The 72089-nt window shown below is 36.4% G+C and overlaps 2 protein-coding genes across 2 annotated transcripts; both read left to right on the top strand.

Annotated features, from left to right (window-relative positions):
- Window positions 1-31348: 31348 nt before the first annotated feature.
- On the top strand, window positions 31349-46270 carry LOC116159897 (farnesyl diphosphate synthase 2-like). The gene is made up of 6 exons (XM_031472989.1): window positions 31349-31484; window positions 33307-33601; window positions 44915-45355; window positions 45401-45467; window positions 45534-45710; window positions 46071-46270. The coding sequence occupies exons 1-6, from the start codon at window positions 31375-31377 to the stop codon at window positions 46268-46270; spliced, it is 1290 nt and encodes a 429-aa protein (XP_031328849.1). The 5' UTR covers window positions 31349-31374.
- Window positions 46271-55443: 9173 nt separating this feature from the next.
- Window positions 55444-59228, top strand: LOC116159258 (farnesyl pyrophosphate synthase-like). Its single transcript, XM_031472210.1, has 4 exons — window positions 55444-55586; window positions 57179-57479; window positions 58403-58843; window positions 58890-59228. The coding sequence occupies exons 1-4, from the start codon at window positions 55477-55479 to the stop codon at window positions 59223-59225; spliced, it is 1188 nt and encodes a 395-aa protein (XP_031328070.1). The 5' UTR covers window positions 55444-55476; the 3' UTR covers window positions 59226-59228.
- The last annotated feature ends 12861 nt before the right edge of the window (window positions 59229-72089 follow it).

Raw genomic sequence — 72089 nt, forward strand, 5'->3', positions numbered from 1 at the left:
ATTCTTTGGAATTTGCGGAAATTGGTCGAGACTACGAAGTCTCCCAATTTATTAATTTAAAGTCAACATTGAGATTTTTTACTGTGACAGGAGCCGAGGAAAATAAATTATCTTGGAAATTTTATCTCAGTGCGTGTTTTGTTATTCAGAATTGATATTTTGATTTTGTATGAAAAAGGTGTTTGATAAACATATTTTTTGGAAAAAGTAAGGAAAAGAGGACGTCCTTGATTTGTAGGACCGAGGCCTACGATCCTTACAGGACGTATATTTGGGAAATGGGTAACTGATGTATAGGCAACTCAAATAACGTGAGATGTTGAAAATGTTTATGTTACAATGTAGGAGTTGAAGATAGAAGGTAAAGGTAACTGAGTTAATTTCTAGAACTGTGTTTCAGCCGGCGCTACCGTAAATAACGCTGTGGTTAATTCGCCCGTGGGAATATTGAAATTTTTTTTAGAGCTGCCGAAAGCCGAAATCGATTTATTATTGTAAGTTTTAGCATTAAAACCGGCAAGGTCGTGCAGTTTACGGAAATATCAACTTAATAGGAGACCTATTGATCCAAAATTCCAAGGGACTGTGGAGATTTCATTTCGACTATTTGGACAAGTATAATTAACCGCAATTAGTTGAGTGGTTTGCATAGAAAAGCATCTGATTAACTCGAGATTACATCCGTTTAATGCGCCCTTAAAAAATTTGAATTTTGATACCGACCTTGTATTTTTCAGACCTCTGGGAAGGACGTAATTAATTAAAAGCGGTTTTAATTTTTGATCGTTATCGGTCAAATTCCACTGTAGAAGTTTATGGCAGTTCCAAGAGTGAGCCACTAAGTTTACTTTGGCTAACAAAATATTGATAGTTTTACGTTGCAATTTTCCCAATATTACACAGACTTAATTACGGTGGGTTTAGTTTATTTCGTCACGATGGCTAGTTAAAGTTCTTTATTGCGTACCACTTGAATTGGCGGGTTTACTGTCCATTTAAAGAAAGAAGTCTTTGTTTAGTTGCGCGTGTAATTTTCCATTTACCAAATTTTAAACCGCACGTTCAGTTTATCTCACGTAATATTTTGTGCGTCAATGTTACTTCCGGTTAGTAACACCTGCACACGGTATTTTAATTTCTTATTAAACTAATCTTGACACTTTTTAACGTTTTTTCAATTTATTCATTATCACGTGTGATATTGAGTGTGAATAATATGATGGATTTGAAGACTTTTAGATAATTTATTATATATTTTGATTGTATTTATTAAGCCGACAGAATGTTGGGAAATCTTGAATTCAACCACTCATTTCGAGGGATCTGAAACCATGCCTTTGCAAAAACTTGTTTCCATTTATTTTCGAGAAAATCAAATGACGGGCTGCTAGCGTACGACTTTCATCCAATTTTCGTAGAAGGTGTAATAAAACACTCGGAATTGGGTTTTGAAAAGCTCTACTGAGTTGACAACTATGTCATTGCTATTTAATCTCCGAACCAATCTCAGATGTATTAACAATTACAATTAATTTCTTTCATCGTTAACTCAATTACAACTCACCAAACACATGAATATGTTCATGAATGAACGTTAATATAATGTATACCTACCGTTGGCTTCCCTTTGTGTGTCTGAAGCCGTAACTTACAGCTCAAAAAGCACACAGACAAATTTAGTGAAACTTCTGTCATTTCGTAAAAGTTCAAATTATCGAACACAGTGACCTCGAAAATATTTTCATTTTAGATTAGAATTCGAGACGGCATGAGCTCGAGAGAAACCAAATGCCATCAAATCATGTAATAGATGTTGTGTAAACAACGTCAAGTGGACGTTATTTAGGCTGAAATAATACCGAAGATAATAACGGGTCTCTCTGTATTTGTGAATGTTTAAATTCAATTTAAATATGGAGGATTTTATTACGAATAAGCACAGAATTGGTTTATTTAATCGGAATTTGTTATTTTAGTGTCTTGTTTTCCATTCCGGCCCGTGTGGCGCAGTTCAGTTGAAGCTGGACTGTGGTGCTAGGGTCCCTGGTTCGAATCCGGGTTCGGGCATGGATATTTGTAAATGTATAGTGGGTTGGGTTGGTAGAGCAGCCTTGGCTGAAACCCCGCCCACTCAAAAATAAAGGCAAAAAAATAAAAAAAAAATAAAAAAATAAAAATTTTAGAGTTGTTTTTAATTGCATAATTTTTTGTTTAAATTTTATCATTCGTGTAAATTTGTTTATTTCAATTGTAAGATATCTGGTCGCTGGCGATAAGGGCGTTGTTATCGCCAAAGTTAATTTATTTCAAGACGCACGTGTGTTTAGCGCTTATAACAAAGGATACAGGTGCACGATTTCGTTTGCGCTCCTTATTGGTGGTGTAGTTGAAATTGACGGAAGTAGGAGCATGATGGTTTAGTGGAACTGATGTTCTGATAAATACGATTTTAAACAGAAAAAACATAGCTTGTTAACCAAAGGCGGCTGTTCACCTCGCATCTTGGTAATTCAGTCTTTGCCTCTTTGCCTACATTTGTTTTTACATTGAACATTACGATATTACTATCTCCATTAATATCCTTTGCTAAATACTCGCATCTAATTTCGATGACAACGTCTTATACGGAGTCACGGGGGCCAGTTTAAGTTAAATATCAGTCACGTGACATTGTTACAGTGACTTACTTAGAAATTATTACACTATTCCTGTTAACTGCAAGCATTACCGATTACCCTTTGAAGAATATTGCTACTGTAAATTGCTCCGATTAAAGTTACGATACGTTCGACAACGATTTTTTATCTACGTTACCTTTTGTTGTTGCAAAGAATTCCGTCTTGTTAGTTTATTTACGTTTTAATCCTTCAGGTTAGGTTTTTTGTACGGACACAATTATTGTTGAATTGTAAATTAGTTTTTTGAAGTCCCGTTACTATTCTTTTTCCGATTTGTATGGACGACTCGTTTTCGAACCAACATTTTGCTTTCTAATGTAAATTGAATTACTTTACGAGAGGGACTTACCAATATCCCGATTTGAGATCCAGTGTCGAGAACACCTTCGCTGTCCCTAGGTCCCAAAGTGTCTCGCGGATAAACGGTAGGGTGGAGCTTTCGTCTCGGGTGCAACGGCAGTCCACGCAGAAACGCGCGTTGCCGTCTTTCTTTTGGACAATGACGATGGGGGACAAGTACTTGGAGGTGCTCGGCTCGGTTCAATACTGTGGTCAGTCAGCATTGTTTCGCCTGTGCAATGATCGTCTTCTTAGCCGGCGAGTAGGGCTATTGTGCAGTTAAATTCGGTGCGTGGCCAAGACGGTGGTGGACCAGACGACGGTCCCCTTCGAGGAAAATTGCTCGAAACCCCATTTACTAATATTTTAATAAAAATTATTAAATTATTTTTTACACTTTTCCTCAAGAGGACGGAAGAGGATTATTAACCGACGAGCAGCCGAGGCATATAAATATAAATATAACATTCTTTGAGAAGAACCTCCCCAATTTAACCAGAGGGAAGAGTCGATGTAACGTACCGTTACATATCTGATCGCAGATTTTGGCGACAGCATCTTTCTGAATTCAGACGATTGAGGCTAGGATTCAAAGGCACTTAACTTCACCGAGTGGAAGAAGGTACTAGTTGTCCCTATTCTAAAGCCACAAAAAGACCCCAAATTGGCAGAATCGTATCGCCCAATTTCACTACTATCCTGCCTAGCCAAAACTTTTGAACGCATCTTAAAATATAGAATAGAATTCTACTTGACTAAGAACTCTATCCTCCCAGCACAACAATATGGTTTTAAAAGAGGCTGCGGCACGACCGATGCTGTCGCTCAACTAGTATGCGATATACAGTTAAACCTTTCTAATAACTACTATTTAGGTGCCGCTTTCCTTGACATTAGGGGGGCCTATGATTCGGTGGATGTGAATATCCTAAAAAACAAGCTTCTTAGCATAAATATTCCACATCGAGTTGGTAACCTCCTTTGTAACCTTTTAATTGACAGAGTAGTTTTTGTTAGAACTGGACAAAATGGACTCATCGGTCCACGTACTGTTTCAACAGGTTTACCTCAAGGTTCTGTTATTTCTCCAGTCCTCTTCAATGTGTACACCAAAGATATTCACGACGATAACATAGACGGTCAACTAATTCAATACGCAGATGACTGTAGTTTACAATTCGAATAGAAAAATTGAGGAAGGAAGCATGTCTGTAATATCTAAAAAAATGGATGCTGTAGGGTTCGCGCTAACACCGGAAAAATCGAATGTCACCATATTCACCAGACATATCATTCGAAACAACGATCAAATAGCGGTAGATAATGTCTCGTACCAAGTTTCTAATATGGCTTCGTATTTAGGTTTTAAACTCGACAGAAAACTTACCTGGAAATATCATATTGAGGATATCGTTACCAAATGCGACAAAGGTCTAAATTTCCTAAAGTTCATTAGAACAACCTGGTGGGGAGCCGATATCAAATCATGTCTCATGTTTTACGAAGCATACATTCGCTCCATAATTGATTATGGCTGTGCCCTCTACGGGTCCGCAAGGCCGTATTTGTTAAAAAAGCTGGAAATTGTGCAAAACTCCGCCTTAAGACTCTGTTTGGGAGCCATGCGTTCTACACCGACGGAACCATTACGAATCGAAGCGTTAGAACCTCCGCTAGAACTACGCAGACAATTATTAACGGAAAAATTCATTCTAAAGCTATATACTAGGGACCCTAGACTCATTCATAAAATTGCTAAGTTAAATGACTTAGATCTAACCTTAAAATTCTGGGCCAAGAGACCCTTCCCGTTATTATGTGAGGCATTTACCGTCTTTGAATCTCCAGAAGACCTACAAACTATTGGATTTTACGTCCATATTCTCTACAGAGGCTATCGGAATTTTCAAGGCATGCGAACTCGCTGAACAACAAGGATTAAGTACCATTAACATTCTTTCTGATTCTCTATCTGTTCTTTCATGCCTCTCAAGACCGATGGACGTTCTTAACATCAAGGATAGTTACTACTGCAAACAGCTAAAATCTAAAGTAAAACGTTTGGAAATTTTGGCACGACAACTCCAGTTTCTCAAGAAGCGAAATAGTAACAATTTGCCGACTGAAATTCGGCCATGCTTGCTATCCATATCATTTACATAGGATTGGAGTCTTGCACTCGAACTTATGCGACGATTGTCAAGTAATAAGTGACTTAAATCACATTTTCTTTGCCTGTAACAAGTACACAAATCAAAGACAAAAGCTGTATAGCGACCTTGTTAAAGAGAGTATTTTCCCACCATACAATAGTGCACGTTTTGTCCTTAGCAGTACAAAGTGTAACTATTTGCACGGTTCTTATGAATTTTATCAAATCAAGTCAGCTCACATTTTAGATAGGTTAGATTTCGTCTTCATTTTCTCCTATTTGCGACCTTTGAGTATCTTTACATTTTGAACAAGTCCGAGGTCTACCTGTTCTGTCCGTTAGCCACCCTGAGAGACCCCTGGGTGGGAAGAGTACATCCTCCACTCACACATCCACACTCCTTTGTGGTCCCTCAAATCATTTCTCAAGAGGTGTACAGGTTTAGACTAGGTCCAAATAAACACCTGAGCTGCTGGCTAATGACTTAGGTTTAAGGGCCATAAAAAAAAAAAAAACTTCGCCGATTCCTTGAGTTAACGTTTGTACACAATTGGCTTTCGTTACGGCCAAATTGTAATTAATAATTTTCTTTGACAGTTACTTAATAATTACAGCTCCGTTATTTGTGGAAGATTATTTCGATATTCATTATTTATCTGACTACGAGTAGGTCCTCTTTGGTAAATCAAGTTGAATTTGGCTTTTGATTTTAAATTAAAATCTACATATTTCAGTTTCTGTTTGTAATATTTTGAAACTATTTATCATTTTGTGTTAGTGCCATCGATTGCGACTGTTCAAGTAACCATATTATTATTGTTTATGTGCTACCCTCTCAATTCCTTTACCATTTTAGCTTTATCAAGGCCAGAACGAGGATCTCTGAGTTTGCCTTGTTTCCCCTCAGTAAGTACTCCCTTTCTCTTTCTTTAAATTTACTGTAAGACTAAGTGGCGTCTATCTTGTTTACTATATTTTCTTTTGCTCTATTTTGACTAGCTGTGAACAAGAACTATTGACCACCCCGACCCATCTCTACTTTGCCTGAGCTTACTGTGCTTAATTAAAGGTAATTTTGTGCGTGTACGTCAGATCACACCAACCTCACGTTAAGATAAAAGGCAACAAGTGAAGCTGGGACAATTGCCTCTGTCGGATATTCAACGGCAATTTACTAAATTTCATTATACCACTGTACCGGATAACCTTAGATAACAATTAACTTATATTGTGGCGGATTATAAGAAATCTGACTACAAGTACATCGTTTGTTTAAGGTTTGTTCGTCTCACAACTTACTCCAATTCGTTTTGAAAATGTTTTCACACACCGTAACTTCACATATGAAGCGCTTTTTGCAGAGATCGTATAGGTTTTCAAGATCAGCCCAACCTTTCCAGCGTATACACGATTCAAATGACGCAAGGTAAGGCTATAACTTAAGGGTGATTCTGTTAGAAACATAATTTCAGTCAAATCTTGTGAAGAGATATCTGTTAATAATTATATTAGTTTGATGTGTTACTACTGTCGACGGATTTGAAAACCCGGTCAATCCTATTGGCACCACACCCCACATAAGGGCCACCTTCGCTCATCTGATTACCGAGTGAAATACATTTTTTAGCAATCTTAAGATGTAAACAAACACATTGCAAGTGGGTTGCCTAAGAAAATTAAGTCAAAAGCACCCTCAATTTAAAATTAATGTAATTTAATATTTCTGCCTGCTTGTATCACGTGGAGAGAGCGCGTACGCACTCTCTCACATCGATGCGTAGGTACATCACGGTCAGCTGTTACGCTGCGTACTTCTCTTTCATATGGATATTTCTTTCGCACGCTACTTAGAATTGCGACAACCGTACTGTTCCGTGTAAAAGAGAAGGAGGCATGTGATAGAAGCAGACGGAAATATTATCATTAATTTTAATTAAGTGTGCTCTTGCTTAAGTTTTTTACGAAATGTAATGTTTATTTTGGATTATTTAGTGGTTATAATGTAGATATGGAATTTGGGGAAATAATGTTTTGTACTGTACATGGTGAGTCAACCATTTGCGCGGAGTAACTTAATGCCTTGAAGATAAGATTTTTCGATAGATTGCTTTTGTATTATGATAAGGTTGAATGTTCTCCACATTTTAAATGTATTTGAAATATATACAGAGTGCGCTCACAAAGTAGGGCGCTATAATTGTACATTTTTTTAATGGAACCCCCTGAACAATCTTCTGGATAATAGAAGACTGCTTGACGGGGGGTTGCTAGATGAGGCTGTACACCGTCACTTGTACAAATTGAAAGACTGGAGACCTCGCAACCCCAACGACTAAACGACATTCAAATCGATAGTGATTTATTGACTATTATTTACAGTTTATATATACAATTAATTATGACGTATTTGTGTTTGTTTGACATAGTGTCCTTATTTCTTATTGCATTAGTTGGCATACGTTGCATTTTACGTATGCAATTATAGTACCTAATTTTCCATTGAAACTTGATGCCTTTGTAGTATTTCGCGGCCAGATTGCTGGCTTGCGTTTCACAACTCTTAATAAATTGTTACCTTATGAATTAATGATAATGTAATAATTGTAACCTAGTTCTAATTATACTATTGCGACAGCGATGTATTTGCCGCAGCTTCCTTGTTCCTCTGTTTAATATCTTTTGGTATTAAACATTCTGCCAACTCGGCGATGGATCTGTGTCGACGATGTCCAAAGGTTCCATCGTCATTGGGTCTTCTTTTCTAGTTGCCTCCTTGTGTTTGGTTTTCCATTTTTTGAGTCCAAATATGACCCCAATGGTGCTGACGATGATAAGTATAGTTATGGTGCTTGTTGCGACCGATTTAGTCGTAACCGTACGCCAGATGTTGTTGTGTATGTCGTTTTGTAATTCTGCTTCTTCTTTGATGATGGACCCAAAGTGGTCTTCTGCCTTTAGGACTGGTTCCTCTTCAATGAATTTTTGGTCGGGCATCCCGGTATCTTGGTTGATACGTGTGTTTAAATGTTTGATGTACGTACCAAGTACTGGTGTGTCGAAGTCCCGTTTGGGATTTAATATGTTTCGTCTTGTTTGAACTAAACAGTCTTGAGATACCTTGAGAATTCCAGTTGCATTTAATACTACGTCCTGTCGTTTGTTATTACATGTTACGGCTACCCTCGTTGGTTGTGCGGTGACGAACATCCATGTGTTAGTCATATAAAGTTGTTTCCACACAATACCCTGGAAGTGGTGTTGTTGGATGCTGCATTGATTCTTCTCTGTCCTATTATACATCTCGTTGATGATACAGTTTGGATTTTCTTCGATCTTTTTTACTACTGTTGGTGCACAAACGAACTTGTGTTTAGCGATTTTGATACTTTCTTTGAGTTCTTCATTTGTCATCTCGAAATATTGCTGGTTGTTGTAATCCACTGCTAGCACCCCGTTGATGGATTCCAATGTCCAGAACGTCGTGTTTTCAATTTTGATCGGAATAGATGTAATTTTCATAATCACATATTCTGTGATCTCTGCCACCAGAAAAAAGCCCTGGACGTGGATGTGAGTGTCTGTTTGTTTTACTGCTACCCTTAGCACTGGATGCGCTAATACCCTTACGTTGCTTGGCATTTTCTTCTCTGCTTCGGATAGGATTATCTTGATTCTGATGTCTGATATGAGTTCGTGAAGACTTCCTCTTCCGTTGTTGATATTGATTACCTTTTTGTAGTGATGCTGGACTTCGTTTGCTAAGGTTACCGTGATGGTGTATATACTTAGCACTTGTAAATTTAGTCTGTTCTCGTCGACTGTTCTGTACCATTTGCTCATTTGATTTATCATTTGAATTCCTTCATTTAGCTTTCGGTGGAATCTTTGTAACTGCTTCTCAATCTTTGTCTCGGTTTCGTTCAAGGCTGATAGTGCTGATAACATAATCTTCGTCTGTCTGTCCGCATTTCTGATAATTTCTTGCTGATTTTTGTTCAGTGAGGCGATGTCCTTATATACTTCATCGTTGACTCCGAATACTGCTGTAAGTATGTCCCCCAATATTCCTCGCTTCCTTCGTTCAACCATCGTGCTGCCTATTTCTTCCTTTAACCATTGTATTTCATTTTCGTGATCCTCGAGAAGTTGCACTAATTCGGTACAGTGTGAATTTCCTGCTATTTCTGCTGTCTTGTTGCATAGCTCCTTGAACTGTGTAATTGATTGCAGCGTTGCGTGGATGTCTTCATTTATCCGTGTTTTCTTGTATTGAATATCGATCCGGAAAATTCCTCGTTCAATCCTTCCATCTCCCATGTGTTCTATGTAAAACCCTGGGTTTGGATGCGTGATGTTGTACTCTGCCACTGTAGTGCCTATCATCATCATTAGTATGGTGACAACAATTGCTTTTATGCTGAAACTCTTCATCTCTTGGTTGTTTCCTGCGGCTGATTTTTTCTGTGCATCTTCTGAGTGTAGGGGGACTAGTTGATGTATTGCTTTTTTTTTGTATTTGAATGCATTTTTTTATTCTTCGTGAAATTGTTCGACTATTTTAGTATATGGTTAATACTTGAAAAACTAGTAGTTTTGAAGATAAATTCGATTTGTTAGACAAAATTGGCATTTACAAACGTCAGTTTATTGTCAAATTATTGCTTAAATTTTGATTACAGACTCTATATCTTTTATTTTCTATAAAGTAAAAGTCAAATAAATACATCTACTATGAAGCATTAAAAAATAGCTTACGGGGTGTTTTTTTGTAGGTCCAAGTTACAATTTTGAAATGGAACACCCTTTGGTCTATTTTTCTGTCATCTTTTATCTCCTCCAAAAACGTTCAACTTTTGATAATAATCTTTTCTCTCATAGTTCTCGTGCCTCGGTCAAAAAAAATCATATCGATTAATTTATTTTTCAAACAATTCATTTTTGGTCCAAAAACTGGAGAATAAGTAAATAGTATATTAAGAAACAAGTTTCATAAGTGGCGCGTTTAACGCACGAGTTCAAGTTTAGAAAACGAGCCGCTCGCGGCGAGTTTTCTAATGAACGAGTGCGATGGGGCGTCTTATGAAACAAGTTTCTTATACTATTTTTTCTATTGAGAAGATATTTTCGAGAAATTTTTATCAAAATGATGTTATAGTAACTTTTTGTAACTAGGGAATTTTGATATAGAAGTTGTATTAGTGCAAGTTGTATTAAGTTGGCAGTACGACGTCCCAAATATTTCACTTATTTAAATACAGTCTCATCAATTTTGTTTTAATTAATAAACTTCAGAAATTAGTACATTAACTGTGGAACAATTCATAAAGGCAAAATACAGTCCTTCGTCCTTTTATATAAGTTATGTGAAATTCAGTCGTGTCACTGTCGATTAACGACAAAGCTAACAGCTAACAGATTTCGCCCATATGACACTGCTTCTACTTATATCGGTGACTGACATAAAAAGAAAAACAAAGGTTTCTTTTCGCGATTTGCCATTAACGGTCACTAACGGATCGGTCCTTAGTGGGTTGTTGTTACGTGATAGGTGTCACTCATTAGGACGGGTTCGGCTTCGGATTGTCACTTCCTCTTAGAAGCATAACGATACTACACAAATCAGGCTCACGATATTAATAACGCAGAACAAGTGCTAAATAAATAAGCTGCTTCTTTAAAATATTGTTTAATGTGTTTCGAAGGTATCCTCGTTGTCATCCTTTCCCCATTCGAAATCTCCTTTATAACCTGTAGGTCTTTTTTGGAAGATAGGTACACTATTCGTACTAGTAATCATTGGTCACAGATTACACGTAGATGTTGAACGTGCTACAAAAAGAGGCATTAATCATTAATGTAAAAATTTACCTCAAAGCCCCACATTGTTAATATCTCGGTTCTTACGCTACATACCGTAATATTTAATTCCTTTTGAGTTTTGGGAGAAAGTATTTAAGTGGTTTTTTCATATTGATCTTCTTGTAATTTGATTAACACTTTATCAGCCTTACATGTCTCGCTTTTAATCAAATAGAAAGGGAATCTTGTCTTTCTGTATATCAAAACATAACCCTAATTTGTAAATAAATACAATCGAATGTCAAAGTCAAATAGGGTAGTGAATTTAGGTTTTCCTCTTTAATACCAACTTAAAAACGGTGCGTTAATAGGTCTCATTAACGCACTGTTTTGAGCGGAAAACAGTGCGTTAATAAGAACATTTAAAAATCGAAATAGAAAAAAACACTTTACTACACATCAAATTTAATTTAACTCTTAATGTCATCCAGTTAGTGACATTAGTTTCATTTTTTTTCATAGAAAAGGATAGGCGCATGTCAAGTGTCAAATGACGATTATTATGTTTGTCTCGATTATCTCTTCAATAGTGATGATGATGGTGATTGACTTTTTTATATTTACTTCAGCGAAGACAGTGCACGGTATGTGACAAAGTATACTTACTCTATTTCGGAACTATAATTCAGAATGCGTGCTTGGTTGACAACATATTAAAGTTAGATCCTATTTGGTAAGGCTATTGTCTGTTCGCTGTTAGCTGTGCCACGAATAACTAAAAAAGACCGGTAGTTTTTCGGTATGTCCCTTCCGATTTTGTGGAATTCAAGATGGCGCACCTCTAAATGAGGTTACAACAATTTCGCTAGCCTAGTTTTTGAAAATTAAAAAAAATTATATGATTTGTGCTAACGACTGATACATTTCAGATGCCTCCAAAACGCTCCCAGACCTGACGAAATTGACCTTGTATCAAAAGAGATGAGGGCATATTTTAAATCTATACTACCAATCATAGTGGATGACTTAATCGATGCACCGTATTGTAAAGATTGTCCAGAGGTTGCAAGTGAATGCAGAAAAATGTTAGAGTACAATCTAACATACGGAAAGAAAATTTATTCTTTCTCGGCGATATCATTTTATACGTCAATGGAAGATCCAAATAAGTTAAGCGAAGAAAATATTAAATTAGTGAATATCTTGGGTTGGTGTCTACAGATGGTAAGTGTAATTTAGCTCTATTCGCTGAGTACCTAGTACAGGCATAAGATTTCAGGAGAAATGTATAAAACCTACACGCTCCAGAGCAAATGTTTAAGTGCTACTCAGAAGTTTTATGCATTGCTTAGGAAAAATTATATCTGTTTCCTTCTTTTCCCCCAGAGACTCTTGTTTGAAACTTTTATATCTGGTAAATGATAGCAGGGGTAATGTGAGGCTTTCATGTAAGCTCAACTTTTGTCAATAAGGGGAGAAATCAGACTGCGAATTATACTTTAAGACGCTTTTCCACAAATTTGGCATATAACAGGGTCAGGGAGATAATTGTTGTCTCCGTGTCAATTACAAATAATCCTCCTTTTGCGTTATTATCCCATACATAGAAATCATACCGGATGATCCTTTAGAAGTGAAGGTCGTTTTCACTTCATGCGTATCACTATAGTGTTTTATGTTGTACTAGCTGACCCGACGGACGGTGTCCTCTTTCTTAGCTACGAATATCTATTCAATTCGGACTGGAATAAATAATTACAAAAAATTATTTCAAAAAATTTGCTGTGGCGAGCACAGGTTCCACCCGCCCCACCTGCGCATGCGCGATTCTACCCTTTTATGTCTAAGAATATGTGTACCAAATTTGGTTTAAATCGGTTCAACCGTTTAGCCGGAAAAGAGATTTTGACACACTTGCCCCAAAATCTCCCCATCTCTCCCAAAAATGATAAAAAATAAACGCACTCACTTCTAGTTGCTTTTGGCGATTCAGATCTAGTAACGTACCTTTTTTTTGTTGCGCCAAATGCCGTAATTTGAAAGCAAGTGTTGTATTTCTGGATATGAGTCAAAAAATGTATAGAATCTGGCCAATTGCCGGAAACCAAAGAATATAGTGGCTCTGGTGGCGGTACCAATAGCGTCAATTTCACTTGGCCACTAGCGCAACATAATCCTGGGCGTCAGTTTTAATCTTAAAAGCCTTGCAATGTGGACACACAAAGTTCTTGGTTCTAATAGCAACGATTTCTGTAAACTGTAATCGATTGCTACGTTATAATTAAATGCAACTCGTTTCTGCGTTGATCATATCGATTCCGTTGACTTCGTTTCGCGCTTCGCTTTTCTCGTCAGTTTGACTTAAGTACTCGTATATATGTTTGACTTGTAGGACTACGAATTCTGCGACTTAAGTTGGTACGTCTAATTAGTAGCATCTTGAGCAAACTAAAATTCAACTAAAAATTGACTCGTTTCTGTATAACGTATACCACGTGTTTAGTCTATCAACATTCAACACTTACTAAAAATTGATATTAGGTATATCAAACTTTTAATATAAAAGGCGTGATTGCGGAGAAATAACTTCGAACTTCTCAAAAAACTCACTGAAATCTGGATAAACTATCCGATCGAATTGACAGCACACTATGATATGAATAAATTAATTTTTTGACGGATATATGCCAATCCATTGCCGATCGATGTAGTTGTCAATTGCCGACGTACCGTCAAACGCGCGATGTTTAAATAGTCGACAAGGTTTCTCCAATTTTCTGCACGATTTTCTTAGTTTTTCTTGCCGTAAGAACCTTTTACATAGTATTAGAAAACTTAAAAAAAAAGGTAAATGAAGTCCTTTAAACTATAAAATACCGTGTTATCTTCATGATTTTTTGTAACACTAAAGCATATTTTTTCCGAATTCGTCTTTTATTAATTATTATCATGAAGGAAAAATGTTTCTCAAGGCTGACGAAGGTATAGTTACCATGGTAATAGAATCAACGCAACATTATGTACGAAAAATTAAGCAGCGTATTTTAAGTAATGTATAAAGTACGTTGTCATCGGCGACGTACTTTATAAGAAACAATGAATTTTATAGAAAACTTATCGATCGAGTTTAAATGAAAGCGGTTTAAAATGTGTTAAAGTAGTAGAAATATCCAAAAGAAACAAAGGTATCGTTTCATCGGTTAGCGGCGTACAATAAACCTATGCTTCTATTGGCTATTTCTTAATGATCTAATGATAGAATGTTCATGTCCAATCAAAACTGAAATTATTTGAGTTGAACGAAGTTCTTCATTTACGTATTTCAGGTGTGTAGTATAAGTCCCAATAAAGTTTATAATATGAGCATTATGATTAATCCCTGTCTATCTTCTTCCATGTAAATGAAAGTAATTAATGTTAATCGCCTCTTTACTGCGTTGAACACAGTTCTCATGGTTTATCGCATTTAGTATTGAGAAGGTTATTACCATGAATTGTGCTATAAACTATAAACACCTCTACACCTCTAGATAATGATTCCGTTATTATACATATAAATATCAGACAATGAAACTCTTAGGGCCGATTCTACAATGAAGGTATATACCGAGAATAAGCTATACCTAGAATGTCGACGGTTGCGTTGGTTACCATATTGTCAACCAATGGCATACATGTTGCTATGGCAGTTATTCCAAGAATATCTTATTCTCCGTAAAAGTGTAATTGTAAAACCGGCCCTAAGTCTAAGAGCAGACCGATAATCCTCAGGTAGGGTCCGTTAACTTGGCCCCCCCCACTGAGAGATTTGATAGTCGTATAATTTTAAAATGAATGCGCTCGTTATGCGCTCATATGCGCCACCGATAATAACTCTTGCGCCATTATCGTTTTTTAGAAATCCGAAAAAACATTTGGGGGGGCCAAGTGAACGTAGCCCCCCCCCCCCAGTACGTATTTTGTCCCTTGTAACTAGGTCACCTGATACATTTGGTTATGCGCTCAATTGCGCCACTTGAATTAAAGCTAGCGCCATTACGGTTAAGCCGTGACAAATTTTCAAAAAGTGGGGGGGCCAACTTAACGTTTTTAAAAGTTACTTTTTTTTAACATCTTTTCATACGAAATTGTACTCTCAGGTATGCGCTGAAATGCGCCGTAAAAAGATATCTTTGCACCATTATTGTTTTTTTGGTTATCCTTAAATATATTTGGGAGGGGCCAAGTGAACGGAACCCCTCATAACGCATTTTGTTACCGGTATTTGTGCCACTTGATATACCTGGTTATGTGCTCAATTGCGCCACTTGAATTAAAGCTAGCGCCATAAAAAAAATTTTTTTTTCAAAAGTTACGTTTTTTAACATGTTTTTTCGACTACATCGTACCTTTCATAATGCGCTAAAGTGAGCCGTAAACATAAATCTTTGCGCATTATAGTTTTTGAGAACCTTTTTTAGTACCTACCTATAGAACGCTATTCATTTTAAGAAGGTAGCGGTAGAAAGCATAGGGACACGAGTCAGTATTACCCTGAAAAATAAAACGAGTGACGAATTCTGTCTGTTAGAAGTTTAATTACGAACTAAACTGTCGAACTGTCATTAGCTGTCAATTTCAAAGATCCAAGGGTGATATCGTTTGATTTATATTTATATTTTTCAAATTTTGTGCCGTTTTATATTTTTCCTGTGTGTGTCGATCTTCAAACACAGCGCCCGCCATCTACTACCTTCATATTATAATGAATACAGTATACAATGCGATCAAAAATGAGTTGCTGTCGAGTCACCTTTGGAATTTTTGTTTACATGGATAATCGTCCAAAGGCGGCGACTCGACAGCAACTCATTTTTGATCGCCCGTTATATATGGGTATGCGGCAAGGATGCTATATAATATAAGGATTGCTCGATCCCTATACTTGTAATGTTGTCCGTGTTTAAGTCATATGTGACGTCACCAACGGACCTGGCTGTCAGAATTGACAGTTATAATTTGCTAAATAAGTTGTCAACGTTTTTGCATTAGCGTTATAACTGTGTTGTTCGCTATATTTCAATAAAAATGCTTGGACGCCGACGTGCAGTATTGGACCGTAATACCAATTTGGGGTAGTATTCACATTTTACGCTCAACTAGCGCTCATTTTAGCCAGTGTCAAAATGAACGTCGAGAAATTGTTATTTTAAGATGGACAAAGTTTAAATAAACTGATTTAGCTGCAATTTCCATGGATGATGAAGAGCAAAAAAACCAAAAACGCAGGATGAAATGGGTTCACGACATTTTGAGTATGCGAAAAATCGAAGGAGAATTTGTAGACTGACGATGAATGACAAGTGTTTCTAATTTAAATACCTACCTATAACATCCATTTGGACGTATTAGAGCCCCTTCTTACCAGGCGTTTTTTGAAGCGGCTGGTAGCGTGACCCCTTCACACGGTGCGATTTGCAGCGCCACAAGTAGCACGAAGCGATATTCAGAAGCGCCTTCACGCAACAAAAGCGCACGTACCAAAAAAGGGCGTCGTTTTTTAAAAAAATGGTGTCTGGTTTGAGGAGAGTTGATTTATTTGTGTATCATATACCTTAGTAAAGAGCGTACATATTTGTGTACTGATATTTTGTATATAAAGCTAAGTATGTTATGTTTAAGATTGTTATTACTGATATGTGGGGGTTGTAGTTTGACCTTTGAAGGAAGGCGAAGCCGTATTAGGCTAAACACTTCATATTGTGTGGTAAAAACCATTGTAGCACGGTGTGGCAAACTCCAAAATTTTAACAGAAATGGTACAGAAGAGACTTGTAATAAATTTCAGTTCTTACTCATCTGAGAGATAAAGCTAATTTCTCATCGAGAGGAATGGATTTCCGCATAACCGTATCTTTTTTTCGAAAACTCTGCAGCGTTTCAAAAGCCCATCGTGAGAAGGAGCTCTTAGAATCTTATAATATAAAATACAAAATACAAATGAAAGTGGTGCACAAATCGTTCTAATTGCGCAATTTTAACTCGGTTTGCAATAATCGCCAACTCATAGGTATTAACTTACTTGGTTTGGAGTTGATGCATTATGCTGCAATGTAGTTCATGTATTAACGATCCTCGAGATAGTTTATAATTTTGTACTGTTGTATGTCTGCCCGTCTGCCTGTGCACGATAACTTTGTTTAGAAACGTCCGGTCGCTTTGAAAATTGGTACACATGTTCTCAAGGATATAAGAAAGGTCGCTATTGTTTTTTAGTTACGTAGACTAACGGGCCAAACAGTTACAGCCCAAAAACTGCTCGAAGCTTCAAAGAATGGTATCTTTTATCATAAATTCTTGTTACCAAGAACATATAAATGCCCGGTTTTCTGTGTCAGTAAATATTCATTAAACCTCAAACAATTTTGAAGATGAAAAAATAATATTGCGCATGCGCAATCTAATTTTTGTATTTGTTAAGATATTTAAATGAAATTGTATGTACGCACCTCGAGTAAAAGTAAAAGCATTGAATAAAAATAGTGTTTTTATTCAATGGTAAAAGTAATGCTAATGGGAATGCGGAGAAGTCAAAGATACTATTAAGACGATGGATGTTAGTGTTACTTGATTTGATCGTCTGTTAATAGTAGTAAGAGTAATAGTAAGAAAATGTTCATTAAATTAAATGGGTTGCTATGACTACAACCGTTTTCAAGTAATCAATTATCAAAGTACCATCTGCATCCGCCATTTCTTTTCTTAAAGTCAAAATAACTTAAAAACCATAAATGGTAGATATCGACATGTGGATATCAAAAGAACTGAAATTTCACGTAGAATCCAAAAATGTAATAAAAATAGGGGTTGTCATTTAAAATAACGAAGTTACTAGCCACTTCCGGTATTTCCGGAAGTGCGTCCATTTTGAAAATATTTTACATCGATTCTACCTTCGGAGTAACTCCTAAGTACAAATTTTTAAAAACACCCTGTATAGTGTTTCTGAAACACTATAATGGCGCAAAGATTTTTGTTTACGGCGCATTTTAGCGCATGATGAAAGGTACGATGTAGTAGAAAAAACATGTTAAAAAACGTAACTTTTGAAAACGTTAAGTTAGCCCCCCCCCCCCACTTTTTAAAAAATTTTTTATGGCTTAACCGTAATGGCGCTAGCTTTAATTCAAGTGGCGCAATTGAGCGCATAACCAAATGTATCAGGTGACCTAGTTACAAGCGACAAAATACGTAATGGGGGGGGGGCTACGTTCACTTGCCCCCCCCCCCAATGTTTGTTCGGATTTCTAAAAAACGATAATGGCGCAAGAGTCATTATCGGTGGCGCATAACGAGCGCATTCATTTTAAAATAATACGACTATCAAATCTCTCAGTGGGGGGGCCAAGTTAACGGACCCGTCTGTGACACCTTCTACAATACATAACATCGACCAATTGTAGAGTGTTCATTGTAAGTTCCTAAAACGAATGTTCTTGGCAATGGGCTCCTATACTGTGTTATGTTTTATCGCCGCTTTGGCGATAAACGCATAAGAATTCAAACACGGAAAAAATAATAATTTAATAATTCACTTATAAGGTCAACTGATACACCCTGGCAGTTACAAGCTAACAATATATATAGGTCTAGATCTAGGTATAAATACAATAATTGTTATAATCCGCCTACTACGGCGGGACTTAACTGTCTAACACACAAAAAAATATACGCAGGCCCCTTTTCTCACACCCATGCACCCCTCCACATACACACATGCAACAAGTAAGTACCACACGACAACAGCCTTTATAAATTGGCTACCAAATACACCTCAACACAAGAGGGATGAATTGATCCGAACAGATCTAGTTTAACCAAAAAAAAACTGGCTCTTACAATACTGAGCTGCTCGTGGTTTGGACGCCGATGCATCTCTTTCCGTTATAGTGATGCACCCTTGATAGGTTGTCGTGGTGATCAGAACTCAAGGTGTACACCGATTGAAACTCTGCTTCGTTTCTGACTGCAATAGGCGGGAATCCAAAGCGTCAAGTGAGTGAATTTAGCAGTTCCCGTATGGTAAATGACTACTGCTTTCGGTGATGGCGGCTCCTGTCTCCCAATTATGTTGTGCGTAAATTCCGCTACCCCAAAATTACGGCTCAAATCGGAAACAAGTCTTCACAAAGCGATTACTTTCGCAACCAGTCAATTTAAACTTTTCCCCAAATGAATGGGGCAACAATTAATTTAAACTTTAAAACCTAAAAAACAAACTACAATTAATGGCCGTTTGCATCGACAAATTTAAGCGGAGCTTAGCTTAAGTATAGCTTAAAATCCATGGCAACGATTATTGCGACAATGGTTGCCTTGGATTTTAAGCTATACTTAAGCTAAGCTCTGCTTAAATTTGTCGGTGCAAACGGCCATAAACCCACGAAATACTACATGATTAAACATTAAACCCCCCCTTTTTTTATGAAACTTACGGCAAAACAACGGCTCGCCTACTAATTTTCAAATCCAATGAATAATTATCGCCTTAGTAACTTTAATTGCGATTTCTGAATCTGTACAGTGCGCACGGCTTCGCAAATCTCTTTCTCTCTGCCAACAACTGCCTTACCCAAAGCAGCGATTATAAACGCAATTTTCCCCAAGGTCCCACTGTATTATCTAAACCAGTCCACGAATGCGACAAACCAACTTACATAGAACATACGAGGGGCATACAAAATGTACACAGCACAAACGTGATACGTTACAACTGCTCGTGGCCATCCTCACGAAGACGTACTACACTGTATCGTTAAGAGACCACCATGATAATGTAATACTTAATAGCTTGTACAAGAGTACATTATATTATATCAAGGTAGAGAAGTCCAGTAATATTGCTTGAGCACCAAGATTACATCTCGAGGCGCTTGCGCCGAGGGGTGTAAGGTGCGAAGACAATAATAGACTTCTCTACCATGGTATATATACTATTTTTTTCACGACTAGTACTTGAAGTCCTCTAAATTAACATATTATATTGATAAGAGAGTTAACGGTTGGACAGAATTGTTTGTTTCTTAATTTAACATGTCAATCAAGTACGTGGAAGTACAAGTCAAACAGGCCGTATTTTGTTCTGTCATTGAGATTTTTCAAAGAGTAATTTCGTTCGAATTTTTTCAAAATGTGATAATTTTAGGTATGTAATTTCTCTGGAAATGGCGGATGGTGGCAATTATTCATTATAGAGAACTTGTCTAAATGTTTATTGAGCGAAATTTCGGGTTGTGCTTTCTAAAAGTGACAGCGTGACAGTTCTCATTATTGACTACTAGTTAATAATGTCCACATTATTAACCACCTTGAACAACTGCCGAGAAAGCGTACTTTACAAGTGGAAAAAAGGTCAATAATCATGTCAATCAGACGCTAGTAGTGAAAAAAAACATTTATGGTCACTATGATGTTCCCGATATTGCCAATTCAATAAGTTATAGAATCTCTCCTAAAGATACGCTCCTCCTAAGAAAATTATGCATATAACGGTCACAATTTTAGAACCATAACAACCTTTGATACTAGGTATAGGGAAATGTGGTATCAAACGACGTAGGTTTTCATGGAGATTTCAAAAATGCAATAAAATATAGGGTGTTCTATTTAAATAAGAAAGTTGCTATCCACATCCGGTAAAACCGGAAGTGAAAAGATCATAATGATATTTCTCTTCGATAGATCATAAGAAAGTATGTTGGTATGCAAACTAGTTTGCAAATGTTCAGATTTAGATTATTAATGGGAGTCTGAATACTTTTTGGTAGGTAACGGTTTGCATGAAATAAGCCTGTATACATATTCGGATTTCAAAGATGAAAGCTTCCCAAGCAATTTACTTCTTCAGTTTTTTATAAGCCTAGTAATATATACTGGAGCATATTCATAATAGAGTTGTTGTTTGTTTCAGTTCCATACTTGCTTCCTAATGGTAGATGATATTCAAGACCGTTCTTCGACGCGTCGTGGATTACCATGTTGGTATTTGGTGGAAAATGTTGGAATGCAAGCTATCACTGATGCATTGTGGATGTACAATGGATTATTCATGATTATACAGAAATACTTCAAGAATCACCGTAACTACATGCCGCTTGTTGAATTATTCCACAAGAAAGGTATGGAAACGGCTATGGGACAATCCATGGATTTGATTTACGGCAAAGGTGGTCCGCCTCATTTCCGTTCGTATAACAGAAACACGTATAACTGTCTCACCCGTTCCAAAACCGGTCCGGTTTTTACACTTCCCGTTAGATCTGCATTACTCTTATGCGGTATAAACGATGAAGCTTTACACGAACAAGTAAACGACGTTATGATGGAAATGGGAAGGCACTTTCAACTACAGGTAAATGACTAGTTAGTGATTTTAACATTTTTACGGACCTCGTAGAATGATTACTTGGATTGTTTTGGCTATAAAACTCTAACGGGAACGACTAGCACTGACATTCAACAAGGTAAATGCACATGGTTCATAGTAAATGCGTTAGAACGAGCATCCCCAGCACAAAGAACTATCCTAGAGGAAAATTATGGCGTGCTAGATGATAACGCTATTTTGGCAGTTCGTTCCGTATACGACCAGCTTGATCTCCAAAATTTAGCTTTGATCCATGAAGACGAATCTGATAAACAAATTAGATCACAAATCGATCGGCTACCCAAGAAATTACCTCACGATTTATTTGTGAAATTATTGCGTATTCTTTACAGAAGGAGCGGATGAATGTAGGTACCTACATAGTATTAATAAAGATTACTTAATTCTCCTGCAGCAGCAGTTTTTAAGCTTTAAAACTTAGCGCTTCTCAGGAATTTCATATTCACATGAGTCAAATTCAAGATCATCAGAATGTGATGGATTGTCTGCCATCCACATGTTGTGTGGTTAATATCTTGTCTAACTTTCAACCATCCTTAAATGATGTGCTTTCGTCTTAATATGATGTTGCTGGAAGCACTGGAACCCCTGTGTCCGTTTAACTTTCAAAAAGTATAACAAAAATACCAATAAACCAAAATAATATATTAAAATGTCGACTGCATCGACACCAAAGCCTCTCTGTTGATTACAATCTTAGCGCCTACGGAACTTATAGTTAAATGCACTTTCGATTATCCCACTCGGTGCGTCCTTACTTTTCCCAATTTTCTAACACGCCCCAAAATGGCGGATGATAGGTTACAGTGGCCATCTTTACCCGTTAAACCAATTAACTTTGTACCCGCTGACCAATCTCGCATTTTGAAAGACCATTAGACTGACCCCTAGAGTTTAAAATTGTTACCTTGGAGGTTCTCACGTTGCATCGTGTAATAAAGAACAAACCTTAATCAGCCTTTTGGTCACTTCAAAGCCGCTAATATCGCTTTTTTCTCGCCAAACGGGTGACGCGAGCATTTGCGCGCAGTTAAACAGCCAGTGTCGCATCCGGTGACACAGCAAAGCTCTAGTTTGAGTGGAGGTTTTGCTGTTAAACATAAAATGATTTTGTTCGGAACACAGTTGGCAGGAATTGAAAATAAAGGAGCAGATTTGATTTTATTCGGGAACTAGGATTCGGATAGATGCTTTTTTATAGTTTAAGTTATCAGGATATACGATGTCATCAGCAGTCACAGAGTAGTTTGATATTTTTAACTTTTAAGTATGATACTATAAATCTCTGTTATTTAGAGTTACGGCCCCTCGTATTTTGCCGTGAGTTCCAACTTCTGCCTTCAGCCGTGACCGGAAATATAAGAAAGTAAGACAAATTATAATTCTCCTAAATTCGCAAGATGTCATTTTAAAGGTATTCAATAATGTTCCGTGATCAAATCCTTGACAGGGGTACCCACCAAACTGCTTTAACGACAAAGTATTTCAAAAATTTTCTTTGGATATTTTCGACTAAGCTTTTAGGTATAATCTTCATAGTAGGGGTACCAAATAATTGCGGCGTATTCCAGTCGAGGACGAACTAAGCTAAAATACAAAAGCTTTATAACATCTACATTATGGAAGTTTCTTGTGCTTCTTATTACAAAGCCTATAACATTTTGTACGCAGGGGCAACAGATTCTGTAACATGATCATTAAATGACAAATCTTTATCAAATAACACTCCCAGATCGCCAGTACGTATACATTGGGATAAAGTAATACAGTTCACGGTATACTTGTAATCAATTTTATGTACTTTTCTCGTTACCGACATAGATTTGCATTTGTCTATATTTAATTGTAATTTATTAATTAGACACCAAGTGTAGATTGCAAACCAAGCATTTTGAAGAGCAATACAATCAGAAATTGTATAAATTGATGAGAAGATTTTTACATCGTCGGCAAATAGTAGTACATTCGACGATATTACTTCACATAAATCATTAATGAATATGAGGAATAATAGAGGACCCAAGTTAGAATCTTGGGGAACTCCAGAGGTAGCTATAGGTATGTATACGAGTTGGACTGATATAGCCATTGTAACTTGTAAGTAACACACAAAGTTCTATTTGTTAAATATGACTTAATAGGGCGACAAAGTGATCAGAAAAACTCACTCCAGCTATTTTGTGCAACAATATGTTATGGTGCACTCGATCAAATGCCTTACTAAAGTCAGTAAATATTGTATCAACTTGGCCTTGGTTGTCCAAAATCTCATGGCAATACTGTGAATAACAGCCGAGGTTAGTGATGGCGGAACGATTTTGCACAAATCGATGTTGATAAGGTGTTATTATAGGTTTAAGGTTATTGTACAGGGTGTAAATCGAAAAGTGGAACATAGGCGTTTAATATGGGAAATTACTTTTATTTCATACTATCTAGTAATCGCCGCTTTCCCAGACTGATTTGAGTCTGGTAAATCGTATTTTACCAGACTGAAAATTTTTACCAGACTGGAAATTTTGCCTAGCAACCGCAACTGACATCCATCTAAACGTATGGATTGATATTTGTCAAACTACTGTCAGATCAAACAAATCAAGTGATCGGCTTTTGCTTTTATTTTAATGTGTACCTACAACATTCTAATCAAAATGGTATTTTAATAGAAATAAGCAGTATGAAATAAAATGATTTGTACAAATAGTCTACGTTACTCGTTTCGAAATTCCTGCCTCAGCTACGCTTCGGCAGTAAACATCTCACTCGTTAACGTAAACCTTGATTTACCATACTCATATGTAAATAACTATTTCTTTGCGCAAACGTTTCCTAATTATTTTACGCAAAAATATTAATTCAAATAAAAGTTATAGAGATATAAATTCTGCATCTAAATCAGGTGAAGCGATTATTCGTCCTCTTGGTGTACGCGAAAAAATTAATTATAAAGATTCTGTTTTCACGAGTTTTTAGTCTAAGTAGCCATGGACTATAATAAAAGAAAACATAGTAGTTCCGGAGAAATTTTTTGGCATAAATTTGACAATAAAAAATTTGTATGGAGAGATCACCCTGCAACGGACAATTAATTTTTCCGTATGTATAAACATGATACATAGCATGGCTACTTAAAATAAAAATTAATAAATGAAATAAGTAACAAACATAAAAGCATAAACTTTTATGTCGAAACATATACCGGGTGGTGCACGGTAAGTAGGAACATAGGGATTTAACATGGGAAAATAGTTTTATGCAATATCCTGCCCCCCTGTACATTTTACAGAAAAAACTGTAGAGTTTAAATTTGTTCAGAATTAAAAGGTGCATATAAAACTATTTTTACATCTTTTATTAAGGTTCTGGTATCCCCACAAATTTAAAAATAAATTTCAACATTTCTGTTATTAGTAGCAATTCATAAAACAACAGAAGTCATGATGGCTATTGCTACTAATAACAGAAACGTTGAAACTTATTTTTTAATTGGGACGAGGCTCCGACTTAAAAGGGGTCCCGGCAAAAATTTAATTCATTTATAAAAAATCTGAAAAAAATTGAAAATTTCCCGAACTCCTTCAATGTTATGCTTTTATTAATTATGTAGGTCGCGCCCACTCGTACCCAAGCTTACTATCGGAAAGGTAGAACGCAAATAACACACTTAGTGAATTGCAAAAACAAATGAAAGTTTATTGAATAATTGATCAAAAGTGTAAAATGAATCAAAAAGGCCGAAAGGGTTCCTACAAATTAAGCCAGAATGGATTTAAATCCGTGTTCCCTTGGAACTCGTCGAAGAAAATTCCGAATCATTGTTCACAAAGGGTAAAAAATCTATAGCAATATCGACAATATACAAAAATTAACAATCCGAGGACGTACCTCTTGAATTTTAATAATTTTTTTTCTGATCTTAATTTAATACAAAATTTGATATGCTCAAAGTAGCCATTTCAAATAGATTAAAAAGCAACTCACCTCATTTCCCATTGGTGAAAAATAACATTCCGAAGTCTCTTACATAAAGTGCATGGAATATTTTGTTAATTAGCGGGACCTTCTGCAGTCCAAAAGGTATCTGAAGGTCGAGATGAATGTCGCTAAGTAATTTTAACTCTCCAGCATTTACCTCTGCACGGACGAAACAGACGAATAAGGCAGATTCATATACAAAGAATTGAAATCGGTAATCAAACTAAATGAGTTTAAATGTATCTCCAGCGACGTCTGTAGATACGCCAACGGTATTTTTCGTTTGAAATTTTGAAATCAGACAGAATGGACGAAAATATCATAGTGGAATCTCCAAGAGAAAAGCAAAAAAAAAAACGCTAAACAGCGAAACAATAAATTAGCTAAAATTGCTCAATTCCTGAAACCTTCACAAGCAATTCCTGCAGCTAGCCCTAAGCATCAAGTTTTTTTTAAAGCTCAGAATCGGGTAACGTTAGAAGATCGATATGAAGGTGATATGTTTATTAAAGAATCCGAATCTTCTGGGGTGTATTTCTAGTGAATTTTATATATTTTTAAGATAGTTGTCATTAGAAATCCAAGTGGTTAAATTAAGGGGGGATTAACACCCAAATGTGAGGTTAATATAAATTCAAATTTCAAATGTACAAATTTCAAAATATTTTTACTTTTTTCGTAAAAGATAATTCGTAACACCTTCATCTGAGACAACTACGTGATGAGATACATATTTCGCATTAATACAAAAGAAAAAAAAATATTACGTAACCTTTAAAGGTACACCACTAAATAAATATGAAATAGTGTAGCAAACTATTAGTGTCTTGTCACAAGTAGTACCCTGAAGAATGATGTAGTATTTTGGTTTCGGATGAAACTTACTTATTTTTCAAGTTTTGTACATTTTAGTGCCCTGATCGCTAAAATGTGAGTTGCCGCCATCAAATTCCACATGTTTTTCCTGTAATTTAGTTTGTGGATTTCGTGTAAGATGGCGCTGTTAGCGTGTAGCTAAAGTCTGTATACAGTGTGGACGTTTAGGTAACGCAGTGACCTATTAACGAAGAATAGCAACCTGTAATATACTTACATCAATTTATCACATGGATATTATCGCCAAAAAGACTGACCTTGTTCTTAGAGATAAAGGTGGTGTTTTGTTTGTTATCGTATTAGATACGTCCTACATTATGCTATAAACAGGATTGTAATTTATTCCACATACCATTTATTCTTGCTCTGTCAAATTTTCAGGTATACAATACATCACCTGTTATTGGCTTTGTGTTTGAATTATGATCTATTTTGGGATTCTTATCAATATACTTGATTTATAGTGTGTATAATCAATGTCAATACTTATATACATAATATATTGGTCAACTTTTAATGCTCTGGTTTTATCAAGGTCCTTGGGTTTTATAGAAATATTTTATTATTAACGACCCTCGCGATCGTTTATAATTTTGTATTGCTGTCCGTCTGTCTGTCCCTGTGCACGATAACTTTGTGTAGAAACGTCCGATCGCTTTGAAAATAGGCACACATGTTCTTCAGGATATAAGAAAGGTCCCTATTGTTTTTCGGCTATGTAGACTAACGGGCCAAAAAGTTACAACCCAAAAACTGCCCAAACCTACAAAAAAGGGTTCTGTTATAATTCTTGTTACAAAGAACATATGAATATCCGGTTTTCTGTATTAGTAGATGAATTTTTAAAAAATTGCGCATGTGCAACCCAACTGTTGTATTGGAGCAATCCCAATTTTTTTATTTGTTATATTTAAATGAAATTTTGTATGTATATGCACCTCCCACCTCGTATAAAAGTAAAAGTAATGCTACAAAAATTTGTTTTACAAGCTATGCTGATCTGGTGGAACAGAATCAATCCCTGCGTTGTAAAAAAGATGCATGCGCGAAGATCTCGAGAATCGTTCGGTATTCAGTTGTATCGGATTTTTTGGTGTAATATTGAGGCTAGAGTGGGGCTCTGATATGTACCACAATAGCGATAATCGGATCTCATAAAACACTTATGTTTTTTACCTCTTAATAATGCCACAGATAAAATGTCAATCCCCTAAGAACTTGATTAAGGGTGGTGAATGGGGGTGGGGCTGGAAACAAGTTTTTAATTAAAAAAAGGGACATTTTTTAAATTGCAACCAGTACTTGCACGACGCAGATAAAATGTGTCGCTTTGGACATCCTACACCCCCGAACGGTACCAAATTTGCGTTTCTAGTTACATTTTCTTCTTATGAACACAACAAGTAAGACTATCTGGGATTTTGGATGTATTCTTTCTAATTTTGTATTTCCAAAGATGCACCCTTAAACGGGCGTGTAAAAAGTCTGGTCCCCACAAAATTTTATATTTGGAACTGCAATTGCGGACAGTTTCTTCGTGAAAATTATGCGCACTTCATCGTTGAAATAACCTAAACATATTGCACCAAATGTTCGTCTTACAAAAAAGTGGTGCGCATAGCGAATATGGCAGAGGTCAGTTCTAGCGCATTTTCCAATACATGTTGAAAGACGCTATTATTGCCACTTTCTCCGTCCGTCCACTCGAAGCTGCATCTACTTTTACAGTTTTCAAGAGTTCGTCCTGTTTGTATTCGGTAGCTTAGGGTATAGTAACAACCAAGAACCAAGAAAATTTACACCAATTGCTCGCTCCTGCGCCTGACCAGCGGCTGGTAAAGTTAAAACCAGTTACGTAGGTATTATTATTCATCATCCTTTATATCTCTTTTCTTATTAGAAACAATACCTACTAACCTGGTACCTACCTACATTTAAAACATAATATGCCATGGCCTGCGCGTACAGAAGACAACTAGTAGAATCGTTACCAAAAATATGTTTTCCGCTTGGCGACATATCGCATATATGGTAAAAACCAGATGTGCGCATACGCATACTGCGAAATGTGCCAACTTTATAGTCATTCCTTTGAAATTAGTAAAGAAAAACAAGGCATATAGTAAAAATTAACTGTGTCATGCGGAAGCTGAGCGATATCATCTTTCTTAATCGGCTATTTTTTTGAAATTTTAACCACATGTGCTTCTAGTAAAGGCAAACTTATCGCAGCATTTACCTATACTACCGGCATATCTGCACATGCGTGATTCTACCCAAAAGCTTTTCTGCTCTTTCGTTTAGGTTAGTCTAAACATATATGTACCAAATTTGGTTCCAATCGGTTCAGTCGTTTACTTGAAAATGAGACTACCGACAGACAGACAGATAGAGATATCCAGATTTTGTTTGATTCGGCTTCGTGGTGCTTCAAAACGTGTATTTTTTTATTATTTATGCTTCTCAGGTATAACTATTGAGAAAGGTACCTACACCATATGCTGACCAATATATATTATAAGTCTTAAACCAAATGTCATTTATAGCGCAATGCGCAACGGATGTTGTATTGAGAACCGCTGACTCCGTACGGCTGGTTTTGAGAAACTTTCACTCGTAGGGAACGGGTTTTTACATTGCATTTCAGGTGCATATTATTAAATACAACTATCGGTCGCGTTATAAATGACGTTTCATTTACGATTTAATAATTTATGTTACATTGCTGCGCATATGGACTATAGTTTACTGACGATATGTACTATATCTTGTCATAGAGTAGTATACTTTAAGTTGTGCTGCGTAAGGCGGACGTGAGATTACAAATTGTGCTGCGTAAAACTGGCTACGTAAATACTTGTACACGTGCTGCCATCCAGTGATGTATAACTTCATTTATTGGGTAACAAAACAACCTTAAGCGTAAGGGAAAGAGCTCCCAAATATTTTTGAAGACGGGCCCTTAAAATAAAATGAAGTACACCTGATGGTGTTCCTATAGCTGATCTGATAAGAGGTCTTCTTTCCATTGCATAACAACATCCATCGCGTTTCTTGGTTCAGCACACCCTCTGCGGGATTATAACCAAAACGTTTTGCCAATACTAACAGTGTTGCCGAACCGAATTTATTAAGCTTTGTTTTGGTCGTTTAATATTTGCATGATCCTAGGTTTGGCTGTTTGGAGACGACCAAAACTCGGAATTAAATTACAATTCGTGCTTTGGTCATTTTAAATAGTCCAATCCTAAGATTGGGGAAAACGACCATTGGCCGTTTTCGGACTTTGCGCCCAACATATACAGGGTGATTCCTATAGTACCTGCCACCGTTTGGGAGCGTGTAGGTGGTGCGTAGGGGAGTATTTTGATATAGGACACTTGGGGTCGGAAATCTAAAATAAGGGTGCCAGAGCCAAATTTACCTTCTGGAATTTCGCGCCTGTAGGTAGGCAACCCAACCGGCCGGCGGTGCACACGGAGCGATCTCAGGCGGCGATGTGTGGCTGACACTTGATCAGAATTTTGTTTAAACCCACGAAATCCCGTCTGCAACGACGCGTATCAAGTGAATAAACACTATGGCAATAGTATAATAATAGTTGGCTAGATGTAGGAAGTGCATTGAGAACAACGGTGGCCACGTTGAACACTTGTAAACGTTATTGCTTTTGACTGTCGTTTTCCCTCCTTCCCTCCCATGTCGCTTCCTCGCGCTAACTCGCTCTGCATCGCTCCGCGCGAAACGTCGGTCGGTTGGGTTGCCTACATACAGGCGTGAAATTCCAGAAGATAAATTTGGTTCTGGCGCCCTTATTTTAGATTTCCGACCCCAAGTGTCCTATATCAAAATACTTCCCTAGGCACCCCCTATACGCTCCCAAACGGTGGCAGGTACTATAGGAATCACCCTGTATAATGCTTTGGGTAAGGAAAGCGGGACAGTTTTTTGGATTTTGTGCGAATTTGTTTACCTGAGTTTGTAGAGGATCGTGAGCTGTTTGTACCAAAATTTATGTACATTATTGTATTATTATTATTATGGTCGGTGTTTCTTGTGAGAACTCAGGTCTAGCCTGGTTAACTAATCGCACGGATTAAAATCAAGTAACGATTAGTGTCTGTGTCTGGTGAAGTTATGTAGGGTCCTTAAAAAAAAAATAAATAAATAAATAAATAAAAGATAAAAAAAATCACACACGTAATTCGTACTTAACCAACATACCTATTGATGGGCACAATAGCCAACGCTATCAGGAAAGAGGAAAACAAAACAAAACAAAAAAAAATCATTATAATAATTCCTGTAATTTTATTAAATGGAGTTTATTGTGTAAGTGTTTCTTTGGCTTTGCGTTTGGGTTGAATACGAGTGGGTTGTGATAACGTGGTGTGCCTGTGAAGAAGGAGTTTTGTGTTTTTTAATTGTATTTATGGTGTTTCTTTGTTCCTGAGGTCATATTTGTGAGGTTGCTTGGGTTTTTGGTGGAGATATTGCAGTATTTTGTGAGCCTGTGGTGCTGTTAAGGTTTTTGCGTTTCGGTTTTATACGAGTGGGTTGTTTCTGAGAAGAAGGAGTATTGTGTTTTTTAACTGTGCTAGGGCGTGTAACTTTATTGGATGGACCTGTCTTTGTAGTACATGTTGCGTTACTTGTATTTATGATGTTTCTTTGTTCTTGAGGTTGTATTTGTGAAGTTGCTTGGGTTTTTGGTGGAGATATTTTAGTATGTTGTGAGCCTGTAGTTCTGTTATTCTGTTATTATTATTATTATTATTATTATTATTATTATGTTATGTGGTTGTAAAGCAAATTAGGATTTACATTAAATCATTTACAACCACATAACAATAATTATTATTCGTATAAATAATATTTACTTGCACGTGACTCATGTGCAACGTATCTGACGGTTACTAACTACAGACTTTACAGAATCAGATCTCATCTACGTCATTTTAAGATAAATGTCAACAAGTGAAACTGGGATGATTGCTCCTGTCGGGGGCAATTTATTATACTTATACCGGTTAAATTTTATTACGACGGATTATAATCAGGAGATATGAGTACATCGTTGTTTTTACAAGGTTTGTTCGTCTCACAACTTAGTGCAATTCGTTTTGAAAATGTTTTCACACAACGTAAGTTTACACATGAAGCGCTTTTTGCAGAGATCGTATAGGTTTTCAAGATCAGCCCAATTTTGCCAACACATGCACGATTCAAATGACGCAAGGTAACGTCGTTGCTATAACTTTAGTAATGGGCGCGGTCACCAGACGAAGCGCTTCATGAGCGCTATCTAAAGGCGGAAATACTCTAACAAGGTTTCTCACGCTAGTTGCTGTCTGATATCACTGTCGAGGTGTAAAAATCAACGTACATCCGACTTACTGTGGTGTGTACACTGCTATCAGCCAGTATTTAGCGCGAGAAACCTTGCTAGAGTATTCTCGGCTTTAGGTAGCGCTCATGAAGCGCTTCGTCTGGTGAACGCACCCAATGTAATTTTCGTACTTCCGAGACTAAAGCCTAATTTACATTTATAAGTTTACTGGCGGAAAGTACTGTCGGCCAGTAAACTTGCCACGTGTAAATGCGCGGAAAGTGCCAGTTAAATAGAAATAGGGCATAAGCAAGTACTTTTCGCCAGTAAACTTGCCAAATGTAAATTAGGCTTAAAGTGACAACTTCACTCCATTATGACAAGGACTGAAGTGTCACTTTTTGTCCCTCCGGGATTAAATTTGGACGAAAATCCAGGAAAGATTAAATTACTAACAAGGCATTTTCATTATTAGGTTGTTTCACATTTTTTCTGCGGCACCACTTCTTAAACGCTTCGTACTGCTACTGATATAGTTTTTTGGACTTTGGTGGTAACAATTTTTCACATACTTCTGCTGCTCTTTTATCACTATCAAATACACCTTTGTCACAATTGTCACTCATTACCAAGCTTATGACACTAGCAATAATAGTTTCCAAATTATTTTTGTTACCATAGCATAGGGTTTGGTGTACCAACGCATCGTTTCTATGGTAACTTGTTATAAGCAGCGATTTTTCGATAGAACCTGGTAGAAATTTGTATACAGTTCCAATTTGACGTACTGAATATCATATTAAAAGTTCCCACTGCCACTTCATCCCTTTATTGGGGGTTGAATCCTGGACTTTCATCTTTGAAATGGTTGAAGAGCTTGTAAAAGTCGGTCACTATTTTTGCATCGTTAAATTTTTGAAAATGAGGCTACATTCGGCGACAATGACAACCAAATTGTGATGGACCAAAAATGTTGGAGATTAAATAACAAAATTTGGAAATTGGGAGTTAGGACCTATAACAAATTTCAAAGAGAGCACGTATTTACAAGAGATATAGTGGCTGCTGAACGCAAAAAAACAAATTACTCTTCACTCGATCTCGAATCAACTATCTTATTATTTTAAAAAGTGCTCGACTTTGAGGACTAATAGAAAACCATTCGGCGGATGTGAAAACGCGGTCAATTCTATTTTGGTTAGGCCACAACTTTTCAAAGGTACTTTAACACTAACATATGAGCGCTACCGACAGAAGTGCTCATTTTTTGTCTTCCACGCTACAGCGAACTTTAGAGCCGCATAAGAAGAACAGCATTATATTCAAAATGTAATTTTAGTGGCCACTTTTTTTAAATGAAAGTAATACCAGTTAGATTTTTTATACGTAGAGACATCAAATGTTCCATTTCGCTGATCAAATTCAAACAGCGAAGTATTTTTTCGTTGCTAAGAAGCAGAGAAGTAAACAAAATTCTCTGCCTTCATGTGTCATTTGAGGCAGTGAGCCTTCATTTTGTAAACCAATTTCAAATTGATGGCGGTTGTATCACTTAGCATCAATTCAGGCTACGACTCTCATAGCAGAGTTAATCATACGATACTGTATTTTGTACAATTCAAGATGGCGCACTTCTAAATGAGGTTAAAAAAATTTCGGTAGACCTTTGAATATTCTAAACCTAGTTTTTGAAAATTATACGATTTGTGCATAACGACCCATACATTTTCAGATCCCTTCAAAATGCTCCTGGACCTGAAGAAATTGGCCTTATATCAAAAGAGGCGGGGGCATATTTTAAATCTCTACTACCAACCCTAGTGAATGACTTCATCGATGCACCGTATTATAAAGATTGTCCGGAGGTTGCAAGTCAATGTAGAAAGATGTTAGAGTACAATCTGCCATACGGAAAGAAAGTTAATTCTTTCGGGGCGATAGCATTTTATACGTCAATGGAAGATCCAAATAAGTTAACCGAAGAAAATATTAGATTAGTCAATATCTTGGGTTGGTGTATACAGATGGTAAGTGTACGACATAATTCGTAATTTAGTTCTATTCGCCGAGTACCTAGTACAGGCATAAGATTTTACAAGATGATTTCAGGAGAAATTTCTCTCTAATTATAAAATATCTTATAAGATAATAAGATAATCTTATAATTAGAGAAAAAAAAAATTAAAAATGAAACATATGTGATGAAGTTCTCCATTTTCTGGTTCTGCTAAGATTTGAAGTTTTGAATATTATATATTATTATAATAAAAAACACAGTCGTGGTTCTTTTTAATATTCATAACTAAAAATGAAACACTGTCCTACTCATTGGCAGTACCTATCACTAGTGTGTAAAAAAATCAGCTTTCATCCAACCGTAATCTATAGTTATATCAGTAGAAAGTTTGTGAAAAACCGACCAAGAATTGTTAAGAGCTATTATCAACGTTTTCATTCGGTGTATAACTTATTTTCTCAAAGAAATTCTAAAAAAAACATTTGGAATTGGTAACGCAAGAAGTACGAAAGAGCCTTAAGTAACATGGCCTAAGACGGCAGACGGTCGATTTCGGCATACTCGGATTAGGCCAAAGTGGAACTCGGTGGGTTAAAATTTTGATCACTCTCGTTCAGTGGATTTCAAGCTAGCTCCCCATCAAAGCAAATGTGTAAGTGTTACTCATCAGAAGTCGTATGCGTTTGTGTCGCTTTTTTTCCCAGAAACCCTTGTTTGAAACTTTTATGGTAAAATGATAGCAACGGTAATGCGAGACTTTCATTAAAGCTCAACTTTTGTCAATAAAGAGAGGAATCAGACTGCGAATTGTACTTTCAAACGCTTTTTCACTTGAGTAGAAAATTTGGCAAAGAACGGGATGTGAGAAATAACTAAAAAACTCCGTTGCTTCCGTGTGAATAAGCTTACAGTTACAAATAATCCCCCCTTTGGGTTATTATTCCATAGGAAGACTGAAATCATATCGCGTGATCCTTTAGAACTGAGGGTCGTTTTTATAATAGACTGGTTCATTTTTCGAAGTTTCTCTGTCCTAGGAGCATATTCAGACAACATTTGGCCAACAAGGCTTTTTTTACTAATTGGTACCTGCTGAACATGAATATCGATGTTGGCACCTCGAAATCTGAACAGGAAGTCCAGAATTCAAGATGGCGCCCAATTTCCGAAAATGTTGATCTTTTCACTCATGCGACCGATTTTTTCGATCTAAAAACGAATTATAATGTTATTCCTGACGTACGTCACGATATAATAATAGTTAACTATTGTTTTAACAATAATGTAATAGTTTTTTTTTCACTACTAGCGTCTGATGACATGATTATAACCTTTTTTCCACTTGTAAAGTAGGCTTTCTCGGCATTTGTTCAAAGTGGTTAATAATGTGGACATTATTAACTAGCAGTCAATAATGAGAACTGTCACGCTGTCACTTTTAGAAAACACAACCCGAAATTTCGCTCAATAAACGTTTAGACAAGTTCTCTAAAATGAATAATTGCCACCATTCGCCATTTCCAGAGAAATTACATACCTAAAATTATCACATTTTGAAAAAATTCGAACGAAATTACTCTTTGAAAATATCTCAATGACAGAACAAAATACGGCCTGTTTGACTTGTACTTCTACGTACTTGATTGACATGTTAAATTAATAAACAAAAAATTCTGTCCAACCGTTTACTTTCTTATCAATATAATATGTTAATTTAGAGGACTTCAAGTGCTAGTAGTGAAAAAAATAGTATATAATAATAATAATAATAGCAATAATAATGAAAGCGCTTTTAAAGACCACGGAAGGATTTACAAACGACACTGGTATGCAATTCGGTATAAATAAATGTAAGATGCTTCACGTAGAAAAGGGAAAACACAAACAATACGATGTAACCGAAACGCTTAATAATGAGATACTAAGAAACATGGAACCACATGAGACATATAAATACCTAGGGTTTGAGCAAAACACAAGTATAAATCATTCATATTTTAAAACACAGCTCAAAAAGAATTATCGGCACAGATTAAACAACATCCTCAAATCCAGGTTGAACTCTAAAAACACTTCTAAGGCTATAAACACCTACGCCATACCACTCCTTACCTACTCATTCGGCATCATTAAGTGGTCAAACACTGACCTAAAGGAACTGAACCGAATAACAAGAACGAGATTGACGCAACACAGAAAACTTCATCCAAATTCATCTATAGAAAGGCAGACGATCAGCAGAAAAGAAGGTGGGAGGGGACTCGTTGACATTGAGACACTTCACCACACGCTAATACAGAACCTAAGGACATACTTTTACAGAAAACAGACACCCATTCATCAAGCCATAATTAAAATAGACCAAAACTTCACACCGCTCAACCTAACACAAGAAAACGTAGACGAGACACTTGACATAACAACGTCAGAACAAAAAAAGATCAAGTGGTCAGAAAAAATACTGCACGGTCAACACTTTGCACTAGTACAAGACATTCATATTGACAAAACACTAACGTACTCCTGGTTAACAGCGGGGAAATTATTTCCCGAAACAGAAGCCTTTATTATGGCAATACAAGACAGAGTAATAGCAACAAGAAATTACAGAAAGTACATCATAAAAGAACTTATCGACACAGATAAATGTAGAAAATGCCATGCATATCAAGAAACAATTGAACATATTACAGGAGGGTGTAAAGTAATTGCAGGCACCGACTACACGAATAGAGACAACACAGCAGCAAAAATCATACACCAAGAACTCGCACTAAAACACCAACTGATTCAAACACGCACACCATACTACAAGTATACACCGTTAAACATACTACATAGAAAACAACGAATACAAATTATACTGGGACAGGACATTACATACGGACAAGACAATCGCACATAACAGACCGGACATTACACTAATTAATAAAACCGCACACACAACACAGTTAATAGACATAGCCATCCCAAACGACGCTAATCTCATACACAAAGAGCAAGAAAAGATCATAAAGTATACTCCACTAGCAATAGAACTCAAAGAACTCTGGAAGCAAGAACAAGTAACAATAGTACCGGTCGTACTCTCAGTCACAGGACTCACAACAAAAACATTTACACATTACTTACAAGCACTACAGCTCAGCACACATATACACACAAACATACAGAAGGCCATATTACTAAACACGGCAAATATGGTCAGAAAGTTTCTCAACCAATGACACTAAACGCCACACATTACCACATGATGACTTGGTTAAGACCCGTCTCATGTGAAGCATACCACCATGAGTGAGTAAAAAACGACGATAATAATAATAATAATAATAGAGATTTATTAAATAGAATATAAAACAAAAAAACAAAAAAGAGAGCTTCCAAACTAAAATAATCACTAAAATACAATATTCTATTTAAAAGGGACAAGATATCGGCAAGCCGGTTTGCAATCTCGCCCTAAGAGGTCGAAAAAGTGTAAATTAATTAGAGTGCTATAATTATACAATGTTCCTAAAAATAAATAAATATTTCTTATACAGACATTTGTTGTGACTGCAAACATAACAGCTTCTTCTTCATAGTTCTCCTAAATGAATTAATGTTATTGGACGTTGTAAAATCAATCATATTAGTATTCAGTATGTTTGATGCTATGTATTCAAATGAACTTTCAAATTTTTGGCTTACATGAGCTGGTATATTGTAGCGTTGAACATGTCTTAGATCGCGTGTGTGTAATTCTTGTCTAGTTTGTAGTAATTCGAATAGATAAGTTGGTGTAAGGGAATTGATTATAGTATAAATAGTGCAAGTATACATGAGATAGAAGCGATGTTCTAGTTTAAGATGTCCTAAGCTAACATAATGGGGTGTTATATGGTCCTGTTTACTAATTTTATAAGCAAAACGTAAGCAACAATTTTGCAGAACTTGCAATTTATGTTTCAATTTAGCTGTCAATAATGGAAAATACACACTAGAACAATAATCTAGATTACTTAAAACTAAGGTATTCATCAAGTTCCATTTTGTTTTTGCAGGTAGAAGGTCTTTAAATTTATACATGTAGGAAAATTTGGCATATCCTTGGCTACACTTTTTGGTGATATGAGATTCAAATGTTAGATGTTGATCAAGGAAGATACCCAGATTTTTTACTGTAGGGTTAAAGGGTATTACGGTGCCACTTATCAAAACACGATTTGTCACTAATGATAAGGCTTTTTGACACATAGTTTTGGAACCACAACACATAAGTTCACATTTTTTTATGTTTAAACTCAAACCATTGTTACTTGACCAATTCGCAACGCACTTTAAATTAATGTTTAAGATCTCGATCGCGGTATTAATGTCTTCTGGTAGGCAAGAAAGATAAAGCTGCGTGTCGTCAGCATATAAGTGGAGGTTGACGTCAGGTGTAGTGCATAATGTCAGATCCGATGTAAACAGACAGAACAGGATTGGGCCAAGTAGACTCCCCTGTGGAACTCCTCTAGGTACATAGACTAGATCCGATAGGTGATGTTGAAGTTTTACCCTTTGGGTACGACGAGATATATACCACGGTAGAGAAGTCTATTATTGTCTTCGCACCTTACACCCCTCGGCGCAAGCGCCTCAAGATGTAATCTTGGTGCTGAGGCAATAATACTGGACTTCTCTACCTCGATATATAATGTACTATTTTAGCGGCAGGATGCGTAAAATTAAGAATTTCGAAATTCCTAGCTCTCCTTGCCAAAAGGAGGACTTGCAAAACGATTGTTTCTAGTAATCCTGACACATATAAGTATTCCCGACATGCGTTTATATTGCATAATTCTCCTTATTTTGACAACTACAATCTTTCGAATTTTACGTTAATTTTTAAATGAAAAAAATGAAGGAGTTCAACTAAACTGCGGTGTTTCGGAAGATTCTTATTTTGCTACGTATTAATTACCGTTACTCAGGATATATTATTATTATTATTAAAGTATGAACGCATATAGAAAAGTGAAAACAAAATATCTTATTTTCATGGTGTTAGCTCGATCGTCTTCTTGAGAACATAGGTAGTACAAATCAATTGAGCCTTGCAACATTAACAAAGTTTTGACGAGCAATCCTATTTACAACGACAAAGGACGATATCTAGAGCAGCCTTCGGAATTAATCTAACGTTGTGAGAATGGGAATGTAGCCATTTTCAATTCTTTCCCCAGGAAATCAAGGATAGATATGCTAGTCTGAGCGACATTTCAGAGTTTAAGGTCAAAGAACTACCTCTTGCGATTTACACCTGATATGCCGTAATTATGGAAATGGATGAAATGCTAGAAAAGATTAGATGGAATCCCAAGAGAATGGAGTTCAGAATTGTTAGATCTAAAGCTTCGCAGCTCCTGAAACCTGGCAATGCTTCTCCACTCTGGGAAGTCCTACTTGATTAACCGAGATGGGGCCAGGGACGTGCGCATTCTTCCAAACGGACGTCTGGTAGCGACTTCTCCCTACCGAACTAAGCGGGACGCGCACCGTCGGTGGAAACTATGGTATCAGCTACCTAAATAGAAGAAAAGACGCCACCTAAAATATGCGAGCCAGGTCGATACTCTGAACAAGTGAAGTTTCATGTACCTAGTTATGATACCAACCTTGTATAGTTTTGTCACGAAGATTTTTGCAAAAGATATATCTTCTCGCTGAGGAGTATGGTACCCAGCGTGAACAGTAAAGAAGAGCGCTTTTGAAACACTCTCTGGTTCACATCCGGGTTCGGATATAGATATTTGTAAATGTCTAGTGGGTTGGGTTGGTAGACCAGCCTTGCCTGAAACCCCCCCCTGCTTAAAAATAAAGGTAAAAAATAAATAAATAAATAAAAATAAATGCATCCAAGCGTGGAAATTCACAACAGCAATGACGTGACATCACTTCCTGTGATAGCGTAAAAGGACAGGATATTCGTTACTACTGCTTTTGGCCAGTTCCTCTGCACATCATTATGGATAGGAACAAATACATATCTTTCTTGAAGTACCGGTCAGCAACCAAACTTAGTTTGCCAGTATTTTCTCGAAGTGATGAAGAAGCAACAGAAATACATCTGTATCTGTAGCGTTATCCTAGTATCCGCTTCCTTGTGAAAAGCTTCTAAGGAGGAAATCTGTGTCGTCTGACGGTTACAGAAAACTTTTCTTTCATCACTGAAGCCTCCAGTAATCACCAGTACGCCGTCAAATGAGGCGTATTTAAGGTGATGCGACAATAACTCGTTTCTTTTGTTTACCTCTAATGAAAGGAAATTCTTCCATATGTGAGGTAATGGAACATCGCGGATATCTATCACACGACGCACAGAAACCAAAATGCTTGCCAAAACAGAAATAATTTAATAATTACAAGATCTGAACAAATTTAAACAGTAGCCATACAGTACTATGAAAAAAAGGTTTCCACTTTTACGCATTTTGACGTTAGAAAAACTATGGAATCATTGTTTAAACATTTGTTCACTATTATTATCGTGCCGTACCTCCGTCAGGAATAACATTATAATCCGTTTTTAGCTCGAAAGAATCGGTCGCATGAGTGAAAAGATCAACATTTTCGCAAATTGGGCCCAATCTTGAATTCTGGACTTCCTGATCAGATTTCGAGGTGCCAACATCGATATTCGTGTTCAGCAGGTCCAAATTAGTAAAAAACGCCTATTTGGCCAAATGTTGTCTGAAATGCCCTTAGAACCTGTTAAACCGCTGCTTTTTATATAAGTGAACCAGTCTATGATGGCAGAATTGCATACAACTGATGAAGTAAAAACGTCAAATGCCAATATCTCGAAAACGGACGGTCAGAAGAGGCCCTTACAAAGGGAAAATGGTAGATATGGAGGAAGCGCATCCGTTGGTGGGTCAAAATTTGAAATGCGAATACCTCGAAAACGGCGTGTTAGAAGAGGCCCTTGTAACAGGGAAAATGGAATCAAAGGCTGAATAACTCGAAAACAGAGTGGAGTGGCAGAAGAAGGTACTTACAAATGACACCTGTTTGATACTAAGTTGTTCGGGTTGTCTTGTGGATGAACCCTATATTGATTGTGGTCACAACATCGAGAGATCCATGGACGCGGAAAAGTATGTTTTAGACAATACCACGATCGATTTCATTTGCATTGTAGTTTCGTGCAAATGTTGAGCGCGTTGTTTGATAAATATTTTATAGTAGGTACTTTTTCACGTCATAATAAGCTGTCATTGGTTTTGACGGCCTCGGTCGAAATTCATTTAAGATAGTACAAAGATCGTAACCATATTATACCATTTATCCTACTCGTAATGTACAAAGTTCACATTTACTGTTAAGATGACCCCACGCTCGATTTTTATATGGATTTTTTGAATGAAGAAGGATTGAATCCCATCAAAACCGAATTCATTTGAGTTAAACGTATGCTCTTTCCATATACTTATTTTAGCTGTCTAGCCTACGTCGCGATAAGGTTTATGAACATTATGCGTAATCCCTGTGTACCTTCTTTCATGTAAATGGCAGTAATTAATGTTAATGCCTGGAAAACGCGTTTTATTTTCAACTTAACAGTTCTTGTGGATTATCTTATTACTTTTGAGTAGGTTATTACCATGAATTGTGCAAACTTTCCGCGGTATGCCAGGATTTAATTCCAGATTCCCATGTCCCTATTAAATCCTAACCGCATTTAATCAACAGACTTCTAGATAATGATTCCGTTACGTGGCTCTTATATAAATATCAGACAATGCAACTCTGTTTTTTTATTGCCAGCCGTCAGAGGGAAACAAACTTTATCAAGAAATGTCTCACCTATATCTATCTATATCCAAAAACCACCCCCAACCGTTGAGAGCACTTTTCACTCAACACCACAACTTAATTTCATATAGTATAGATGCAATCTTACTGCTAGTAACAAAATGCTGGAGAGCGCTAACTAACAAAGGAGAGTAGTATTAGCAAAGAGTATTATGGTTACTCTTTGGTATTAGTCTAATACCTAAACCCTCATCGCAAGTGCTGAAAAGATACTTTTTGTGCTCATTGTATGGAAAGAAAATGTTTCCAAGTATCCTCGATGCACGGAATAACGATTTTCCCACACTGCGGTGTCACAGGAACGTATTTTTGATTTGAATTTTTTTCGGCTTGTTTCGCGTAAAATTACGGAAATTAAAATCTAAAGGTGGCTTGTAGTTCAAGTTCGCAATCAGTCAAGCAAATACTCTTTAAACTATGTTCATTTCTTTATTTTGTCGATTGGAGTTGGCGAGCTTTCGTTCATATCCGTCTTAGCACTCTCTTTGTAAATTAATGAGTCTTTGGAGACAAGAAGTCGCTAATTTGTCTTATATTGGTACATTTTAATTACCTGTATATGTCGCCTTCATTGTTGAGTAAGCATTTTCTGTTAACCAATTAAACGATGCGAATCCTGCGCCATGTTTAAGCTTTTGCATATTAGGGTGTATTGTTACTATTTCGGTAGGAGGAATTAAGGGATCATTTTTTGAGGAAGGAGAGAGTTCGCTGTGGGTTTTCGAAACGACCGGACGTAGAGTTCGCTGTTGGTGTTCAAGGCTAACAGACGAGACGTAGGGTTCGTTGCTGGGTTTTCGAACAGACGTATTTTTTCGCGCTCCATTTTTTCTGCGTGCGGAGTTCGCACCCTTATAATCCGGTCAGTACCGTTATTGTCATAGCAGCTTTCGTGCCCCAATTTAGTATTCCATAGCGGCTTTTTAGTGCCCCAGTTAACATTTCGGAATTCAGGATCGTCTGAATTACTAGGAGGGATTTCCAAGTTTCCTAGTGACATTTCGCACTTTCCATATATTCAAGTTCAAATTTATTTATTAGTTGTAATATGTCACAAAATTATTTAACGAAGTACAACTAGACCACAGGCTAGAGCCCAAAACGGTGTAGATAACTGAACTTCTTTTTAAATTATAAGGTTGAGATTAGAAATCTTAAATATTTAATAATTCAGATAACTTACTTTTAAATAAATCGAGTCTGTTGTGAAATATATCTAAGTTAATATTGTTATTCGAAATTAAATTACATAAATTCATAGGATAAAAAAGTGGCGAGTCCTAATAAGAGTTCGATTTGGCCCAGGGAATATAAAACGTGGCTGGTTCCCTACGGTTGGAAAGCGTGTACGTTTCTGTACGCTATTTTTATTCGGGTAGTCCGCCCGATTTGATTATTTGAAGGCGGAGTTTGTCATTATTATTTTAATTTTGTGCAGAAGCAAGTTAACCAAAGTTGTGTGAGAAGTTTAAAGCCCTTTGTCCACTTTGTGGAAAAAGTTGAAAAATCAAGCAGTTAGTGCAATCATGAGGCCTTCTTCTATTAAGGTTCTCTTGTTATTAACAGTGAAAAGTTTGAACCGTCTGAAGAGCCACCCACAACTTATCAATTTATTCATTAAGTTAATGTTGGTTGTCATCAAGTAGTTTTGTGTGTTAAACAAAAGTCAAGTTCATCAGAACCTGTCAGCGTTTGTGTGTGAAATTAAATGCACCTTGTAATCGCAAATCTTTGTTCTCTTATAAGAGAAAAAAAGTAATTTAAGATTTTCAATATTTTTAACTATCGACCGCCTGGTGCGGGGCTATTTGTTCAAACAATCTTTGTAATCGTTTCTTTCTTTTAGGAATTTTGTTTTAATTTTTCATTTTGTGTGCTTCAGATAAAATTTTTGTTATTGCCAATCAATTAATTGTGTGTTTATTCGAATTCTTTGTGTGATTCGGATAGAGTTTTCGTGACAGATTTTTTTCTCGTGGCCAGAATTGTGTCAGGTGTTAATTAACTTTTCTGTAGTTATAATCCTTTGGAATTTCCGAAAGTTGATCGAGGATACCGAGTCTCCGAAACCAGTAATTTAGGTTAACATTGAATTTTTCTTTGTAGCAGATACCGGAAGTGTAGAGGAGAGATTACAAAAATTCTATTTTACAATTTTAATTTGCTAGCTGGGCAGGTCTTTTGTGGGCGGTGTAGTTGACCGCATTCCATTGCACACAGCATTCCTTTAACATGAAAATAAAGTGACCAACAAGCAAATAATACTTTTAAACAACAAACAAGTAATTTTTAATTAAAACAGATATTGAACCAAATTGTACAAAAGGAGCTACTCAGGAGCTGCATTGTACTTGCTTAGAACGGTAAAACTTTTTCTTAGTATTACAATAGCGATTGAAATGGCATACTTGAAATCAAATTAATAACTGAATTACTAGCGATACTAAAACTGAAAAAATCCGGTGTTCGGTTGATTGTAACTATCCAATTCGCATTGTGGCCGTTTCTAAAATGACCACAACGCGTTATGGGCATAAGTTCACGACCATAATAATAATAATAATAACATTTATTGATTATTAAGTAATCAAAAGGACAAGATTCCGCAAAGCCGGTTTTCAATCCTGCCTAAAAACTTGCCATATTTCCTGGACATACTTTCAACTATAACATCTTATAAAGTTGCAAAAAAATTAAATATATCTATATAACAACATTGATGGTCTTATAAACATGCAAAACTAGATTAAATATAGAAACAATAAAATATATGTATATAAACAACGAAAATCAACAATGAAGCAAGAATTATTATATTCTATATGCCAACAATCTAAATTAAAATTATAAATAACAAATAGACATTGATTGATCGAAATAAATTTACAAAATTGGCGAGGATTAGTATTTTTGCTTATTATAAATAGGTAGTGTTATTATTTTACGTAATAATTCTTAATTGGAAACTACAAAGCGGGTACTTGGCTACACATTTAATTTGCCAATTTCTGTGAATTTAACAACTGATTTCTAAATTTTTCCTTAAATTGATGAGCAGATGACAGTTGAAATAGTACATGATATTTATTTAACATGCAAGGGGCTGTGTATTCAAAGGAAATTTTGTATTTTGCTGTAGTATGTTTAGGTATAGTGTACTGGGTATTGATATTTCGAAGGGCTACATTATGCATATCAGCTCGTTTTACTAACAATTTAAAAAGATAATGTGGAACAAAGGTATGAATCAAATTGTATAACAAAGTAGCAAACGTAAGTGTAAAACTACTTTCTATTTTGAGATAATCTCCGTAACACGGAAAAATACTTAATTTCGGTGTTAAAACATTTAGCTTCGCCCGTAACGCGTTATGTGCGACGTGCGTTATTTTCGCTCATAGAGCGTTTTCGATATTTGTGCGTAACAATGGTTAAACGATGCACAATAGTCAACACTAAAATACATACCTTGTTTCAGTTGCATACTAGTTACATAATAGTGGATGACATTCAAGACGGTTCTCCGACGCGTCGAGGATTACCATGTTGGTATTTGGTGGAAAATGTCGGAATGCAAGCTATCACTGATGCATTGTGGATATATAATGGACTATTCATGATCATAAAGAAATACTTGAGGAATCACCGCAACTACATCTCGCTTGTTGAATTATTCCACAAAGTAAGTAGGGAAACGGCTATGGGGCAATCCGTGGATTTGATTTACGACAAACGTGGTGTACCTCATTTCCCTCCGTATAACATAAACACGTATAACTATATCGCCCGTTGTAAAACTGGGCCTTTGTTTACACTTCCCGTTAGATCTGCATTACTCTTATGCGGTATAAACGATGAAGCTTTACACGAACAAGTAAACGACGTTATGATGGAAATGGGAAGGCACTTTCAACTACAGGTAAATGACTAGTTAGTGATTTTAACATTTTTACGGACCTCGTAGAATGATTACTTGGATTGTTTTGGCTATAAAACTCTAACGGGAACGACTAGCACCGACATTCAAAAAGGTAAATGTACATGGTTCATAGTAAATGCGTTAGAACGAGCATCCCCAGCACAAAGAACTATCCTAGAGGAAAATTATGGCGTGCTAGATGATAACGCTATTTTGGCAGTTCGTTCCGTATACGACCAGCTTGATCTCCAAAATTTAGCTTTGATCCATGAAGACGAATCTGATAAACAAATTAGATCACAAATCGATCGGCTACCCAAGAAATTACCTCACGATTTATTTGTGAAATTATTGCGTATTCTTTACAGAAGGAGCGGATGAATGTAGGTACCTAACCTACATAGTATTAATAAAGATTACTTCTCCTGCAGCAGCAGTTTTTAAGCTTTAAAATTTAGCGCTTCTCAGGAATTTCATATTCACATGAGTCGAATTCAAGATCATCAGAATGTGATGGATTATCTGCCATCCACATGTAGTGTTGTTAATATCTTGTCTAATTTTCAACCATCCTTAAATTATGTGCTTTCGTCTTAATATGATGTTACTGGAAGCACTGGAACCCCTGTGTCCGTTTAACTTTCAAAAAGTAAAACAAAAACACCAATAAACCAAATCACTCTCTATTTCCATATTTCCTGATGAAAAATTACAGAAACGACCAGTACCGAGACCAGTACACAAGCTACTGTTTATACCGCTACCATGGCAAGCAGTCATCTCCAAAATTTATGTTTGATGCATGAAGACGAATCTGATAAGCAAATTCGATCACAAATCGATCGGCTACCTAAGAAATTACCACACGATTTACTTATGAAACTATTGCATAGTATTTATAGAAGGAGCGGATGAATGTAAAGTATTTAGAGTTAATAAAGATTACTTAATTTCTCCTGCACTAGCAGTTTTTAAGTTTTAATACTTAGTGCCTCTGAGGAATTTTCTGCACTTTTAGGTATAGTCGACTGCACGGTGTTTTAACCACAAAATAGCATAATGCAATGAATTATGTACTTAAGTAGTTGAATGAATCAACGATATTAGGTACCAGGTGATCATAAAGTAGTGCGGACAGTTTGAATTTCCCGCAAAACAAAAAATTTTCAAAGTTGGTAACACGCCAAATGTCATTTAATTAAACGCAGTGGCACTGGATGGGTCATGTTTTCAAATACACGTTCTAACATTGCTGGTGTGAAGTTCTTGAGGTGGCAGTGCGGGTCGGTTTTCACGCCGCAGAATATTAACAGGGTGACGTGCAGCCAACAGGAGAGATGGAAAAGAGTAAGTTGTCGTCACCTTTTGATGTACAGTACGAGAGAAAATGAGAGTAGAGGTGGAAAGTAACACAAGAGGAAAATGTGCACAAGCAATTACTATAGGGTGTACTAACACCGGGCCACCCAACCTAAAGTAATGTTCATGCGGTTCCAAGTTGGTTATAATATCAGGGGTAAGGTTTAGTGGGGGGTGTCCCACACTACTCTCGCTATAGAGCCAAGCAGCGGTATCCGTAAGGATTGCCTAATCCTAAATAAAGCCGGATGGACGGCCAACCATTTTGAAACCTACAACCACAAACAGGTTCCGGTTGTACATTAATATTCAATTAGGTACGTTTAAACTTTAAATAATATGTTAGTCAAGGAGTTTTACTTTTAACAATTATGTCTTCATAGTTAATAATTTGTTAATGTTTAAAACTTAGAGATCACTTTACAGCATGCGTCGATAAATGAGATAAATTGTAAATGTAGGTAATTTATCTTCAGTGCCATTTAAGATGTAATCCATCACCGCTCTACAACTCTCCTCTATAATCATTTTATTATCCAAATTGTATAACCAGAAAATGAAGTCAAAACTATTTGCTCTGATTAACTAATAAACAAGTATGGCAGTTGTGGGATAATCCTAACAGTTAAATTAAATTACATTGCGGCGGTTTATAACAACAAAATCATACTACGAGTACCTACAGGTTTGTTCGTTTCACAACTTAATTCAAGTCGTTTTGAAAATGTTTTCACACATCGTAACTTTACATACTTATGAAGCGCTTATTGCAAAGATCGTATAGGTTTTTAAGGTCAGCTCAACTTTTCGAGCATATACAAAATTCAAATGGCGCAAGGTAAGTTTGTTGCTATAACATTAGGGTAGTGTATCGGACCGTATGATTCTGTAGAGAAACTATAAAATAAAAAGTGGTCAAAATATTTTAAATTTCCACTCAATTTAATGTGAGACCTACAAATTTGTATACAGTTACTATTTGACATACTGAATAACGTACCTACTAAAAGTTTCCACTGCCACTTCATCCCCTTTTGGGGGCTTGAATCTGTTTAAGCAGTGTGATGTAAATTAAGCGGGTAGCGTTGAGCAAGTACTCACCTTCGTTTGGGGGCATCCCGGCTTCATTTTTTATTTCTGATCTACAAAGTACATTAAAAATAAAGAGACCCGAGTGTCCTCAATTTTTATTTGCGAGTAAAATAAACTCAAAATGAATTATTGAAAAACTGTGTTTTTAATACGAATTTGAAACGCTTCAGTCTAAATAGTAAATACGTCACAAACCTACAACCAATCACGTAGAAGTGAGCCGGAAACCTTGTGCGAGAGTTTGACGTTGTCGGATTTGATGTTTTAAGAGACATGTTTTAACTGCATCTAACGCGAAAGTTAAACCATTGAATTTATAACTATCAGAAGCGCGGATCCCATATAACAGTTTGTGACCATGTGCCAACTGGCCGCCGCTAGGGGCAGTTCGATCGTTTGAAAGTCCGTGGGCGATCGAAAGTGGAGCGTTACATTGACATTAGATGGCAGCATTACAAACCATTTATTTTGACCATTCGAATATTTTCCTTTTTAATCGTCAGATGTCAGGAACTCCGGATGTTTTTTGTGTTATCATTGGAATGGTTTTATAAATAGGATTGGAATGTTCTAAAAATAGATCCCTTAAGAAGCATTGCGTAAATTTGTAATGTAAATAATAATACATTTAGACGAACGAAGCTTGCAGTCCTTGTCCTTGAAGGAATGCAATTTCATACATTCTATTCACAGGCAGTAAAATAGGCAGGTTCCACATTTTTACTGAAAGCGGGAGATTTTGTTATTAAAAAACGATCAAAAAAAATTTGAAGGCAAAATATTGTCCGTTGCAAGCAGGCAGCTACATCATTTCCACATTCACATTTGATAACTAAATTTCGCGAATCAGCTTTTTTTATAACCATGCAGCATTGTGCACAAATAAATCGGTCCCAGTTTACGTGAATTCGTATACCTACTAGAGCTGAGCGATAAATGAAATTGTTATCGATTTATCGATAAGTCTGTTCAGTCTGATAATTATCGATTAATCGTTAACTTTCGATAATAATCGACAATTATCGATAAATCGTAACGCTAATTTTCGATAATGATCGATAACGTTTGATAATTATCGATAACTTTTTATAATTATCGATAACTTTTGAAAATAATTAATAATGATTGTTAGCTGCTGATAATAATCGATTATTATTGCCACGAAAATTGTCTATCTCTGATATTTATTGATTAATAAATAAGTAGCGGAAATTATCAAGAGAAAACTATCGATACTTTTTCATAAATCTCATCGATATATATTCTCAATCGATATATTACATCATCCATGCGTACACTCGCTAACATTTTTGTTTTTTTGGTATTGATATTGCGAGAGATAATTTAAATAAAACAGGATCTTTTGATGCTCAAGTTTTCTGAAATCAAAGGTGATCAAGTAAACGATAATCCTCAAAAATGAGTACAGCAGTAGGTTGTGAATTGTGCTCATATGGCAACTCAACAACGCTCTTACATCGCTTTTGTTGGAAGTAAACTGGTATACCTAAACATTGAAAAGTTTATGTCGTTAAAAATTCTCTCGATAATTATCTATCTTAATAGTTTAGTTGTGAGATTAATCGATAGATTATCGGTAATTATAGGTTTATCGACCAATCCTTTAACATTTTCGATAAATTACACCGGTCTACAGCATTTTTGCGCATGGGACATATATACCTTATTTTTATTGCTTCTATAGCCACAAATAAGAATTAGAACAAAAAATGGTTATGTATTTGTTTTTGTGTGAAAAAAATGCAAAAAACCAAAAAATAAAAATACCTATAGAATCCTACTTACATAGGCATGATTTATTAAATGGTAACGTTTCTACATTTATAATTTGTTTATCTTAGAGTCTAAATGTTTAAAAATGGAACAGTTTTGCTGTTTTTGTCATGTTCAACTGAATCTGATCTTCCATCATGCTTCCAACTTCCTGGCCTTGGGAAGGTGCCTAAGTTCCATTGTCTCGAGAAAGTGTTGTCCTTATTCCGAATAAGCTCCCATATTATCCTTAAATTGATCTAAATGAGAATGTAACCTGTGCATCTTTATTCTTTAGAGACATTCTATACCCCATGATACAAAACCAAATCCTGTCAGCTCGTCATAATTTTCAGCTCTATGGTTTCCCAGGAAACACTGAACGGGAAACCATGGACTATTGCCTTAAAACTGTTCCAGGATTTTTTTTCCTCTTTGCTAAGTAACCGCGGAAAAATATCACCCTCCATTTTTCTTTTTTTTTTTAGGGAAAACAAAGATTCCAGCTTTAATTTTCGCCCCTGAAAGCTTTCAATCAAATCGCTGTAACTTTTGTAAAAGCAAATATTTTCGATGTCTTAATCGCACTTTTTATTTATTTTTGCTTATTATAGTCAGAATATATATTGTGTAAATCCCATGCGCAAAAAATTCTTTTTTTGTTGACCGGTCGACCATTTTTTTTAAATTTATCGATTGACTATCTATTAATCGATAATTATCGATAAGTTATCGATTAACCATTGAGAACAAATTTCAAACGTCAGAATTTAAAAGAAAAGAGGTTAACGACCTTTTTATTTTGTATCAAAATTGCCAGGTGTGACGTGTGATCCTAGATCAGGGGTCGGCAACCTGCGGCTCTTTTGATACCTATAAAGTTGCGGCTCTCCGTATTTATCTAAAGAAATTAGTTCATTTGTTCGAAATTCGCCTTTTTAATTAATCTTATTTTGTATCAAAAGTATACTTGCAGCAAATAATTATCTAATTTTTGACACTTGTTTACTTTCTGGTATTCTTTTGTTTTTTTTATTATAGCCAGCCTACTCCGATGTATAAACACGTAATTAATTAATGAGTAGGTACTTTTGTGAAAAATATTGAATAACCTAAACACTGCGGAGTTTAAGCACAGGGCACCCCTTATAAACATTTAAGAGAAGACAAAAGCGAATAGCGAAATAAAATAGTGGTAGTTCCATTTGAAAAAGAATAGTTATAGCACTTTGAACAAACGGCATTGAAACAACCAAATATTCAGGATGTTCTATTTAAAAAGATCAGTTATTAATTGACATCGTAAAAATGGAACACCCTGTACATTCAAAAATAATTTCTGTAGATCCGCAACCACCAATATTTTTACCAGGTATCTATCAGCTATGTAGGAAAAACCGACGGACTGTTGCAGGACCCTGTATATAGCCAAAAACTATAATATTGAATCAAAAATTATTTGTGGCTCTTTTTAAAAATTGGGAAATTTTGTAAATTGTAATTTTTAGCTCTTCCGTTTCAATAGGTTGCCGACCCCTGTCCTAGGTAGTTTAACCGGTGGCAACGGTTTAACCGACACACACAAAAATTAAGAATAGATAGGTAGGTACATTTAATTTCTGTTACAGTGATCAAGGATGCCTGCGTATTTTTTGCTTTCCTGTTCAAATGTAATTCAATCTTCCTTAAGGAATGTTAAGTAGGTCACGATTCATGAAAGGAAGAATGTTTATCTTACGTCATTCAACATCCTGTGTGCCACATAAATGCCTTATAAGTACGTTTCTTGGGTATCTAGAATTCTGTATACAACAATTACAAATCGAGATAGTGGGTTCATTACAGATTCCTGTATAATAATTAACAAAGGTAAAAAACTGACATTATTATTCATCTTTCTCGATGGTAGAGACATCTACGTCTTGTAATTTAAACTATTGAAAACAGTCACATATCCTGCCATTTAACCTGCGCTTCTGATAGTTATAAATTCAATGGTTAAACGACAAGTGAAAAGCGCCTGTGACAGGTGACGCAAGTTACAAATGACATGCTCCTGCAATATTGCCAAGTCGTATGTCATCTGAATGGTTCTAGCAGCTGATTGGTCGGGCTTATTACGTCACAGAGCCCGCCACAATAATCTCGTTTTGAATAAAGCTCTAATATTGCACATGTTCATTATTTTCTTTCTAATCAGCCACTATTTTTAAAGAAACTTTTACTGTCCAAAAAATTGTTTTATGCTTTCAGGTATACGCTTATTAAATTAGAACTACGGAATTCAACTATACTGTAAATCCCTATTCGGTTCATAATCACTAACAGAGATGTCAAAAAATCGAATTGCGCATGCGAAAAACAAATTTTTTGATTGGTATTAGTTTTCCTTTAATTTGAGGTGCCTGTATACAACACTAGATACAACATTTCAATTAAATATCTTAACAAATAGAAAACGTGGGATTGCACAAATACAAAAAATGGGTTGCGCATGCGCAATGTTGTTTATGCATCTGCATAGTTACCTGAGATTTAAGGAATATTTACCAATAGAGAAAAGTGGACATTCATATGTTCTTTGTAACAAGAATTATAAAAGAAATCCTTTTTGGACGTTTGGGCAGTTTTTGGGCTGTAACTTTTTGGTCCGTTAGTCTACGTGCAGACCTTTCTTATATCCTGTAGAAGATGTGTATCAATTTTCAAAGCGATCGGACGTTTCCGCACAAAATTATCGTGCAGACGGATAGACAGACAGCAATACAAAATTATAAACGATCTCGAGAATCGTTAATAATTAGCGCCCCCCAGTAATGTTTGCAGTTTTATACAGTCGACACGCTACTGCACTGTGATTTAACCACAAATTAGCTTAATACAAAGAATTATGTATATAGGTAGTACGGTGGTTCCCAAAGTTGACTGGGCTCCAATCCATCCAACAAAATTTCCTCTTGGAACCCACCTCTTAGTTGTCTTACAGAAAAGAGGGTATAAATATTGGTAATGCTTAGATTCCCTAGTAGCGAGTCGTGGAACTACTTAATGCTGTCTTATTTGTTCAAATTGAAATGTTTAATATATTTGTTTTAGTTTTATGTTTTATACAGTAGCGAATCGCCTATTAAGGTGCCTTTAGTGCGACGGAGATTTAGGTCTAATTGGTTATTTGATCATTTGAAGAGTGGCGGGGTTTTCTGTTTAGCTAATAGGGTTTCCCGTCACGGCTTTTAGATCACGTGACCGCACTCCGCCAATTCGCCAAATCAATAAATATCCGTCGCACCAAAGGAACCTTTAGGGGTCATTCACTATTCACCCATAGTTTGTGAAATACTGATTTAGAGACCTATTCTCTAACGCGTAACGATCTCGTTGCACAGCGGTTATCGTTCGGCAACGACTTTCTCTATTCTGTGTGACATATTGATACTGAATATAACTATTGTGCAAGATCAAATCGCTACCATTACGATATCGTTTGTTAACGACAATATAAAGAATGGGCCCCTTAGTATGTAGTAAATAAATTAACGATTTTATTACAGATACATACATTCTTTATTATGCACAATCGTAGTCGTATATTCACAGGAGTCGAATTCGAGATCATCAGAATATGATAGTGTAACGGAAACGCTCCAGACATGACGTCGCCTTTGGCGCTCTAGAATTTTCTAGACGCGCGATGGTGGGGATGTTTGCAGCGTGTCTGGTAATTGCGCGAATGTTCTGGACTTACATTGCTTGCGTGTATAAATGGTTGCGGACCGAACATCGCGGCAGTTTTACTATCGAACGAGATCGAGCGCGGAAATATAAATTGCGAAGTGTGTGTGATATAAATAATCGATATAAATTGTACGGTTTTTATAGTGTTAGTTTTGTTTAATAAATATTGATATAAATCGAACCCGAATTTATAAATAACGTTACAATAGATTGCTATCCACATGTTATATGGTTAATATGTGTCCAATTTTCAACCGCCACTGGCCTTAAATGATCTGTTATTTCTCTTAATCTGACGTTTCTGGAACCACTGGAACACCTGTGGCAGTTGAACTTATAAAAACACCAATAAACCACAATAATATATATGTATATTCAAATATCGACCACATCGACAGCAAGGCCTTGCTGTTGAAACGCTCCGATGTTATATATTATTGTGTTTTATTGGCGTTTCTGTTTGACTTTTTATTAATTACGATCGCCTATGAAACTAATTGCACAATACCCTTTCGGCTATCCCACTGGATGCGTCCTCACTTTTCCCAATTTTTTAACACTGCGCATAATATGTCAGCGGCCATATTTACTCGTTCAACCAATAAATGAATCTTGCGCTAGACGGACGCACTGACCTCAATTTAAAATTGATACCTAAAACATATGGGATGCGCAGCGATTTTTTAGACAAATTGAAAATTCCTCAACGTATTCGTGAGTCTGCGGTGTAGCTTTTTTATTTCTTCCGTCTCATATTTTGTCGTTGATCAGAAAGAAACTGTAAAATAACTTGCAACTAGTTACATACAAATAAATGATTGCTCGAAAATCCAATTTACATTTTATGGAATTGTAATGCACGTATTTGGTATAGACAACTAACAACAAAACAATCAGTTTAGTACCTACTCGTTTATGCCTACTGCGCATGACGCCTAATACGTTGCGCGAGGTCGTAATTTGTTTATTATTAAAACACGGTATTGTTCATCGATCTTTTATTTAGATCAGTGCACGGATGCCACCAACCTTACTCACGAATTTAAACGATCAAGGTCGCATCTGGTAACCCTTGACAAAAAATAGAGCGACCACTTAGGGAACAAATTTAAAGTAAAAAATTTTGGAGTAACCAGTCCTTTATGAAGTCACCCTCATAATACCCGAGTAACCCTACAGAAATTCAAGAACCATTAAAATCATTCCAACTTCCACAATCCCATTAAAAACGCACCTAAGTACGCCTTGGACGCACACCCTGATGATTACGAGTGTGCGGGAGTGGGTTTGGCGCAAGCATGAGGAGGTAAATTAGGTATGTACATGCTTGTTCAGTGCTACAGAACTCGGGGAACTGGGTATCTACCGCCACAAGATAGGGCAAAGAGGGGATGACCTTTGCGTCGCCTGTCTAATGAGAGACGACAAGGAGCATTCTTTCTTCCAGTGCATGAGGTGGAGCGAGAAAGCACTTGAGGCGGCAGTGGGGATTGGTTTAACGTCACAGAAATGGCAGAGAGTGAGTAGCTTCGTCATCGTGGTGTACGGTAAGTGAGAAAATGAGAATAGGGGTGGAAAGTGCCACCAGAGGAGAATGAGCACAAGCACTTATACCATAGGGTGTGCGAACACCGGGCCACCCAACACCACTCTACCTGACGTAATGTTCACGAGGTTCCGATTTGGGTATGGAACTGAACATCAGGGGAAGGGTTTAGTGGGTGGAAATCTCACACTATCTCCGCTATAAAGCCGTGCAGGGGTATCCCTGAGGATTTCCCAATCCCAAAAAAAAGCCCGATGGACGGCCACCATTTTGAAGCAGACAAGCGCAAAACACGTTCGGGTTGGTAACTGTTGGAAAAAATGTAACGTTTTGCGCTTGTCTGTTTCAAAATGGTTGGCCGTCCATCCGGGTTGTACATTAATTTCTTAATGATCTTTTTATTATCCAAATTTTATAACCAGAAGATAGCCGCTCTGATTAACGAATAAACAAGTATGGGAGATGTTTCTTTTCCTTTTAATTAATTCGTCTACATATCGGATAAGCCTAGATAACAGTTAAATTATATTTCGACGGATTATAATCCCGAGATTCTGGTACATAGTTATCTTGTGAAGGTGTGTCATCTCACAACTTAGTCGAATTCGTTTTGAAAATGTTTTCACACATGTTAAGTTTACATATAAAGAGCTTTTTGCAGAGATCGTACAGGTTTTCAAGATCAGCCTCATATTTCCAGCATACCCACGATCCAAATGTCGCAAGGTAAGCTTATTGCTATAACATTAGAGTGTAACGGATCGTATGATCCTGTGAGAAACTACAGAAAAAAATTTGGTCAAAACATTTTAAATTTCCACACAATTTCACTGTTTTCTTAAATTAAACGAAACTTGTGAATGTGGTAGAAATTTGTACACAGTTACTATTTGACTACTGAGTAACGTGTAACTGCTGCTTTATCTCTTTTGGGGGTTGTATTCCTGACCTTCATTTCTGAAACGGATTTATGCACTGTCCTTACGCTAGCTTGTTCAAGAGGATGTGACGATCTGAACCCAAACGCATTCATTAGTGGATCGTTGAAAGCAAATAATAGCGGAAAAAAACCTTTGTTTTTATGCTAGTCACCGATGTAGAAACTGTGTCATGGTGGAAATCTGTTATACGTACATAATCGGTTAATAGAGGTGTGACCGTGATACGACTCAATTTCACAGCACTTATATGCAAGGATGGAGGATTATATTCCCCTTTATGAATTATTCCACAGTTAATGTACGAATTTCTGAAGTCATTCTGCCAACCTATTACAACATATACGAATGCAATTTCAAAGTCAATCATCATCATGCCGTAAATACAGTATGTTCCTATAAAACTCTTTCATAACAGATCGTTGCGTAGGGGTACCGGGTAAACCACGTTAAAAAAACGCGCTAAATCAGTATACCACCTCACCAGTGCAGTGGTATACATCTCATGTAGTAATGTAACTCGTTCAACTTTTATAAGGGCGATATCTTAGGAATGGTGATTCTTAGAGAAAAAAGTATAATGACCATTTTTGTAGATAATTTGATGGGTCTATAATTTTTGTATGTTAGATGAAACTTGCCGTTTGCGAGAAAAATCCAAAAAATAGAAAATGTTGACTGTTGAACTTGAATAACATCTTTACCGCACATGGGATCTATGGGAACTTTTGGCAACTTATTTCTACTGGTGTACTTAAGGCCTCTACCAAAATTCAATTCCGTCGGAATTTTGTTTATTTGAAATGTGTATTTTGACCGGACTATTAAAATTATTCACAATTGCGGCATCGTTCTATAATATAAAACTGTCTATAGTTGTGCGAGATAAATTGTATATTGCTAAAAGCACATACGAGTGTTGTCTGTGCTAAAAGTAATGCATAATTACTATACCTACGTGTTTGTGTACGGTCAGATCTGAACATCAACTGAGCAACACTTTGATCAGTTACAAATTCTTACGTACACAATGTTATAGGATAAATTCCATTCTACCGCAACAGGTAGAAGCCATTTTTGTAAAAACTTTCGCGCATAGTGCCATGTTTTATGCCCAAATTTCTTAAGAAATATACAAACCAAGGCAAAGTCTACAGTTGCAAATACGTTTTGCCTGATATACGTTGAGAGGTTGTATTAGGGGCAAAATATTCTCATCTTGTAGACTAAAAGTGGCAATTTATGAATGCAATGGAGAACTGTTGGCAAAGATTGGATTGGGCTTTTATGTTTTAAAGAAAACATGACTGTATCATAATACTATCATTATAAATCGCAATTGCAGTATACTATTTGTGCATAACGACGTGCATGTTTCAGATCCCTTCCCAACCAAAACGTTGCTAAACCTGAAGAAATTGACATTGTATCAAAAGAGACGAGCGCATATTTTAAATCTCTACTACCAATCCTAGTGGATGACTTAACTGATGCACCAGATTTTAAAAAACATCCAGAGGTTGGAAGTGAATTCCGAAAGATGTTAGAGTACAATATACCACACGGAAAGAAAATTCCCGCCTTCTTACCGATAGCGTTTTATACATCAATCGAAGATCCCAATAAGTTAAGCGAAGAAAATATTAGATTGGCGCATATCGTGGGTTGGTGTGCGCAGATGGTAAGTATAAGATAATTGGTAATTTAGTTCTATTCCCTGTCTGCCAAGCTGTGTATTGTGTTGCGTTGGCTTGCTTGCCTTTCTTCTCTTCGTTCTGATCTGCTCTACTTTTCTCGTTGGTTTTTTTTCGTTTTGCTTTTCATTATATTTTATTTTATATGAGTCACAGCTTTCTCATTCTTTTGATGATCCCTATGTGATCATTTGAACAATTATTTAAATGTAGTTCGATAATTGTCGCCAAAAATGAACCCAGTGTTGTTTTTTTGCGGCAATTATTATTATTATTATTATTATATTATTGAATCGAAATTAAAGAGCTGTTCTTTTCTCGACAATGCATTTTCTATTTTTGAATCTTTAGTAAACGTATTTGAGATATATGCGTCAGTTACCATCATATCACTAGAAAAACAAATAGTGAATTTACAATTTATAATTATTGGTCAACTCATTAGCACCTTATAATCAGCAACTATTTCCACTTACACTGCTACAGATGATGCCGACTTGCTAATTATTCAGACCACAAAATTTTTTTTTTTCTATAAAAAATCAAAATTTCCTTCAACAAGAATATGTATCCTTCTAGGGCGTGGAGTACCAGTAAACTTTAATTTTGATGCCTAGAATTGATAGCATTTGATAAATTTTGACCTAAGTTTTCTCATTTTCATAGTGATGTGGGTTGGTCCCCTGGTTGGTCCCTTTCTGCAAAAAGCGGTCCCTGTCACGGTACATGCGCACTTTTACCCCCACCTTCCACTGACTATTCTAGCGGAAAGTATTTTCGCTGGAAAAATGGCGGACGCTGTTAAGCGCCAAACGACCGCTTCCGTGGCGCTGCGACAGCAGTGACCCGAGGAACGCGCCCATAGAATGACGATGTGCAATAAACAACACTAATGTGTACCTTATTTCAGTTGCATACTAGTTACCTACTGCTGGATGACATTCAAGACGGTTCTCAAACGCGTCGTGGATTACCCTCTTGGTATTTGGTGGAAAATGTTGGAATGCGAGCGATTACTGATGCAATGTGGATAGATAATGGAATATACACGATTCTAAAAAAATACTTCAAGAATCACCGCAACTACATCTCGCTTGTTGAATTGTTCCACAAGACGAATATAAAAGCTTATATGGGACAATGTGGAGATTTGATTTACAGCAGAGGTAGTCCAACGTATTTTCAATCGTATAACATAAACACGTATAACTACATCGTACGCTATAAATCCGGTAATCTCTTTGCACTACTCGTTAGATCTGCATTACTATTATGCGGTATAAACGATGAGGTTTTACACGAACAAGTAAACAGCCTTATGATGGAAATTGGAAGGCACTATCAATTACAGGTAAATGATTAGGTAGTGCTTTTAACATTTTTTACGAACCTTGTAGAATGATTACTTGGATTGTTATGGCCATAAAGCTGCAACGGGAAGGGATAGCAATGACATTCAAAAAGGTAGATGTACATGGTTCATAGTAAAGGCGTTAGAACGAGCATCCCCAGCACAAAAAACTGTCCTAGAACAAAATTATGGCGTGCCAGATGATAATGCTGTTTTAGTAGTTCGTTCCGTATACGACGAGCTTAATCTCCAAAATTTAGCTTTGATCCATGAAGACGAATCTGATAAGCAAATTCGATCACTAATAGATCGGCTACCCCAGAAACTACCTCATGAGTTATTTGTGAAAGTAATGCGTATTTTTTATAGAAGGAGCGGATGAATGTAAAGTGCTTAGTGGTAACATTGAATAAAGAATCTGAATATTATTCAATGGTTCTAATAAAGATTACTTAATTGCTCACTCATTTTCTCCTCCAACAGCGGTTTTTAAACTTGCTTTGGAAGCACGGAACATCTGCGGCAGTTGAACTTATAAAAAGTAAAACAAAAACACAAATAAACCACAATATTATATTAAAATATCGACAGCAGTTGAAACGCGTTCGAGATTATATTATTGTGGTTTTTACTTAATATTTAGCGCCTCTCAGGAATTTTGTGCAGGTTTTTAATACCGTCGACACGTCCACTTCACGGTGTTCTAACCACAAACCAGCGTACCTAATACTTTAAAAAAGTTGTGACAAGTCTCCGTATGCACAAATAATTTAATACCGTAAGAAAATGCATTATGCATTGCATGGAAATTAATTGTTCAATTTATTATAACCCAAGGTGGTTTTTTTTTTATTTAACCGTAAGAAAACTAATAGGGGATTAGAAATATAAAGTAACAAGCGCGGTTAGAAGTTTCATATTATTTCAGATGTAAATAAAGTAGCTTATAGTATATTAAGTATGGAGAACGGTAAGGGATTTTTACCGTTCGAAGACAATTGTTTGGAGGAGGAGCGGAGCGACGACTCCAATTATTGTCTGAGAACGGTAACCCTTAACGTTCGACGTGCTTATAACATTTTTTGCGCGATCGAAATTAAAATTATGCAACCAATATAAATATGCACTAAGAAATTAACGAGCAGAATAAATCGAAATGATCGAAGTGGTATGGTGTACATCACTAGGTAACCAGTTTATTTGTCAAAATTGAAATTAATAATTTCATAAAATTGTGCATGTGTCTGATGTAGTTTGCTAGCTTTGCACTTCCTTTATGACTTATGAGCCAGGTATTTGCCGGTGGCCGAATGGTATGTCGAAGATTAAATTAAAGATTAAATGTAATGTAAGACTGTTAACATTGAACTGATTGTTTTTAAAAAGGCGTCGGTAAGTATTTTTTTCTATTTCGGTGTCACAATGATGATTTTGTACAACTGTTTTCGGCCTAAAACAGTTGTACAAAGACAGTGATTATAGTCGTTTTCTTTGGTAACTCATCTCTTAAGTTGGCAGTTACTAGTTAGTACAAGTAGGTACTTCGTTGGGTACTTCCATGTTTGAACTTCAAAATGTCAGTCTTACTACGCTGCCAACCTAAAACTTAACGGCATAAAAAGTGTTCCCAACATAAAACATGTTAGTTCTAATGTTCCCTATAGTTTCTGATAATGATTTTTTTAATTAAATTAAAGCACCGAAATAGAAAAAATAGTATGAAAAACGCGTGTTACAATGCTTTATTGTAATACTCCTATCTTGCGGACACTCGTGGCTACGCTTCGCGTCGCCACTCGTGCCACAAGATAGTCGTATTACAATAGGTCGCATTGTAACACTTGTCTTTCAATATACTATTGCTGTTCTGTTTTCAGATCGGTAAGTAATTTTGGCGTCGTCGTAATCATAGCAACTGGTAAATTCCACTTACTGTCATGGAAACACACATGGTAAATAGTCAGAAATGACCGATCGCGCAAAAAATAAATAATGCTTTACGTGTGTATTTTCAGGATGAGATAAATGAAGCGGGTCATTGCAATTAAAAATAAGAGCAAGGAGAGCAACCTAATGTTAATGCCAAAAATCTTGGAGTTCAGTTCAGTTCGTAATGACATTATGGCATCTCGGGGATTGATCCCGTTATGCCTTCATCGAATGTTTGTTGTTTCGTTTGAACCTGTAGTGTTTATTGCAGAAGCGTACAATCCGGCTTCTTCGCCGAGCCCCGTCTGGACCGTAGTCCCATAAAGAGAGGTGTTTGGATGTGCCATAATTAATTGACCACGGCTGATTGGATGTACTCCGTTACTTGTGGGATCCCGGTGGATGTCAGCGCCTCTTAGTGCCATGGCGAGATTGTTGCAATTCGAAGGAATTTGTTCTGCGCTACTTGCAGGTGTCGCGTCGGATGGAGGACCATACGAAAGCGACGTATGTCATCGCGGGTTTGATTACTGTTTTGTAGTGAATACAGCTTTGCGATTTCAGCGTTAACCTTGGCTACCAGGTACATAATCTGCCCCCTTTCGTGTCTCGAGAATCGGTCCAAGATATTTGACCCGTGCAATGTCGACTCCAAACAGTTAATTTGCGCCAGTGAAGGGATTCTTCTTTTGGAAAAGGAAATAGCCAAACTTTTATCGGGGTTGATGGAGATCCTTCATTTCGAGTACCACAGTTCTAGGGGATTTGCGGCTCTTTGGATGCGTCTGCTTATTGGCGTAGGATCTTCTGAACTTGCAATGATGGCGGTGTCGTCGGCGTAGCTTGCAATGATCGTGCCTTCATCGCGAGGAAGGTCTGTGGAGAAGATGTTGAGGAGCAGCGGTGAGAGGAGTGATCCCTGCGGCACGCCTGCGATAATATTCCTTGGGCCACCGTAGTGAGCCGTGCGCTGTCCCGCCCCACCGCAGTTACAGCATTTGGCTGGGCCGTCTTTCTTCCTCTTCTGGCAGGTGGAGCTAGAGTGAGGCAGCGTGGTTGGGCGTGACATCCACTGCTTGCAAGACCGAACGGTTAGTATTTGTGGAATTGGCTATTTTCTGGCTTTGTATAGATAAAGAGTTTGTATAGAGATTTAGACTTCTAAATTAAACGTAATAAATAGCGATTTATGTGTGCGTAGTCAACGATTGATGTGCCCTTATGTATACTGCGGAAGTCTGCAAACAGCTGGATACTGCATGATAAATCCCCTCTCCATTGTATGATCGCTTCATTCAGATTTTTTAAAGGCGTTAAAAGTGTCGCTTACGCATCTTACTTTATCTCACTTTAATTGTCGGTCAACGTGGACCAACTCAGAAAACAGTTGGATACTTCTGATCCAATTGTTTATTTACCATTTGTTACTGTTTGCAATAAAAGGGCTACGTAACCTCTCTTGGAAAAGTTTTTATAGTACAAATACAGGACGGAGGTTACGCTTTACAGGGAAGCTATAGATACATTATTTTATTTTACGTACAATTTCTCCACATATCTATTATTTTAAATGAGCCCCATCACATCACTAAAGAATGAGGTAAACTAAAAAAATGTTGAAGATAGATTGGTACAATAATCTGGTTGAAGGAAATGTGCGTGACGCGTATAGGGATTTTGTGAAAGAACGATACCAGTGTCAAGCACCACCCACCAACTTGTGAAAATCGACAATTTACATCGCGGTGATGAATGAAAATGTGTCGAATAAAAGCTCATTTATTATACCTTTTGATGTGTGCTTGTGTTTAATTCATTCAGAAATTACAATAAAATAAGTCCCAAATTTACAAAAGGCGAGTGGCATTAGTTGCTATTTCAGTTCCCTAAGATCCGATCTAAAATGTCTAATGCCTTGATGTGGCCGATTTAAAAAGAGATTGCACCATATGTATCACTCTTCAAAAAACAGGTTACATAACTTATTCGATAGCGGGTCTGCCAAAAATCTTTAGTAAATACGACTTCATAAATCATAAATCGGTAAACATATTGCAAATAGAACCTAACACAGAACAAGGCAGGGAACAAGGTGTGCATTTTGAGATAAGAAATGTGTGCGGGGATTTTAGACAACAGACGAGTTCGCGTATTATTTCGGTGTGTGAGTTATTTTCGCAAAATTGCAATATTTTTGCAGTCAATCTCGTAAGCGGATCCTAGGTACGCTAAATTATCGTTGAAAAAAAATTTATTAAGTAGCGATAAAGTGTTACCAGTTTTTATTTTGAGTGGAAAATTACAAACAAGAGGGTCGCAGCTGCATTATTTCAATCGGATCGTTAAGAAACTCCTTGTGATAAATTGGTGACAATGTGCGAGTTAGCTGCAACTTGCAGAATTAATTTATTTGACGTTAAAATTGGAAGTTCGCCGAATTTGTAGTAAGACGAAGAATGATGAAATTTACGCGAGGGAACATTTTCGAATTGGAGACGCGCTCTTATAGAAACGAGTTTAAATAAACTAAATTTAGATACTGATTGTGATAAACAGAGAAGATTATTTTTGGATCGTTAACAGTAACGACCGTCTAAAAGCAACTTTATCAAAGCTTTAGTGACACATTTGGGCAGCGCTTTGTGCGATAACATTTTACATGCAACGGCATGCGGCTAGGAACATCGAGATTTTATGTCTGTGCATAAGTAATTACGATCTCGAGTATTACTTTCGCGAAACTGAACCCGGTTTGTTTGGATTCGAAATACGTATGGGCAGTTTTGTTGGGCGTTAATCCTGAAGATAGTTACCGGCGAGTGTCAGATGTGTCCTACAGCAGCGATCTATTTCCACAGTGAAGCTACCTTTTCAAGGAAAGATTGTAACGTCCCGTTGTTTAGTTGAATGTTCAGTTCAGCAACTGCCTGAATGCGCTTTAGTATGTATGTGTGGAGTGTGTGGATATCATTGAAAATAAGAAAAAAATTTTAAATTATTTATCTAAGCGTATTTACGTGAATGAGACCTGTTGTATCTTTTCAAAGTAGAGTTATTTTCATAGAATTCCTCATTTGGTTAACACATTTATTTTTAATTTAACCTAGTTTGATGTGTAGCGTTATCAAGGTAGTACTCGTTTTATTTTTTTTAGTTTCATATACTACCTTGTTACTATTTCAAGCTTTGCTTTAGAGTTGATACCTGATGATTGAAAACATGGCGTGGACCGCCATTGTTTTGTGTTTACGTTAGATAAGTCATATGATTTGCTTTGATGTGCACGTGATTATACAGGCAAATTTTATGATAATATTCACTATTATTGTAAGGTGTTCACGCGGGAGTAGATGATTAGCACGGTGTTTCCCTGTATGTTTGGATTAATCATTTATTTTCATGGAAAAAGAACGTCATATAGTTGGATTCTTAGCTGTATATGTTTCTTTTTCATCTCTTACAGACCGCAGTTCTTTGCGTTTTAGCAATACCGAGACAGGGGGCCCTCTAATTAACTTTTCATCCGTGTAAAATGAGGGATGTAATTATGCCATTTATATCTTGTTTTGACTAATTTTGTTTAACCACATTTGTCTATGTTACCTAATTTTCGTTATACGGTTTGAGATATGCCCTTTTGCATTTTGTTACCGTAGTTGGTTTATTTCTTGTAATTAATAATAATAATAATATAATTTATTGCCATAGATCGTACAAAACACATATAGGCATGGTCAGGTATAAACAAGAAGTTAACAAACAATAAAATAAATGAGTACTTTACAGGAAAAAACAACATTTAAAAAAGTTAGCTATGCGGTGTCGGTATACATCGGTAAAATTCGTCCAAGTTATAAAAGGAATGTGTGATTAAAAAATAGTATAAAGAACGTTTGAAATTTCTTTTATTCTGCGCATTTTTTATACTGCCCGGCAAACTATTAAAAATTTTTAGCCCTATTATGTCAGGGGCCGTGGACGTAGATTTACATCTTGCAAAAGGTATGTAATACATATTTTTGACTCTGGTATTGTAAGAGTGGACGCCTTTATTACGGGCATACCGACACCTGTGCGCATATATATACAAGCACATCTCATATATATATACACGCAAACAAGGGTCAGTATGCCGAAGTCTTTAAAGATGGCGCGACAAGAAGTCATGCTGGTCACCTTTACCATTTCGCGCAAAACCCGTTTTTGAGCTACAAAACCTGCCTTTGCGCTTGCACAATTGCCCCACAAGCAAACACCGTAACGCAGTCGACTGCCAATTGGGGCATGGTAGACAGATATTAATTGCTTGATATCTAAAACGTTTTGAAGATGCCTAAATGCATACGACAGACAGTGTAACTTAGATGCTAATTTATCGCAGTGTGTTTTAAATCTAAAGGTGCTATCAAGATATATTCCAAGAAACTTTGAGCAAGGGGTGTCCGATGCAACGCTGTCTTTCAAACGAATATTTAGCGCACCAAGTGTTTTTTGAGGATTATGGAACTGCGTAATTACAGTCTTGTCAGTATTGAAATATAGTTCTAAATTGTTTAGGTAATTAGTGAGGTTTGTTAGCGAGGTAGTGCATTTCATATTTAAAGTTGCCTTATCGGAGTCAGATACTATTAATGAAACATCATCAGCATAAAGTACATGTTCATAAGAGATGACTTGACTAAATGCTATTAATATATAAAATGAATAACAATGGGCCAAGAATTGATCCCTGAGGGACTCTCATAGTTACTTTTGCCTTTTCGGAGACACTACTTGTGGAGTAACCAGTTGCAGTGGAACCCAAAGAGACAAACTGTTGCCTATCAAGAAGGAAAGAGGGTATCCATTGAAGGGCAATGCCCCTGATTCCGTAATCGTTCAATATATTTAATAGTTTGACATGATTTACACAGTCGAATGCCCTGCTCAAATCACAGAAGATTCCAACAGGGCATTCTCCTGACTCAATATATTGCAAAAACCTATTATAAAATTGTATTAAAGCTGTATTTGTAGATTTACCTTTTCGAAAGCCATGTTGGTTTATCGTAAGGATGTTACATTGATTCAGAAACTTTGTCGATCGATCCAAGAAAGCTATTCAAAAATTTTTGATAGGCGTTCAGATGCAGTTATGGATCGGTAATTTGCGAGGAATAATCATTCTTTTTGTAGATAGGTACCACTTTGCCAGTTTTTAACCTTTCTGGGAAATTGCCAGTCGTAAAAGATAGATTGACTAAGTGGGTTATTGGACGCACTATTAAATTGAGGCTCTTCTTGACAAGAAATACAGGAATCTCATCCGAACCCGCAGAAGATTTGTTTTTTAGTTTAGAGTTCAACATGTTAAGTAATTCATTTTCACTGAACGGATACAAGAATAGAGTACGACCACTCAGTGTTCCTTTTTGGATATTGTGGTGTGTATAAGAGCTATCAACTTTTTGATAATTTCAAGAGGGGATTCAACAAAATATTTGTTAAATTCAGAGGCAACAATAGCTGAATCTTCCACAACCCGACCATTAACTTTTAATCTAATGGTATTATTGGTACCACTTGATTTGTTGGTTAACTCGGACACGGTCTTCCACAATGTACGAGTACTATTTTCGGCATGAAATATTCTATTTTGATAATAGTTTCTCTTGGTTTGTGTAACTAAGTGCCGATGTTTGATCTTCGCATATTCATATACCTACTGAGATTAAGGTGCTGTAAGAATTCTTTAGAATAAAAAGATCTTTAAGGGCCTGACTAGATTTCAGCACTTCAGTGTTTATCCACTTCTTATCTTCATTAGATGAGCAGTATCTACGTTTTGGAAAACTTGTCTCAAAATTGTGTAGGAAGAGATCATAAAATTCATTAAATACAGGATTGAAGTCGTTCTGATTTAATATTGCAGTCCAGTCTTCGCACGTAAGGGCATTTTCAAAACGTTGAATATTACATTTGCTAAAATTTCGTTTGAATATTGTTCTATTTGTCTTACTTGTATTATGTGGTAAAAATAAATCGAGTTCGAGAAGTACGTGTCTGTGATCAGATATGTGATTATCTAATACACAGCATGTACCATTATTGACAAAATTTATGAAAATTTGGTCAATTATAGTCGACGACGTAGGCGTCCGGCGAGTGGGCCAATCCACGATGGGCTTACAGTTATAACCAGCCAGTAAGTCACATAGTATTTTAAAAAAATTGTTTTTATTCCTGTCAAGATTAAAATCACCGCAAATTATAAGGTTTATAGATCGCTTGCAAATCTTTTCCAGGACACCAATTAGGTTGTCGAAGAAAATGTTTTCGTCGCCAGAGGGAGACCTATAGCAGTTTAAGAGAATGTAATTAGTATTACTTACTGTAAATAGGGATGCACAGATCTCAAATTGTTGTTCAACACAGAAATCATTTAAGTCAAGAGATAAAGCATCCATGGACTTTTTTTTCCAAATGCCCACACCACCGCATGTACGCAGTTTTCTGCAGTAGAAATTAACTAATTCGTAACCATCTACACAGACATTTTCTAAAACATGTTCTTTTACACCTAATTCTACTAGACAAAGGAAGTGTAAGTTTTTAAAATTACATAGTTCAGATCGCAGTAGGTTCGATTTACATTCGTTAATGGTGTTCACATTAAATAATAGAAGATTAGGATTGAAGGCTACGTTTCTTGAGCACGTTCCGGATTGCGCTTGTAAAAAAACCGGCTAATTGCTGCACCGCAATTGTGTGTGTTTTGCTAGGTTTGCTTGTTCTTTTTTCCCTGGCTTTTCGGTTTGGATTTGCTCCGCAGGACCAAGGCTCTTGCGTAATAAATTTTATTTTTCTTATTCCCTTCGGACGCAGAAAAATTCTATCTTTTGTTTAATTCCCTGTCCGATCGTGCCTGACGTTCCAACACATAAATGCTTCGCTTCGACCAGTAAATTTACTCATACTCGCAAAGACTCATTTTCTTGACGTGAGAATTAGCAACATCATCCTGTGCTATGCGAGTTTTGGGTAACTTTCGTTTAGTGAGCAGTAAATAGCTATCGCTTGCCTTTCCCTGATGCTGTTAGTAGGTACACGAGAGATAAAAGCGATAAATAGAGACTATCCTTTACAGGATTGACTATTTATATCATTGAGATAGATTTATATACTGGCCCGTATGAATAAAAGGGAGCGTGTGCTTATACTTGCAAAATTCAAAGTAAATACTCGTAAATGCCCCTTCATACTGGTCTGTTTAGCAGCGTCTTGTCCTGCTGCTCAGCAGCGCTGCTAAGTCGCCCAGTGTGAAGGAGCACTTACGAGAATAAAATACAATCTTACCTTTAACAAAGAAATCGCCAGCATACGAAAAGAGCTCTATTTCGATGCCTCCAGCAGTTCACTCTAAAACAAAAGAAAAGAAACAAAAATGGCAAACTCGAGCCAATCTATTCAGTAATTAAAACTTAAAACCTAAACTACTTGTATCCTGATTCACGATCAACTACGTTAACAAAGTATCGCAGCCTCTGAAGGAGAAAGCAGACCCAAATCCCCATGCGTTGTTTACTGCAGGTTATCTCAGATTGGCGTCTGCATTCCCAACTAACCTAGGCCGGGTAGGTCACGAAAAAAATACCTCCAATGAATAAGAGGGTTATTTGGAAAATAATAACAGGGGCAACGATTTAGAAGTAAATTGGTCCTCAAACAAACTAGATTGTAAAAATGTGAGAAAATCAAACTGTTACAGTGACCAGGAATTTAATAGAGACGAAAAAGGCAATTGATTAATATAACTATGTATATTACCATCTTAAAGCCGTACACGTAATTTATTCGATCATACATATGCAAAATGAAGATGATATAGGGATAATGCAGCGAAAGTTGGACGATTTTAGCGTATGAACACGGCAACTTAATTAGCGCCCATTGCTATGTGAACAACAAACTTGTTTACTTCAATCTGCGGCGCAGAATAATATTTTTTTTATGTGCTTAGTCTTGTATCAGTACCATAAAAAATCGTGTAGGAGGAAAATTCCTCCCTCAACTGAATGGGACGAGTAATACAGGAAATTCGTTAACGCCGCCCCAACTGCCAACAGCAGGTGTCCGTGAATTATTTTCAGTTTGCTCTCACTTTCGTTCATGACATTCTAGTATATGTTGTAGATATCTTCACTATATCAACCACATACGTAAACAAGCACTACAATCAGTTCCCAGAAACGTTAGCGTTGTGCTTTTGAAAAATTAATAATTTTCCAAGTTTCAGAAGAATTAGGTTATGGAACGCTTTGTCATGATAACATTTGAGTGGATTGTTACTAAGTACACATCCCCATACAATTTTTCCGCGTTGTAACCCTAAAGCATTTAATACTTCCCCTCAAACTAAATAAGCGATAGAATATTTAGAACCTGTTCCTCTTGGGTAAAATAATAAAGATTCCCGAAGGAGCAAAAAGCTTATTCTAAATTTATGCAAACGCGGCTTTACGCGTAAAACAAGGAAAATCGTTTTTTCGTATATCGATTACAGTAGGGTTTACATTAAGACCTCGCACATTTTCGTCTTATATATTCAGAGCCGCTTTTAGCATTGATTAAAACATTACACTGTGTTAGTCAATGCCGTCAGATATTTTAGGCATTTTAGATTGAATTTTAAGTAACGTAAATGTTAGCTACTCCGCCTGAAGCCATATTTTATTTAAGCTCTAAACTAAACACGACCACACATACAAAATGTATATTGAATGAGACTTTATTCAAGAAAAATGAAAAAATTACGCACGTTCGCTGTGATGTAAAATGTTGCGCTCACGGTGCCGGCTGATGGTAAACGCTAGTATCTTTCTTTCAGAAAATTTTGTCTATTTTCGATACTTTTATAGTGGTAACTGTTGGTGCTATCAAAAAAGTAACGTAGGCATCATGAGCTCTCTTTGTGGCAAACTTTTTTAAAAAATAATCTTTACTGTTCCGTTGACATTTATATCATGAACAATATTATGTTATCAAAAATCTCTAAACCTTCCCCATATAGTTTTATTCGTTGAAGTTTTTAAAAATAACAGCGACTATAGTTTCGGCATACTACCATCATCAGGCGACTAGAAGTGTATCACAATATAGCAAATTTGAAAACATTAAGAGCTAGTACTTACTGTGTAAATTAACAGGAAAACGGTAAATTACAAACGTTGAAGACGGATAAGACGAACATGTTGTTTTTTAATTATTAACTGGCCGAAGCCAAGTGAAGAACCTGAAGGGTGGTTAAGGGAATGACTCCGATTTAAACAATTGCTTTAACATCTTAAACACCTTACATAAAAACTTAAAATTTACCCTTGAATTAGAGTCACACAAAACCCTCAACTTTTTAGATCTCTCAATTGAACATCTAGGACAAAAACTCGATATTGGAATTTATAGAAAACCCACCACCACCAGTAATATAATCCACTTCACCTCCTTTCATCCTCTCCAACATAAACTTGCAGCATTCAGATTCTATTTTCACAGACTTTTTAATTTACCTTTAAACCAAGCCAAATACAACGCAGAACTCCAGATTATTTACCAATTAGCCGCCCAAAATGATTATCCATTAAAATTGATTCAAAATCTCCAATTCAAACTCCTTCATAAATCCGAGATCCACAATACCACCAGTTTATCCCTCTTACAAGTAGATACTCCAACCACATATCAAGTATTGCCTTATATCGGAGAATTTTCTCATAGTTTTCAAAACACTTTTCGAAAGTACAACATCCGCATAATCTTTACAGCCAACAGCAATCTAAATTCAGTTCTTTCACACACAAAAGACCAAATCCCTCTAATAGACAAATCCGGCATTTACAAACTTAATTGCCCCACCTGCAAATCTTCCTACATTGGCCAAACAGGGAGAAAATTTTCTACTAGGTTTCAAGAACATCTTCAATGTATTAAAAACAATAATTCCTCCTCAATAAAATCCTCTTTCGCTTCACACATCCTAGAAACGGGCCACTCCTTCAATCCGAACACCGATTTCGAAATTCTGCATATATGTAATAAAGGTATAAGATTGAACTTTCTGGAATTGAAAGAAATTTACCACCAAGTTAAAAAGAACCCGCACCTCTCTCTTAACGAAGTTCTCGGCTTTAATAACAATCTTCTGTTTTTACAATAACCCTATACATCTTTTCAAAATTTATCGATATGTCAGTTTCCTCTTATACCGAATTGTCAATCATTTCGAGACATGCCGTCTGCATGATCTCGAATTTAAAACTTTACTTAAATAATTTAAATATGTAGTCATCTTAATAGTTTCAATACTTTTATAAGTTTATTTTTTCCCCCCCGTTCTTTTGAAATGTGTAAGTACCTTTTAGATAAGTTATTTTTTAAATCTAAAACTTTGTTCATTTTTAGGTTAACCCAAATTTCAACTTTAATGTAAAAATTCAACCCTCCGGTTGGTTGTCTTAACAAGGCTTGATAATAATTCGTCTTGAAACTTAGGACAACCAACCGGGGGGTTGAATTTTTACATTAAAGTTGAAATTTGGGTTAACCTAAAAATGAACAAAGTTTTAGATTTAAAAAATAACTTATCTAAAAGGTACTTACACATTTCAAAAGAACGGGGGGGGAAAAATTAAACTTATAAAAGTATTGAAACTATTAAGATGACTACATATTTAAATTATTTAAGTAAAGTTTAAATTCGAGATCATGCAGACGGCATGTCTCGAAATGATTGACAAATCGGTATAAGAGGAAACTGACATATCGATAAATTTATAAATTTTGAAAAGATGTATAGGGTGAATTGAAATTATTGTAAAAACAGAAGATTGTTATTAAAGCCAAGAACTTCGTTAAGAGAGAGGTGCGGGTTCTTTTTAAATTGGTGGTGAATTTCTTTCAATTGCAGAAAGTTCAATCTTATACCTTTATTACAAATATGTAGAATTTCTAAATCGATGTTCGGATTGAAGGAGTGACCCGTTTATTGAGGAGGAATTATTGTTTTTAATACATTGAAAATGTTCTTGCAACCTAGTAGAAAATTTTCTCCCTGTTTGGCCAATGTAGGAAGATTTACAGGTGGGGCAATTAAGTTTATAAATGCCGGATTTGTCTATTAGAGGGATTTGGTCTTTTGTGTGTGAAAGAACTGACTTTAGATTGCTGTTGGCTGTAAAGATTATGCGGATGTTGTACTTTCGAAAGGTGTTTTGAAAACTATGAGAAAATTCTCCGATATAAGGCAATACTTGATATGTGGTTGGAGTATCTTCTTGTAAGA

This window comes from Photinus pyralis, unplaced genomic scaffold (genome assembly GCF_008802855.1).
Source record: "Photinus pyralis isolate 1611_PpyrPB1 unplaced genomic scaffold, Ppyr1.3 Ppyr1.4_LG1, whole genome shotgun sequence".
Taxonomy (NCBI): Eukaryota; Metazoa; Arthropoda; class Insecta; order Coleoptera; family Lampyridae; genus Photinus; species Photinus pyralis.

Excerpts from the sequence above, each read along its gene's own strand:
- LOC116159897 (XM_031472989.1), top strand. The coding sequence starts at position 31,375 with ATGTTTTCACACAACGTAAGTTTACACATGAAGCGCTTTTTGCAGAGA. Across the intron at positions 31,485-33,306 it reads CACGATTCAAATGACGCAAG|ATCCCTTCAAAATGCTCCTG; the intron begins GTAACGTCGTTG and ends ATACATTTTCAG. Across the intron at positions 45,711-46,070 it reads TTTATTTGTGAAATTATTGC|AAACGACCAGTACCGAGACC; the intron begins GTATTCTTTACA and ends GAAAAATTACAG.
- LOC116159258 (XM_031472210.1), top strand. The coding sequence starts at position 55,477 with ATGTTTTCACACATGTTAAGTTTACATATAAAGAGCTTTTTGCAGAGA. Across the intron at positions 55,587-57,178 it reads CACGATCCAAATGTCGCAAG|ATCCCTTCCCAACCAAAACG; the intron begins GTAAGCTTATTG and ends TGCATGTTTCAG. Across the intron at positions 57,480-58,402 it reads TGGGTTGGTGTGCGCAGATG|TTGCATACTAGTTACCTACT; the intron begins GTAAGTATAAGA and ends ACCTTATTTCAG.